Raw genomic sequence first — 72,089 nt, forward strand, 5'->3', positions numbered from 1 at the left:
CTGTGCACTTTTTGGGAAAGTCGTCGTCCGTGCGCCCGTCGGTCAAACGGGAAGTGGGCACACGAGAGTTGGAGGACACGTTTGGTTGATCCACTTTTTTTGGGGGGGGGGATGCGGGACATCTGTCAAAGCTGGATCTGTGAGGAGCAAGACGGCGACGGAAATACTGCAAGAGAAGAAAGAGCGAACACAGCTGTTACGCTTTTGATTTGGAGTTCGGAGTTTGCTGGGTCGCCGTAGTTTTCTGCAGAAATGGCGACGGCTGTAAAACAACTGGCTGACGCACCATGGTGAGGTTACGCTGCGTGCAGAGAGACAAACATAAAGGAAAGGGGGATGCAGAGGCGGCATTACATGAACATCTCCCCCCCGCCTCCAAAACCAAGAAGACGAAGCGACGACGGTGATGCTCGTATACCCTCAACCTCGTGCACGTTTACCTTTTGCTTTGCCTCCGTGTCATTCGTTTGCAACAACATGTACTGAATAAGCTGTCATGAAGTACACAGACTACCTAATTCCACCCTGCACTACCCCTCCTCCTTCCTCTCTTCCCCCTCCTCTCCCCCTCATACGACAGGCACATCCTACTCCAGGGCAAGTCAGGTCAGGCGGTGGCGGTCCTGTCCTCACATAGCCCAGGGAGCGCCGTCCTCGGCTCGGGCGGTGGAGGCAGCCATCACGGGGGTCGATGAGGACCAGGCTCTAAGGCTCTCTGCAGCGCCAGACAGGCTCCAGACGCACTGACCTACATCAGCCTCAGTCAGACGATGAGAGAAACTGAGGGAGAGGGAGCAAGAGAGAGAGAGAGGAGGCGGTGGTGGTGGGGGGGGGGGTGTTAGAGGATGGGCGGGAATGATCGAGAGATGGGTAAGCAGGCAAACGGGAGGAGAGGCTTGGTTGGAAAATAGCAACATTTATCAAAAAAAAAAAAAAAAAAAAAGCAAGACGTGAGGATGGGGAGGGAGGGAGGCGAGGAGACCGATTTTTTCAAACTTGCTGGATAAAATCCAGAACTAACCCTCTTCTCACAGTGAGAGCGACGGAAAAAAAAAAAAAAAAGAAAAATCTTCTCGTCCTCACCTTTCGCTAATCTGCATCCTCGCTTTACTTTTACCCTTTTGCCTCCCGTCCCTCCCCATCCAGCCTCTTTCGTCTTGGCTCATCCTCTCCTTCTATGTCAGTTCGGTTTGATTTTCATCACCTACCATCCAGAACGTCTCTCACTGTGGGAGGATTAGTCCGTCTCTGGCCGCCTGCTTATCTGTCTGCTCTGGCTTTCGGCAGTATGGAGAGAGAGGAGGAGGAGGAGGAGGAGAAGGAGGAGGAGAGGTGTGTGTCTGTGTGTGTGGAGGAAAGGTTTTGGCATATCTTGCTCAGTTGTTGTGTCTGCATCAGCTCCACTCAACTTGATGCGAGTGTGTGTGTGTTTTTTTTTTTTTATCAGAGTGTAACGGTTGTGGCTCTGCATTGCAGTTTTCTAACAGTAATCTACTGTATGTTGAGGCAACTGCATGTGTGTGTGTGGGTGTGTGTAGCCATTTCAGTACATCTTCTACCATGCAAGGACCAGTTGCATCCCATGTGAGTCCACCTGACTGTGTCTGAACACCCCTTCCTCCCTCCCAGTGCCAGTATCGACACGAAACACAGATCAATAGCAATAGTGAAGCAAATATGTCTGGCTAACATTATCATGGCTCCCCTGGGAACCTAGGTGGTTGTTGAAGTCAGTCTCCAAAGCAACATTCCTCAGTCACACTAACAATGTCTTTATCCTGAGGAGAACATGTTGGCCCTCAGGGTTTAAAGAGAAATCCAGTGCAGGAAGATCAGGTAAAATCCAGCTTGATCCATGTACGCTGACCAGTTCAATGATGATTGAAGATGGCTCAGGCATTTGTACAGTTAGTTTAGTTTTCTTTGAGAAAGATTTTAGGATTTACTGCCAGTTGTTAGCCCTTGCTTGTGACTGTGGACACATTTAAAATAACTGGTTTGCTAATATTGAAGAGAGAGGTGGCAATCTAAGCAGACAATGGTGGTAAAAAGAAATCCTCTCAGACACCACAAGGACACACAATGCTGAGCTTCTCACATAATTTACTCCAAACAACAAATGAAAGAGAATATTTTTAGCTTTTATCTGTTTTCTTTTCTATCTCAGTAAATAAACTAGCATGGTTTTAATGGTAGAATTCGAGGCGTTTAAGCTACCTAAACTGGTTTATTTGCTAAATCCATGATGAAAAAATGGCTTCAGTCTTAGCCGTAAGCTAAGTAAGTATGCGTTTAACTACAGGTTTTTCAAATAATGTAGCTTTTGGAAAGCAAGATTCTCCTTTTAATACTTGAACAGAGCCCGGTCATGTAGTTCACCAATTATTTAATTCATCACTAATTATATGTTTTGTGTGACTAATATGCTTGGAAGTGACAGGTGAAGTTCAAACCCAACAAAAGGGACGCAACAAACAACAACCACCACATCACGCTTTTGGATGGGATTGAGGGAATTTTTGGCATTTTCACTACAGTACGTGACATAAAGGATAAAGAGTCTGGAGTTTTAGCTAGAATTCATAGACATGGTGTTAACTCTACCATGGAAAAAAATGACCACCCTGGGGTCATCGTATTTTAAAAAAAAGGAAAGATCATAGTGAATATCATATCTTGATGTCAGATCTCCGGGCTGATCCAGAAAAATCCATGTTCAATGAAACCTTCACTAATTGGTTATAGACAGCAGACAGCAGAAAAAGTTGGACATTTTTGTTTTCCTTGTCACAGACCCCCGTGTCGATGTCTACGTCAACAAGGGCAAAATTTCACATGTAGGAATGTTGCCTGTCACTTGGCTGGAAGAGGGCAGTGGTTTTTGCCTCATCATGACATTACCCACCATGTATTGAGCCCATCTGTAGCATGCTAACGTTATCTCGCCTTAGCCCTCTAACTTCAAATGATGTGCCACAAGTACACACAAATTACACATATTTGAACAGAAAATACTAAACAAATGACTGTTCTTGCTTTAAAACTTTTCTCTTAGTTATCTTAGACAATCAGCTAACATAGAGGTAATGGGAGAATGGGAGGTTTTCAAGTTAGCTAAGCTGTTTGTGAGCTTGGACCATAGTAAAAATGGCTCATACTGTTTTCCATGTATGTAACTATATGGTTTTAAAAATGTAGTTTTTCTAAAGTAGAAATGTAGAATAAGTTTTTTTTAAAATCTACTTTGAATAGTCAGGTCAGCTAGCTCACATAGCATCCAAAATTATGTTAATGCTATTCACATCCGTGCTGTAGCACCATACTCAACACCAATTATCTGCATGTGTCAAACTCATTTCCTTAAAGAGCTAACAGTTTTAATATTGGCCAGAGTCCAGTTGGCGTTCAAAAGAATTTATATTTAAGTGTGAGACTTACTTCTTGTGGAAGTCACTGCTAGCTGTTTACATTACAACCCAGCAGCCTTGAGAGTGACATTTTCTTGCAACACAAGGCGAGTCTCATCTGTGCAAAGTACAATCAGGATTGTTAGGCAATGGAGGGTTAGGTTTAGTCTGTCTTTTACATGATCCTGAACTTGCAAACTCAGACCCTGTATAACCCGCTAAAAGCACAACAACAGAGGCAGACTGCTGTAGCATGTTTGTGCAGCTGTGTGTTTTTAAATTAATTTGGTGTGTTGAAGCAAAACCTGGTAGAAAATTTATGTACCAGTGAAGATGGGTAGATTACATACACCAGATAACTACGCAGCAGCTGGCATGCAACACTTCTGTTGTGTTGTGTTTATGAGGATGCAGTGCACACCTGGAGTGTGTTGGTAAACTTTTACTGCCCACTAGAGTCCTGGCATGTGCACTACATTGTTTCTGTTCCTGTTTGCAGTTTTCCTTTTTCAGATATTGTTGTCATTCCACAATTGTGTAAATGCATCTTTTTTTCAAAAAGCAAAGGAAAAAGTTTTGCTTTTTAAGTGTAACGTAGTGTAAACAGAGCCTCGTCCTTCACACTGTTGGTGTGACTGTAGTTATACATAGTTATACATATTTATATTAACAATTAGCCTGGCTAAATTATCAAACACAACTTCATCTTCATCCTTTCACTTCTTTTCTTTTCTTTTCTTAAAAGTATGTAATGAAGACAGGTTGAAGAATGGCAAGGAATGTTGGAAGGAGGAAGCCATGCAGCCACGTTACATGTCACTGTTTTCTTCCAAGTGGTCTCACTGTAAAATGTTAAAGTAAAAAGAAGAAAATAAAATAAAAACCTGGATGAGCACAAGTGCATTTGTTTAGTTTTTTTTTTCTTTTTCATGTAACTATGTGGTATTTTGCTGGGAGACAATGACAGTCACTTTATGTTCTGTCTTTTGAAACATTACAGTCAGTCTGGCCTTCATCAGCTGTATGGGCTTTGCACATCATTGGTTCATACACTACGACAAAAAGCTTTTTTCTTAAGATTAATTCAAAATGCTAAATTTCTTTGCATGTCACATAGCATGAATTTTAATGTTCCCAACACTTCCCAATTACTTTACATGGCCTAATATTAACCACATTAACAATGTATGAAAGTTGAAGTAAATAGCAACAAAAAATTAAACTGGTTTAAAAGTAAAGTCATGGATTTAGCTTGGCCACTAAAACAAAATGTTTTTCTGTGTGTTGAATATGATAAAAAGTGCTATATCATTGATTCAGTTACTTTCATGTGTAAATTCACAAAAAAAAAAAAAACAAGCAATGTGACTTCTGTTGTGCTGTTTTTTCTTTTAAAACTGAGAATTTATAACAAATTAAGAAGGCAAAGATAAAGCAGGAAGGATGTTTATTACTTAATTCCTTCGATGTGATTTTTATTTCCTTTTAATTTTCCTTTTGAGACACTGTTTGGATGGGTTTTTGCAATGGGGACTTGGTTTGGGTGGCGTTTCTGAAAACGTTTGCACCTTCATTGGTTTGGTTGCACTTTACTCAGGTGGACAAAATACTGTATCTGGACAATGTCATTCAGTTACAACAACTGCCTATAGGAGCAATATTTCTTGGATCATCTATTAACTATCGGAAAAAAGCAGAAAGTAGAAGAAAACCTGAAAAACCCTTCCACATCAACTTGTTTGTTGCAATTAAACAATGGAGAAATAACAACCTTGTGTACTGCTGAGGCTTCTTTTTTTTAACAAGACATTGTCCAGTCTGAGCTGCATGAGCGTCCCAATGTGATTTGCGTTACATCACATCCTCCCTTTGGTTCATTGGCCGGTTCGATTGCTTTCACGCTGTAAGTAAAATGCAGCAGTTTACTTAAAAGTCAACCCAGACTTCTGGTTTGCTCCCTTGATCCAAAGTACAGTGCGATTGAGCGTTCACACTACTCTAAATTAACTGTACCACCTCTGTAAGCATACTAAGGGCACATTCACATCAGCGTTTTTGATTTGAATCCCAGTCCGTTTGCTCGGAAAGTCCGCTTTGTTTGGGGAAACGTGAATGCGCCAAACAAATTGTGATTCAGATCAAAGAAACAGACCCAGTCTGCCTACAAACGCAGGTCCCAGTCCATTTCAATCGGACCAAATAAAGAAAGCAGACTACAAAAAAGTCACTTCCTGTATTTGGTGTAGTATTGCATTATGGGTAAATACATAGCGGTCACGTAAAGAGCTCTCTGCCTCGTCATACTGCGTCCATTGTTGCAGTGTATTTATGCAGTTTACTTGCATACGACAAAATAAAAAACCCAACACAGCGATAGCTTTGTCTCCATGTTTGTCTTGCAAGTGGAGGAAACTGAGTTTTCTTCTTTACGCAGGTCTTGTCCTCTCTTTTGCTAAATACTAGTGCAGCGCCATCTTTGGTGTGAATGGGGATATATCATTCTAATAGTTTGACTCATATGAACAAAGTGCAGCATGAACGCAATCTCAGTCTGCATGGATGCACCCCTCTACAACTGAGCTGCGCCCCCAATCGAACCGAGTCTTGCGGACTGATTTGATTGTAACATAAAGTTTGGTTAAACTGGACCAATAAAAAGCACTGTGAATGTGTCCTAAAATTACTTGGTTAGCTTTAACAAACATTTGGTTAAAAAGCAAACAGAAAAAAACAGGTTTACTTGGTTCATGCTATGCTTTGGAAAAACTACAGCGCGTAGAGATCCTGACAATACAGCAGTGAGACATGTGGACAAAGCACATGGAGGGCTTGAACCCATAGATTAGCAGTTTTATCCTTTGTGCTGGTTCTCAGAGATAAATTTGGCAACTTTTTTTTTTTTCTTTGTCATTTAGAGTTGTACTTGTTTTATATTTGGCCAAATCATCTCCAAGTAAATGCATAAAACATAGCAGGACAGCCACTTTTCTTATTCATAAAAGTGATCGATAGGCGCTCCTCTTTGCAACCATTGCATCAACAGTTAGATGCCTTAAATCAAAGTAAATGAAACTCTAAGATCTGTCTGATGACCACTCCATGAAATCTCTGCTTCTAGTGGTTTTACTTGCAATAGAAAATTAATCTTTGGTAAGCCTTTTATCTAGAGCTTAACTGATATAATTCCGACACAGATTTTTCATATTGACGAGGAGCAAAGTATCCTGACAGCAGTGATCTTTACGGGAACAAGTGGGCCAGGGAGGGAAGCTATGCTATTCTTCCGTCCAGTGGCTTTGATGAAGCTTAATTCTTAGGCCTAATTCTTGAAAATGATGTTATGTACTGGAAGAACATTTACAAATCTGATTAGAAATCCAAAGTTGATCAAATGAGGAAAATTCAAGTTTATGATAGAGCTGTTTGGAGCTATGACAAAACTCCGAAAATTTGATGAGAATGAGCTCTGAATTGATGCAATGAAGGTTAAAAGTGAGTCCAAATCAAGATGGATAGAGATGTCAACATTTAGATTTCCTTCTCTTTGCTGCTGTGGAGCAACCTCATCAGGTCCAGATGCAAAGAAAAGTGGGTCACCACACCGAACATAAGCCAGACTCTATACTTCCCTCTTACGTAGGAGACCCGCTGCTTATACTGGTGCACATATTTACTCTTGCCAAGTCAGACCGTTTTCTTCCCTCAGTCCAAAAATAGCTCAGAGCCGACTCAGAATGAGTGTCTGTATGCTTCCATCTGGTGTATATCTTACATCTGCCCATACATCCCTGGCTGCATGCATGACTCCCCTACAGTAAATCTCACAATTTTATCATAACTACAGGGTGTGTTTCACCTCCCTTTTCAAGTCAGCCAGTTACCATGAAGTCTTTGTCCTAATGCCCTCCTCATGTGACATCCAAACTAGTAGCTGCCTTAAACCCCCAGACCCTCTCATGTTGTGCCTCTGCCATTGCAAACAACAGCCATCTGACAGCAGTGGAGGAGTGTGGTTTGGCCCACTGATCTCTTTAATGAGAAGTTTATGGGAGTTTTTGTGTGTAAAGCTGGGATGACGCCAGTTTGATTTCAGGGGGATTCATCTTCTGAGAACCCCTCAAATAAGTGAAATTTAAGGCTGCTTGTTGGGGCTTTACTCGGGTTGCGAGCTGTTGTATATCATCAAAAATGCTCAAAGCCTGAAGCAGAATACTATTTATAAGCGTAAATGTATTTTAGGCCAAGACTGCACTCTCAAAGGCCTCAGACTTTTCTAAGTACAGCCTAGCATGACCTTCTTCTTAGAAAAACAGAAAAAAAAAATAAACAACACAAGCTACCGGGTCAAATTTCTATGACACACTTTTTCTCCCATCCTGTTGCCCTCAGCTTCCTTCGGCAGCTTAACACTTTACACGTAGTGACAAATTACGTTGCTGAAAGCACAACAGAATAACAACAGAATCGAGATGAGCTCAGTACATGTAAACACTCGGGTGCAGACAAACACACACTGCTGGGCCGGCTGGGAAGGGTAATGTGATTGGAGTGGACAGCAAGTGTCAAGCCATGGGGCAAATCAGCTGTGTTATGATGCGTAATCGGTCGGCCGTCTGAGGAGGCGTGTGCTTGTATTTGAGTTAATGTCACACTGCTGCACACACGGGTCAATCCCTAACAATGCCCAGGGTGTATCATATTGATTGGTGGCAGAGGGGCTGTCAGAATTTCAGCCAGCAATGTACACTCTCATAACTAGGATACCCCTGAAGGGTCGTTCTTGTTCCTATCACTGTCTTATTTTTTAAAACAAACAAACAACAACAACAACAAAAAAAAGTATTATTATATTTAGGAGTTTAGGCCAAAATTTCAATCTGCCCAATTGAGATTAAGTTACACCATGGTCAGTAATTATTCTAATGCCAACAAACGTGCATTATTTTTGTATATACGTACACAGCAAGTTAAATCATTGGTTTATCACTCCGTTATGGACGTTACCAGAGCAACGTGTTAACCAACTGGTTCAGATCAGCTGGGTTTTGACCAAGCGGCAACCTCCGGTGGTTAAAAGTGAGGCCTATGCGGAAGTGCATAAAACTGCAGTTCCCCCTTCATCCACTAGGGGCTGCAAAGCAGAGCAAATCCCCATAGACTCCCATGTTAAAAAGACCAAATTCACGGCAGAAATAAACATGTTTACAGCCTGGTTCAAAAATCCATTTTCGGTTTAATAGGTCAGGTGTGGGGGAGAGAGAATTTTTTTCTAACTCGCCTGTTTAAAAGTAATTTAATATCGAAGTTTGGCATATTTAGGGGTGTGTCCTTTTGATTGACAGGTTCAGATCTCCGGCTTCAAGTCAGAAGAACGTAGAACAACTGCGGTTTTTAGCTGGTTAATAACGTGACTTAGCTTTAGCCCGCTTACCTCTGTTAGCTGGTTAGCTCCTGTTATCTCCGTGTTAGCTCGGTTAGCTTTTAGCTACAGAAAGCTTGGAGTTCGCTCGATGTCAATCATCCACCATGACACTCACAGCCCCCCTCTCAGCTCCACCTCTTTGCCCATGTTTGTATTTTCCGGGTGAGGCGACGCGATGGTAGGAACCGCCCACCAAGCTTCAATTCAGCTCTTCAGAAACCTATGGGTGACGTCACGGAGGCTCCGTCCATCTCTTTATATACAGTCTATGACTGCAGCTCAGCTGCTGCGAATCAGTGGGTAACTAGCAAACTATTGCAGTTAGATATCCAGCTCTGCATCAGTCTGCTAAGTAAGCAGCAGGGAAACTCCCAACACTTGTAGGACTGCGACCCTCGAGGACCCATCCCTGTTCTGGACTCTTGTGTTATGCATTTAAACTGTGTAGTGCATGCAGGGCCGTCTTAATTTCGGAGTTTTCGGAGCCTATCGTTTTAGGGACAAAATGACCTAAAAAGTCCTATTGTTATGTAACTTTGAAGTTCTCCTATCAATCAGCACCTTATGCAAAAAATTTGAGAATGCTGATTGACTCCAAATTAAGCTGTTGCCAACATGCCACCCCCCCATGTGTCAATCAGCTCATCCGTTAGCCCTTTGATAGAGAGACAGGTGGAAGATGTCTGCCAAAATAAGGTCGAGAGTGGTGCTTCCAAAAGAAGATCGGCTCATGAAAAACAGAACCAGGAAAGAAAATGACTGAAGACGATCTTCTTTTATTCTTTTGTCTTCACACGAATGACAAAAGAAAGAACTGCTCATCCAACCCACCTGAGAAAGCAGCGGGACCTGCGTGATGCCACAGCAGAGGAAGTCAGAGGCAAGGCGGAGGGGCAGGGGCAGGTAAACAAGCATCAGAAAGGGGGACGAGCCAGACAGCCATCCAAGCAATGACCTAGGCCTGGGATGACCTAGACCTAACAAAACTACTCGCTTACTGGGCACAAATGGGACAAACAGCTTGTCAAATAAAAAGCTCTGATATGTCTGCGTTGGAGCGCATAAACAGCAGGGACATTTTTTCAGCAACATATTTCAGCTGCAAACTGAGTAACAGAGTCAGGAAACTTATGACCTCTGAGCATGACATTCTTCCTGATGTGGATTTTAAGGACATAATCTCAGTTTTGTGGTAAAAGAGACCAGAAGTAAGGACAGTGCAGTGTTTATTAAGAGCTTCTGCAAGTTGTTACATGTTGTGGCTGTGCAGAGTCTGAAAAGTAATGTTAAGCTATTTCTGTTTATAAGCATGTTTATAACAGGGCTTATAGTCTGTTGCTGCTGTTATCATTTATTCATTCGTTACTGTATTCAGTATCGCTAAATATGGTCATGTTACTGATATGTCAATACAACTAAATAAAGAAAAAACTCTGTAAACCTAGACATTTTTTTCTATAATGAGACTAAGTACTTTGGAGGACGGGACAGAGACGACAAAGCTTCCCAGTCCAGGGGCCAAACAATAGTTAAAGGTAGCCCTAAGTGCATGGCTTCTCATTGTTTAATGCTTACAGAATAACTTGTTTGATCTATGACCATGCTGGAACTGCACAGGTTGATCAATCAAGAGGTTGGCACTCCTTGGTTGCACCAGTTAGGTAAACCTGTTCAACTATTAGTTGACACAGATAGTTATTTAGACAATAACATAAGAGCAGCTAGATGCATTTAGGCATGTAGGCATAGTGGAGATGAGTTTCTGTATTCAAACTGGGCATCAGAATGAGGAAGAAAGGGGATTTAAGTGACTTTGAACATGGCATGGTAAGTTTGTGAGTATTTCAGAAATTGCGAATCTACTGGGATTTTCACACATGCAACCTTCTCTGGGGCTTACAGAGAATGGTCTGAGAAAGAGAAAATATCCAGTGGGCGACAGTTGTCTGGATGAAAATGTCTTGTGGATGTCAGAGGTCAGAGGAGAATGTGGAGACTGGTTAGAGATGACAGAAAGGCCACAGGAAGTTACCACTGGTTACAACCATCGGAAAGCTTGAAGCAAATGAGTTCCAGCAGCAGAAGACTAAACCGGCTACAGATTGCACACTGTGTGATGCTATCATGTCAACATGGAGCAAAATCTCTGAAGAATACCTTCAACTCTTTTTTTCTGTTTCAGCCTCTTTTTTTTCATCAAAGCAGAAGGGGATGAAAAATCCTGTCATTTCCCAGTCCGTGTATTGTCAGCATTCATTCCAAGAAAAAAATGATAATAATAATAATAATAATAATAATAATAATAATAATTATTATTATTATTATTATTATTATTATTTTAGAGACAATGGAAACATTTTAATGCCTATTGTTTTGTGTTAAACAATACACACTTTTATTAGTATATTCACTGTGATATAATATTGGAAGATACATGTCTTTTTATTGACACAAGCAATATTCAACCAGTTCAAAGAAGCACTGCAGTCAGACAACCTAGTGTCACTCCAAACTGTGTTCTACCTATGTTTGTTCACTGTGAAAACACAGTATTTTTGATGGACATACTTTATGTCACGTAACTACCGAGTTTCTCCCCAGTGTTAACAACAAACATGGCCGACGTCCCTTGTATTTTTGGTGGAAACTGCTGTATTTTAAGATAAATTGCAACTTTAGCTTGACAAATGTACACTTTATCTTTATAGTATCCATTTAGTTTGTTTTTATTTTTTCATTGTGACATGTATTTATTTTAGGTCTCTCAGTAAAACATTTAGGAATACTACGTTTTTTGTTGCTATGTTGGTTGCCAAGGACACTATGAATAACAAATCGGAAGGGATGTTTTTGTTTTTTTTTTTCCCATTGGACTAAACTGATCTCATAAAAATCTGTGAAATAACCAAATTTAAACCATTGTGTAATCTTGGATAATAAGGCTGGGAAAAAGTTTTACCAGCCATCTTTATTTTAATTTCACTAAATAAACTGGGGCACACTACAAACGTTTAACTCACTAATAACACTGAGAAGAATATCTGTGACACGATGTAAAGTATGCCTGTGGAAAGGACGAGGTAAATGTAATGTTGTCATGCTACCATTTCAGAAGCATTTCTGTGGAATGCTTACGTTTTGCACAGTGGACAAACGTAGGTACTACTCAGTTTGGAGTGAGACTGGTTTAAGGCAGATCCAGTCACTTATCATATCTGCCTGCACGGGTCAGAATGCTTATCTCTTTAGAGTCTGAGAAGATGGGAACTCTGGGTAATGTGTTCTCTCAACAAACTGTAACATAATTTAGCCAAAGCACGCATGAACAATGGTATTTTTAACAACATGGATTTCCCCTCCTCTGCTCCTCAAAGTAACATCCCCCCAGGATCGATTACTCAGAAATCTTCATCCACATGACAACACTTATCTCTTTACAGATTTTTTGACAGCGCTGATAAGTGATCTGGTAACAGTTTCCTGCCAGCTGAACGTACAGGTGAATCAGCTCAATTAAATGTCAAAGAAGATAAAGGACTATAAATTTTACTTAAAGTTGACCAAATGACTGGACATCCAACCAGGTATAGTCCATGAACAATTGTGTTAGTGGTGAGGTTCTGAGTAATTGGAGTTTCTTTTTTTTTTAAGCACATATTTACATGCAAACATGTCAAGAGTTCTCAGAACAAGCTTAGCTCCAGTTTTATCAATGCTATGTAAACAAAAAGAAGATCAACGCATGAGATATCGAATCATTGCACACAATCTGGTCTTTCCAGCGAAAACCTCAGTTATCCATGTCAAAGCTGTATTTTGCATGTGGACAATGGGTACAAAAGAACAGAAAATTCTGTTTATGAAGTTAGATGCTTAAAAAACAACAGTTTAGCCTTATTGTACAAGGACAAACTGTATACACGAAGTTACGAGGGGTAGACCTACAATTAGTGTAAAAAATGACTGATAAATATTTTAGACTTTTTTCAGTTACATTCATAATTTGTTTATTAGTTTTTTTTTTTATTAGTGTAAATTGCAACCAGAATTACAAAGAAGATTACTTTTGCTAGTATTAAGTGGAATTAGTCTGTAGTGAATTGCACTAATTGAAACATACTCTTATACATACATTTTCCATATGTTCCCAGTAGAAGTGAACAAATTTGCTTTACATGCGCAAACAAATTAATTAATACTATTGGGTAAATCGGTTTCTCATAACATAGAAAGACTTGTAGCACATGACTGTTGAATCATGTGCTACAAGCCTTTCTGTATTCTGAGTAATGATAAATTGAAAGAATCCCTGAAGCAGTTTACCGACCAAAAGGAAGAGAAGAGCTGTCTGAGCCGACATGCCTGCACACAGACTGAAATGAAGGAAGGAGTAAGTATATTATATATATTAAAAAGAGGCTGAATGCAGATCCCGACTGACATAAAAGATTTATATCCTCTAAGCTGGGTCATGCCCCACATCTGGTAAAAGATGCATGCAAATCCTTTCATAACTTTCTGAGGAATCTTGCTTACAAACAAACTGTAGCAACCCAACAAACAGCCTCGGTGCAGGAAACAAATGTGAGTTTCCCACAAGGGGTGTTACAAAACACCACTACAAATGCATCAAAACAGCTTCTTTAAAAAGACATTTCTTGGATTCTGGCTTATGCAATGTATGTATACCAGATGTCAATGTAGTTGACTAAAAATAGTTAAGCTAAAATTTTTCTGATTATTAAAGTTTACTTTAAACCAAAAACACAAGTTCCAGTTCTAATTAAGCCAGATCTTCTATGATGATGTTAGTATCTGGGTGTCTCTTCAGCTTACTGAACTTCTCATTTTTCAGTGGTGTGAAATATATATATATATATATATATATATATATATATATATATATATATATATATATATATATGCTAATGGAAACAACATACATATGTATGTATGTATATAGCAGGAAAGGACAGCTGGTGGTACCTGCATGTGGAGTTCCCACTGTAGAGCATAGAGGTGGAAGTGTGATGGTATGGGTTTAGCTTGCCTTTGATATTTCTAATTTATTTATAACAAAAACAAAACACAGCACCCATGACTATAATGGGATCTAACAGCAAACTGAAACTCAGTCTAAATTGGGCTTTGTGTGACTATCATGCGTTTTTCTAAACCTTCAGGCTTTTCAGTGGTTAATTAACATGAAAGAATTGTGAAGCTGTGCTGCATCAGATAATCTGACCTTCACAATCACTCGCCAAAACTAAATTAGGAAAAAACTGCAGAAATGTCTGAAAAAAGATATATTACTGATGTTGGCAGGAAATGTTTAGAAGAGTCTAAAATATGAAGCACATTTAGTTATTTTTGTTTTGTTTTTGTAACTTTATTACAAAGTTCCAAAAACATTAGGATTTTATATCATCACTATATTGGTTGGCAGAGGAAATGGAGAACAAACTTTTGAGTGATGCTGTATATATATAAATATGTTGTATTTACATATAAAACGCAGCCAGCGAGTTCATGAGGGCCTAGAGTAACTGAATAAAAATAATAATACTATAACAATGTAAGGCCTTTAGGGATTCCTCAAATAGAAATTTTCCAGTGAGTAGGAGTAGACAGGATGAATAGAGCTCAGACAAGGAAAAAAAAAAAATCTGGGCGTTTGTATTTGTCACCCGCATGGTGTGTGCTTTCTTTCTTTCTTGCCTCAGTACTTTTCTCTTGCTGAATGCTTGGGAGTGTCAGACTCTTTTCTGTGGCCCCTTTGTTGCTTTTCTTGCGCAGGCGGTCTTATCTAACCAGGTCTCCAGAGAAAACCAAGCACACGGTGGATGGCATGAAGCTGAAAGGACGTAGACTGTGGAGAATTTATGAGGGTAGTGGAGGAACTAAAAGTCAAACCAACCAACAGAAAAGCTCAGCAGTGTAAAAGTATTCATCTTCATGAATCCTCGGTTGTGTTGGGACTGTCAGCTAGTTCGTTCACTCATCCACAACATAATGTTTCTTGTATAGAGGATTCTCTAGTCTAGAGGATAGGTGCAACCAGCTGTTAATGTATTTCAGATATTTGTATGTCACATATTCAAATCCCAAATCTGAGGTGAAGGACAGTATAAGTTTACTGTTACTAACATCACTCTCTTCTTCATCAACATCAATCATTATGACACAAGACTGATCACATCTATAAAATCATTAAAACACTGTGCTTTATCCTCTACAAAGCATTGACAGCATCTGTATGTAATCATCTTGACTAACTGTATGACTTAAGATAACTCAATAAAAGTGATATAGCAGAGCAAAAGATCTGTTTTCATGGCAGTCCCATTGTTGTAGCTAGCATGACATTATTTCAAAAGCCTGTCACATCACAACCCATACTTGACTTATTTTCTATTTTCACTGAACAAATTCAGTTTAAAATATCGTACTGGTGAATATTGTAGCGTCACGACAACAACCACCTCTGCATTTAAGATTGGTGACCATGAGGAGGGTCCAGAGCTCGGCGCCACACATATAAGTAAATCCGGTCATGAGCTGAAGAGGGTCTACCTATGGTCCATATGGCTGCCATAATGGATCTCTCTTCGGACAGTCCGTCCCAGAATTCCAACCTGGGACACCAGATCCCCTCCGCGGCATATCTCAGCATCCCACACGGGGTGCATTCTCAATAGGTTAGAAGCTAATGTTAGCACTAGCAAGTGTTAGCGCTCGAAGCAAGCATGTTTAACTTGGTATTATTTACCCAGCAGGCATTTTCAACTAGTAATAAAATTGAGCTAGTAAGAATTAAATGTTATCACAATAAGTTTTAGCACATTTTAGGCTACAGGCTATAACTGTGCATCGCTTTGGTACCCCACCTTTGGTGTACCATATTATTTGATACTAATGATGAATGAAACGTTTAGTGTGTATCAGAATACATATTAAATGGCTGAACAATTTAGTAAAATAAAACTCTAGCTTGACTCTTGAAGTATATTCCTGAATAATAATAAATAAATAAACAAACAGCAGAAAACGTATTAACTTCAGAAACAAGCATAACTTTTAAAAGCAGTTATTACATTTTTGCACAAAAAGCAGATTTCATGACTATAAACAGACTTCCAGGTTTAAAAGCAGGAAATTCTGAATGTTACCATTTTTGTGCTTTAGAAAACAAACTGTATTTCTGGAAGCAGACCAATCAGCTGTGAGCTAAATATCCATCTGAGAAGCTGCCAAACAAACAGCAGTTGTTCTTTTAAAAAAATGCTTATTGAAAAAGGTCTGTTCACACACAGGTGTGAATGGAGCTGCAGGGCACAGTGTGATCCAGAATACATTACACAATATCACACATGAGCATTTTGTTTCTCCACTATTAAACCCAGTATGAAAACTGGACAATGCCAATAATAATTTTACTTTATATAAAAACTGACATGCACACACAGTGACTAATTTAATTTGACTACAAATCTTTTTCTCAAGGGGTCACCAACCCTTTGTCTGACCTCTAAATGTAAACAGGGAGTATAGAATAAGATGTTAGGTCCAAAATACTCTCCATACAGTTTTGTGTAAATGTCATATTTTGCCAAGGCGGAAATCATTGGTTGGAGCTAAAATGTTTTTGACATGTGCACCAGTAAACATGTCAACATTTGAGTCTGATGTGAACAGACAGCAAGCATTAGTAATCCAGGAGTTAATAAGAATGACACTCTGATACTATTGTCAAACTCGTGATGGATTGCGAAACGAGGGGTATAATCTTTTTATTTCCTTGCATCATTTTTTCTCCAAGTTTCTGTCTTTCCACTTGCAACTGATGTGGCCTTGAGGCATTCTAGTCTTGAGCAGATGTGAAGAGCAAGCTTCAGCGTCTCGGTAAGTGCCTGTGTTTCTACACCACCAAACTTTATTTTTTTCTTTATTCTGACATTCTATTTATTAGACACCACTAAAGCAAAGTCGTTTAATATCACTTGAGGAAAAATTGCAGCCACAAAAGGCTCAATTATTTTCACATGTGGAGTGTTACTGTGAGACTGCCCTCCTCTTGAATGCTTCCCAAATGGGGTATTTGTTTATGCCGTATGGTGAAAGAGGGAAAAGAAAAATAGAAAGAGGCAAAACAAGAGCGCATAAAAGACAAGATAAAACTCTTACTGGCTAAAGAGATCTCACAGTACAGACAGGGTGCAAGATGGATGCTGAATTAGCCATTATAAGGAACCCATCACTTCCAAAAATTGCAAAGTTCAGTTGTGCATCATTAAAGGTAGCACTATGTCATTTTCTAATCTTAAAAATATGTATATTTTTAACTTGTTTTGTCAGCAAACTGACATTATTATGTATATCATGTATATATCTGCGCATTGCCTAGCAGTGCCCAAAGCTGAGAAAATGTTCTTCATAATCCTCTTTTTTCCAAGATGCATTTTTACAGCCACGTTTGGCTTTACACGCCACGTCACAAGCCAGTAACTGGATATCGACACAGAGGTCATTTAAATGTACACAGTGGCGGATTCATCAAGGAAGTGCAAGAGCACTTTAGTGGAGGAAAAGGAAGAGAAATAGACAGAGCAATACACAAAACAACGGCCAGGACTTACTCTTACAGGTTGGAATAAGAATGCAATGGAATAAAAGGAGAACCAGTAGGATGCAAGGTGTTCAAGGAATTAGCCATTCCTGAGAAGTGTCTCATTAAGAAACTAGGCCAGAGTTTAAGTAGTGCTGCTTTTAGAAACAAATTTTTCTGATTTAAAATGATCACTTTTATCCATATATACACTACCATACAAACGTTTAGACCAGTGCTCCTCATTGCATGGCTCGCGAGACTCATGCAGCTAACTGACTCTTGACTTGCGGCTCGTGAAGCAGCCGCTGGCTTTCTGAAAATGCAATCTAAACAAGTCATAATGATCCTCAACGGTGCAGTTCTCTCCACAAACAAGAGCTGCAGGCTGCTTGCAGAAACTTTGCTGTCCTAACGGCCCTAACTGACCCTGTCAGAGTTGACAGTTTTGGCTGATTTCATCTGCACCGAACTCCACCAAAGAGCTGCTCTGTCGGTAGCGCCGTGTATATATTGAAAAAGAAACACCCACATTCTGCAGGCATTATTGTATTTTCACCATATACTGTTGCATAAGAATGCCGTGCAATATTTAGGATAACCATTTCTTGCTAAAAAAGCTGAATGTTACTGACATTGTACTGCAGCAGGATACGTAGCGTGGCAACGCTTTTTTGGGGGGGTGGCAGCTCTCCTCTTGTCTTAGTATGCTGAGTGCGGCTCTTGTTGCATTAACAGTGAGGATCACTGGTTTAGACACACATAACCAATAACTTTGAATGAGTATGTATGCCCAAACTTTTGAACGCTAATATGTCGCAATAACCACATTCATACAGTCAGAGAGATTGATATGCTGATTCACAATTTTCATCTGGAATTAATGAAGAATTTTTCTCTTAATTTCAATCATTTCTGTTCATTTCTGCATTGATTATACTACTTAATTGAATCGATACACCAGTGAAGATTGATGCATTGACACACTCCTAATTGAGACCCTCATGATCGAAGTGAGAACACATTCACACCAGGATAGTCCAGAGTATTTCATAGGGAAGGACATTCAGAAACATTTAATACCATTTTCTGGTTTGGTTTGCTTTCACAATGTGCTTTTAGCAGAACAAACCACCTGGACAGTGTCAAGCATTACAACTGCTTGCTCGGGATGAAAGAGCCAGAGAAAACGCAGCTCATCGATCGATGGGGACTGAAACTGGTTTGTTCATTGCAAGTAAACGATGAAACAATAATGAATTTGTTTAATGTTAAGGATTCTCCACCAGAATCTGTCCAGTATGAGCAGCAGGAGAGGCAGCGTGCTATCCAGCATGTGGCATCATATACACTCTGTCTCGTTCACACTCCTCCCAACAAATCTATGGAAGTGGACCAGGGCTAATATAATGCAGACCAAATAACATAAATGAAAATGCACTCTAGGACACTACCATTAAATGATCATTTTCAAATAAACTTTACCTACATAAGGGCATGAACTCCCACTGGAGATTTTATGGTCTCTTGTGACACACCGTGCTGCTTTACTGTGCAAGCTTGAGGCTCCTCCAGTCAGACGCTCTGCAAACAGAAGGACTGCGAGGAAACTGTGAGGTCAAAGGGCAACCAGAATGAGGCTCAGTCTTTGAGGGACTTGGATGTGATTAAGACTTTCAATCAGAGCTTGTTTTACAGTAGTGTGGGAGGGTGTGAAGTTGTGTGAGGTGGGTGTGCTATATAACATGCAAATGCATATAAGACTGAAATGTCCAATCTGTGGCTCATAAAAACTCCTCCACTGGCATGTTATCATCTTTAAAACAAGGCCAAAAGTTACTATACTGCTTTGCTTGTAAACACATCCACTGCATATTTTTCTTTTATGCTTGAAGGGAAATTAGATTATCTCAACAGAGTGAACAAAGGACCGTTAACTTGGTGGGATGGACACGCTTATGCAGTGTGTGTGTGTGTGTGTGTGAGCTCTGGGGTTGTAAGGTCAGTGCAGAAGTAATCAAACAGCTATCACATGCCAACAGCTCCAAATATCCACATGTTCCCTCCTCCTTGCGCTGAAATGCACATTTATGCTAATGCCACACTACTGTGCCACACTGTTGCCTCGGCATCACATTACTGGAGCGTGATGTTCCCTGCTCCGGGGCCAAACTCTCTGACTCCCCTTGTGTTTATGTGTGTGTGTGTGTGTTCTCCAAATCTGTTTGCAAACTGCTGAGCTCAAGCCAGGGAGTGGGTTCACACTGGATTAGCCCTGAGTTGGCTAAACACCAGATAGCAGAGATAACAGTGTTTGTTTGTGTATCTGCATATATATATATATATATATATATAAATATATATATATATATATATATTTATATATATATATATATATATATATATATATATATATATATATATATATATATATATATATATATATATATATATATATATACACTTAAACAACACAATGTAATTCCAAGTCAACTATGCTTCTGTGAAATCGAACAGTACTTAGAAAGCAACAGAAATTTACAATCAGTTCCACATGCTGTTGCGCAAATAGGTTAGACAACAGGTGCTTGACTCTAGTGGTAGCATGAGACGGAGTCTACAACCCACACACGTAGCTCAGGTAGTGCAGCTCATCCAGGATGGCACATCAATGCGAGCTGTGGCAAGAAGGTTTGCTGTGTCTGTCAGCGTAGTGTTGAGAGCATGGAGGGGCTACCAGGAGACAAGCCAGTACATCAGGAGACGTGGAGGAGGCCGTGGGAGGGCAACAACCCAGCAGCAGGACCGCTACCTCCTTCTTTGTGCAAGGAGGAACAGGAGGAGCACTGCCAGAGCCCTGCAGAATGAGCTCCAGCAGGCTACAAATGTGCATGTGTCTGCTCCAACAGTTAGAAACAGACTCCATGAGGGTGGTATGAGGACCCGACGTCCACAGGTGGGGGTTGTGTTTACAGCCCAACACCGTGCAGGACGTTTGGCATTTGCCAGAGAACACCAAGATTGGCAAATTCACCACTGGCGCCCTGTGCTCTTCACAGACGAAAGCAGGTTCACACTGAGCACATGTGACAGACGTGACAGAGTCTGAAGACGCCGTGGAGAACGTTCTGCTGTCTGCAACATCCTCCAGCATGACCGGTTTGGCAGTGGGTCAGTAATGGTGTGGGGTGGCATTTCTTTGGAGGGTCGCACAGACCTCCATGTGCCTGCCAGAGGTAGCCTGACTGCCATTAGGTACTGAGATGAGATCTTCAGACCCCTTGTGGGACCATATGCTGGTGCGGTTGGTCCTGGGTTCCTCTTAATGCAAGCCTCATGTGGCTGGAGTGTGTCAGCAGTTCCTTTACCATGAAGGCATTGATGTTATGGACTGGCCCGCCCGTTTCCCAGACCTGATTCCCATTGAGCACATCTGGGACATCATGTCTCGCTCCATCCACCAAGTTGCACCACAGACTGTCCAGGAGTTGGCGGTTGCTTTAGTCCAGGTCTGGGAGGAGATCCCTCAGGAGAACATCTATCGGCTCATCAGGAGCATGCCCAGGCGTTGTAGGGAGGTCGTGCAGGCACGTGGAGGCCACACACACTACTGAGCCTCATTTTGTTATTTGTTATAATGTATAAGTACATTACATCAAAATTGGATCAGCCTGTAGTTTTTTTCCACTTTAATTTTGAGTAAAACTCCAAATCCAGATCAACATGGGTTGATACATTTGATTTTCATTGATAATTTTTGTGTGATTTTGTTGTCAGCACATTAAATTATGGAAAGAACAAAGTATTTAATAAAAATATTTTATTCACTATTTTATTTTATTCAGATCTACAATGTGTTACTTTAGTGTTATTTTTTTGAGCAGTGTGTGTATATACATACATTATACATATATATATATATATATATATATATATATATATATATATATATATATATATATATATATATATACATATATATACATATATATATATATATATATATATATATATATATACATATATATATATATATATATATATATATATATATATATATATATATATATATATATACGTATATACATTATCTATCTATCTATCTATCTATCTATCTATCTATCTATCTATCTATCTATATATATATATATGTATGTATATATTTTTATGTATATATATATATATATATATATATATATATATATATATATATATACATATATACATTATCTATCTATCTATCTATATATATATCTATATCTCTCTGTCTCTCTCTCTCTCTCTCTCTCTCTCTATATATATATATATATATATATATATATATATACATATATACATCTATCTATCTATCTATCTATCTATCTATATATATATATATATATATATATATATATATATATATATATATATATATATATATATATATATATATATATATATATATATATATATATAATGTTATTTATATTCTTTCTTTTTATTCTTTTAAAGGTAAATTTATTTATTCAGACATTAAATAGAGTTTGCGTTTACTACATTCATCTCTTTTCCCACTATTTGATTTAATAATGACATAAAATCTATTTAAATGAAATAAAAAAGTTGCGTTTTGGGGCAAATTTTATAATGTAATTAAAGTGCGATTAATTAGGATTAATTAATTACAAAGCCTGTAATTATTTAGGATTTGCAGTTGTAATGGTTAACTGAAGTTAACAAGAAGCAGCCATGTTTATTGACCTTTACAGAGAAATCTTATTTACAGGAAATAAAAGCAGAAAGAAAGAAAGAAGGAACATTTCAGTGGAAATAGATGTTGATTTTCTTCCTCCCACTAGCTGGAGCAAGACCCTGTGGGAGGAGCCTGTCGTCTTCACTTCCTTTCACCTTTACTCCAGCTCCATATTTTCTCTCCAGAACTAAACCCGTCAAGATCAGGCCTCATCCCCTCATTTCGTAGGAGGGGAAGGTGAATCTATAAAGGCTTTGGCTGTTCCCCAGCAGATCGATTGATGTTGAAGTGTTTAACTCACAAAGGGCTGCATAAACACTCGGCAGCCGGTGCTTTATGTAGAACGCCAGGCAAATCTTTTACAGGACTCCATTGATGTTGCTTGTTTTACCTGAGAAATAAGACACTAATCCCCTTGATGCGCACCAAAGGGAGAGGAGGTTAGATGTGTGGGGGCGAGATGGGTGGACCTCCTGTCTGTCACCTAAATATAAGACAAACAACCCTGTCTCTGCTTCGCCTCAAAGCCAAGCCACATGGGCCAGAAAAAAGAATATCTACAGATCCCCTTGAAACCTTTAGTGGGAAAGGAAAATGTAAAACAAAGCCAAAGAGGATCCTGAACATCCTTACTGACATATAAATTGTGGTGCAGAATTTACAGAGCTACTTTTTTAACCCAACAAGAGCATTACTAAGAGGTTTGGCAGGCTCTTCCAACCAATGTGGAAATCTGTCTTATAGCTCCAAAGCAGTTCGATGCAGGTCTTTTAAGATAGGAACAGAAGAATGTATGTTAATGGGAATCCTCAAATCTCACCACAAACTTTATTGGTCATAGTTTCTGTTTGCTCAGGATTCACACAGAATTTTGTGATTTCACTGAAAAGACAAGCAGCAAGGCTGCTGAACAAACTGAAACAGGTGACGATAAGCTAACATGGTTGAGTGGACATCCTGTACCCGTTTGAGATTGATGGGAGCTCCCATCGCCCTGAAGGCTCATTAATGCTCCTACACTAAATATGTGCACACACACGAATGGAGCCTTCTGTCCACCTTCTGCAGCCTTTATGGTTACGGTTTGCCTGTTTTCAGAGAGCTTGCAGGAGTACAACCTGACATCGCAGAAAGGGCAGCACCACCAAAACAGAGGGAGCAGTGTTGCTCAGGGTGGCTGCCATGCAGCTCCTAAAACGAACAAAGATAAAGAAGAAGCTGCAACATTAATGCCTGTGCAGACCACTGTTGTCTACTGCACTTCCCCTCTTCATGTTTCTTTCTCACTCTGATCTCTTCCTGTCTAGTGGATTCATTGCCGGATTCCCATACCAATGCAAAGCATGATTGGGAGTCTATGGGCATTGAAGTTTGAAAATATTTGACACAGACATGTTTGTTCAAGTACGCTTGGGGACCAAATAACTCCCTTTATTTGGTCATCACGTTCAATTTCAGTATTTGTTACAACGTCACTTTCAGAACATTCTCCATCCATTTTCCTCTCACAACATCTCCAAACACAGGTGCTCGCCAATGTACGTGTTGAGCGATGGATGAGTGAAAAAACCCTCCTGAGACAGTTTTGTTTACACAGGTGAAACAGGGATTTGTCGTATCAAACAAATGTATAATCAGAACAAAAGTAAAAAACTGTTTTACTTTCCTGCACTAGTCACGTTATGAGACCACTCAACTCAGGAGTTCCTGAGTTTTTCCACCGAAGATGCTATCTGGAAAACACATGCACATGAAATTGATGCATTTTTTATAGTCCATGTATGTTTTCACAACTCAGGCTTGACAGAAACAAGTGTTTTAATTTGCATCTGCAAAGATTTGTTTTGAAATGCATTTTTCTTTTTTTTTGTTTCTCTTTTACCTCCCGCAATGAAAATACCAGAGAAGCTCATGCAAAAGTTCTTCCAAATTCTGCTCAGTTTCGCAAGTAAAAGCTGGCAATACTTTCAATACCATATTAAATTAATTTTTTTCTTTTTTGCCAGTGAACTATATATATTTTTATTTGCTTTTTTTAAAATGTTTTTGAAATGATTGGTCAGTAAAGATGCTGGAAACTGTGTTCTTGTGCTTTTTACTGTTAAAGTAATATGTGATTTTTCAGACCTTGAAAATGTTTGTTTCCTGACTCCATTTGGTGGTACATTGACATGTTATTGTTGGGACATAGAACAAAGCATTAATATCATTAATTCATATTCCATACGCTTATTCCAATTCGGGATGCAGGGTTCCTGTAGCCCAGGGATGCCCAAAGTCAGTACTCAAAGGCCATAATCCTGCAGGTTTTCCATGTATTCCTGTTCCAACATGCCTGACTCAAACTAATCAGTCATTGTGCTGAACTTTATTTGCTGCTGGATCAATTTAATGGATCTTTGGGCACCCCTGCTGTAGCCTTTCTCAGCAATTAGCAGACAGGGCGGAGGGTATACCTCAAACAGGTTGCCAGTTCCTTGCAGAGCTAACGCAAAGATACAATTACTCATGTTCACTCATAGGGGGAATTTAGAGCAACCGATTAGCCTAATATGCATATCTTTGGGCTGTGGGAGGAAGCCAGAGTACCCATAGAGAACCCACACATACACAGTTGTTTGAATGCACAACCAAGCTGATTCATCAAAGAGAAGCATAAAAAGAAGAAAGAGAGAAAGGGACAGAGCAAGAGGCATGCCAAGACTCAGCACTGAACTGACTTTTACAGAGTAGAAAGAGCTCAGAGTACATGTAGGATGCAAGTTGGATGCCAAATTAGTCGTCATAAGGAAATATCTCACGGAAAACTGGTGTCTTCATGAAAGGAAATCAAGCATGGTCTGCCATGAACATTCAAGGTATCAAACTATTTTTTCTTTCTTTCTTAAACCTCACACATGACAGTGATGTATTGTCAGCCTAAATACAAGTTTTAGTTCTCTATCCTGGATTTAATTCCTACAAAGTGGGGATACAAATTCCACAAACCATTCATCCAGGTCATTTAAGAACTGAAAGATAAATGCAAATTTGTCAGTGAAATACGTGGAGCTGTTAAGCAGCAGTGACGTTAATCAGAAAAGCAGTTTAAATCTAACTACTGGTTTTGTGGGGTTGCTGTACGTCTGTGTCCCCCTTCAGACACATGCGTGCACACACCCAATACTCATCTTTATGTGTGAGGGTGGGAAGAGAGAAGGCTCGAGTCTACCAAATCCCCTAAAAGCTGTCATTGACTTCAAACACTTTGAATTTTTCACAGTGGAGAGCCTCTGCTGTGTGACAGCTCTGTCTGTCTTTATTTTTCTATAGGCTCCTTTAGATATGGCAGCATTTTCCTTAATGAACTCTCCATTCCAGAGACGGTCTAATCTCAAGTGGAACTTTTTATGGCATTTCTTAACATAGAACACACATATTAATGAAAATTGAATATTAATCTGGCAGAAAGAGAAACAGTATATACAGTACAGTGCTTATCTGTCTACAGAATGATCATTTACCAATTTAAACAGTGCATTAATTTTCATGAAGCATATGTAATTTATGAGTGGTGTGTGATTGCCTGCATCTATCAGTGTCAGAGTGACATGTGTGGGGTGATAATCTATTCTGTGACCCAAATTTATGTTTTGAAAGGCTACAAAACCGCTCACTGCTCATCACTGTCACCACAATGCACTGCGTACGTATATATGTGCGTCTTGGTGAGGGAGAGACTCTGATAAAAGGGGTCATGTTATCCATCTTATACAGAGGAGATGGTTTGAAATGAACTCTGTCATTAATAAATGCATGAGAGCCAACAGAAAAAGGAGCATTCTGCAGCTTTGCAAAAAATAAAGAGAGGAGGAGAAGGAGAGAAAAAAATGCTCCTTGTTAGCATTCTGCTAGATGCGCTAGGAGCTATGTTTCCAATGAGAGACATATTATCTCTGGTCAGCTTTCCGATCTATTATTCACAGCTCTGTGGGAAACACTGGTGGTGAGATCAACAGCAGTCACTTACAATATATCCCCCAGCAACTGCGTCCTATTCATGTGCAAAAAGAAACCTTAATAATTGCGGCTGCAGATAGCGCAGAGCCTGCAAAGTTGGCAAAAGCTTCGGGGGGGGGGCACACGGCTTTGATTTTCAGCACCGGTATGAACACAAACCAGATTAAGTGAGGAAAAAAAGACAGTTTTTGATGTATTATTTAATAGCAGGTAATGCATGGGTTGTGTACCGAAGGTGTTCAATAAAAGGGAATATTGTTTGTCCTTTGGGACGAATTTTTTTTGTCTTTTTTTTCTGCCATCTATATTATTCTACAGCTGACTTTAAGGACAACAAACAACTTCAAACAGCTTATTGCTTTATTGAAAATTCCCGACCTGCAGGACACACAGGAAGCGACGGTAAATCCCATTCATTCACTGGTGTCGGCAAGTTGAGGATTCACTTCTGAAATGTTAATAAATTCAAGGGGAAATTGCTTTGTGTTGATGCGTAATATGACACCTTGACTATGATCCCTTGCACATGTTGTAAGCTTGCAAACACACAGATGGCATTTCAAATGCAAATCATCCATTGTGTGTGAGCTTAATAGATAATATGTTGACACAAAGTGGGCTTTCCGAGTGGACTCGAAGACATTTTACACATCTTGTTTTTACGAGCTGAATTTGATGTAGTGAGAAACGAGAAAAAAGTTAGTTTTGAAAGTTGACTGTGCTACATGTGCTACATGAAAAGAAAGAATGAAAGAAAGAAAGGAAGAAAGAACTAAAGAAAGGATGGAAGAAAGAAAGAACTAAAGAAAAAAATAGAACTAAAGAAAGAACTTAAAAAGAAAAAAGAGAACTTAAGAAAGAAAAAAGAGAACTATAGAAAGAAAAAAGAGTACTAAAGAAAGTAAAAAAGAGAACTATAGAAAGAAAAAAGAAAAATCTAAAGAAAGAGAAGAGAACTAAAGAAAGAAAAAAGAAAGAACTAAAGAATGAAAAAAGAACGAACTAAAGAAAGAAAGATCTAAAGAAAGAAAAAAGAAAGAACTGAAGAGAGAAAAAAGAAAGAAATAAAGAAAGAAAAAAAATGGACTAAAGACAGAAAGAACTAAAGAAAGAAAAAAAAGAACTAAAGGAAGAAAAAAGAGAACTATACAAAGAAAAAAGAAAGAACTAAAGAATGAAAAAAGAACGAACTAAAGAAAGAAAAAAGAAAGAACTGCAGAGAGAAAAAAGAAAGAACTAAAAAAGAAAAAGAAAGAACTAAAAAAGAAAAAAGAACTAAAGAAAGAAAGAACTAAAGAAAGAAAAAAGAAAGAACTGAAGAAAGAAAAAAGAAAGAACTAAAGAAAGAAAAAAAGAATGATCTAAAGAAAGAAAAAACTAAAAGAAAAAAGAAAGAACTAAAGAAAGAAAGATGAATTGCTGGTTTCCCCCTACCTCTCGTGCTGTTTTGAAAGCAGCATTTTTAAATCAGGTTCTGTGGAGATGCATTCAGCTTTGAGTGTTGTCCTGGCAGGCAGAGAATATTTAACAAGCCAAATAGCCTTGCTTTTCTTTTTTCTTTTTTGCTTTTTAGGTACTTGGCTGCTGTCTGTTGCTATGCAACCGCATCCTCAAATTGTCAGGTTCAGGGCCACACACCCCTCCATTCCCTTCCTTTTTATATAAAAAAAAAAGCAGCAGAAGGAAAGGTACTTTGTACGTGAACTGAAGCGTGCACAGAGCGGTACCACCCTCAGGATTTCTCATTTAAATAAATCCCTTTATTTCAATATTTGAGCTCTCTGTAAATATTAGAATTTTTCTGAGCTGGATGTATTTTCACCGGCTCACCTTTGTTCAGCATATATCAGCTTTACTCTGGATTCACTCACTCAAGCCTTGCAATTTCTCATCTTTTACTTGGTGTCCCACCTCCCCCCCTCCACACCTCTTTTCTGCTGCGTTCTTTTCATCAAAAATAATTCTCCCCCCTCTATCCTCATCTTTGTCTCACACACACGTATCCACGCCTCTCTTTCCACCAGTTTTCTATGTCTTTGAGGCAGACTGTCTCTGTAATTGGGTTATTCGTCTCTTCACCGGTCTGATGCACTAAGACACACAAGTACAAATGGACGCACACACAAGTGGACACACACACACACACACACACAAGTGCACACCTACACACACACACACTGGTTTGATATGCGGAGATGTTTTTCTACAAATTGTTGCTGAGGCAGGAGAAGTGCAGTCATGCATGTGTTTTATTCAGATCTGGTTTTGATTGGATTCACTGATACTAAAGCCACCATGCATACACACACACACACACACACACACACACACACACACACACACACACACACACACTTTTACAGCTACTTGTAATGCATTTAATTCTGGTAAACCCTCTTAAAGGGTAACTTTGAAGCCTTTCCAAACAGATCAGCTCAGCAGAACAGACAGAATATCATGACTTTGTACAGTATCTCTGTTTTTTTTTTCTTTTCAGTGCAGGAACACAAATACATATGGACAGACGCACGTGGGCATGCAATGATGATGAAAGGGCACATTTTCACAAGGTATGGGAAAGAAGGCACGCACACATCACCCCTTCCTTTACTTTCCAGCTGCACCTCCTGACCCTCCTTCCGCTCTTCTCTGTGTCGCTCTCCCACAAACTTGCATCCCAGTGAGGTGACCCTGTTTTAATGTGAGCTGAAAAGGTCGCTCCGGTCCTGTCCACTGATTCAGAAAGGCCCTCCTAGGCCTGTATGCATGGCTGCGCTTCAGTGTAATACCTCCAGACACCAGGGACATTCAATGTTTACACCACTGACACTTCTTTCTTGCCCTCACGCACACGCAAGTTGTTTTTTTTAAAAAAAAAAAAAAAAGGAGTGAAAAAAAGAGATGAAATCAAAGGTGATGGCATGCTTGAATAGGTGTCAAACCTGACAGCCTGGGGACTTCAACCTGTTTGAGATCATCCTTACGGAGTGAACTGCACTGTGTGACGGACCATCCTCTACACTTCCGCTTACAGGTAATGAGGAAAAGGGAAAAAAAAAAGAGGAAAATAGACCAAATGGAGCTGAGCCAAGATGGGATTTGGGGTACCGATAAAGCACACATGAAAAACAAGAAGACGAAGATGAAAAATCCCAGTGAGGGCTTGATGGATGGCAGCGTTGTGCAGCGGGGAGGAGGCCATGCGGAAGCTATTAGGCCGGTCCAACAACTACAACAGATTCAGAAACTGTTTTAAATTCACATCAGCAGGGCATTTAGCTCCTGATCTGAGAAAGCGATGCCTGCAGCACGGACACCCACAGAGTCCTGCTACTTTTGTATTTTCCTGCGTATTTACATGGATTTGTTGTTCAACAGTTTTCATTACGTTTCCCAGTCCAGCCATCAAATCTTCGACTGCCTGCTCGGATCCACTGCACTCTTGTGTTTCGGTAACGGGGCGTCGCGTCCGCGTCCTGTGGCTTTGATGGTGGCTGTACAGTACGGCGGGAGCATTAGTATGTATTAGCTGGCAGATGGGCTGCAGGGCTCCCCTGTTGCTTTCTGTAATGATGAGCCATGTTACCGTTTATCAGACAGGACACACTCAACTCTCCCCCTCTTCTGCTTTTGTCTCAATCACCTCTTCCTTCTGTCTTCATCTTACACTCCATGCCTACATACAGAGTCTCTTTCAATCCGTCTCTCTGGTAGGCACTGCTCCACAGGAAAGTCTCTGTCTTTAGCTTCAAAGGCAGTCATCATGCATACATGTGCTCGTGGAGCCTTCACATGTAGCTTGGTTGCACGACAGCTTTTGCAGCACTCTGGGGGAAAGCCAGGACCGCACCACCAACACGGTACAGTGCGTTAATTATCGCATGATGCGTCGCGCCAATATCTGTCCCCCTAAGGTAAGTGACAGAGTCTGTACGATTGTGTTACACAGATGGTTGACTTGTCTTAAGAATTACAATGAAGACAAGTGTGATAGTTTTACCGGATTAGGTATCATGTTTCTGCGCTGAATCCGCCTCGTGGATCGAGCTGATTGACAAGTTGTTGACAAAATGTGAGCTTTCAAAAGCTAAATCTCACAATGACTGTTTTTTTTTTTTTTTTCGGCATTTCTGCAGGGTGTAACGCAGCCTGGTTCAAACAACTTCAAAACATCCCAGAGGTCTCTGCACATTTTGGGCCCAATTTCATTTAAAGGTATTAGCAGGTCAGTGTGGATGAGCGAAGCCTGATTTTCACTGCAGATTTTTTAACACTGAGCAGTTCAGAGTCAAATGTATTTTAAGGACTGTATTTTTTTATTTTTTTATTTTTTAACTTTAACTCATTTTTTGATGCTTTGCTTCTAAACAACCTACTTACTTGGAATCTTATGAAGTGTTTTCAAAGCAAATGTCATTCTGACTTTTTGAAGATTTTTAAAAGATCTTTTCTTTTTTTAAAAACTGGCATTTTCACAGGAATGTGTGTTTTGTTTGTTAAGCAACTTAACACTGACCTATGAGTTATTCAGGCATTAACCTTTTAGCTTTGTGCCTATTTTTTAAGTTTCTGCTCAAAAAATTGTACCCTGATAATGAAATGACTTTATTTCTGCAATCACAAGGTCAATTTGAATAGTTTTGGAGCGGCAATGAAGCAAAGAGATTTGTTAACATGTGTGAATATTGGTGTAAGTGTAAACGGTCATGAATAACGGAAAATGGCACACAGATTTAAGAAAAAAAAAAAAGGTTCAGACTTGCCTTCAACAAAAACGCAAAGGAAGAAAAGCAAAAACTGCTAGTTGTTTAATATGAATACTCCCTTAGAAAGATGCAGCAGCAGCTTTAACCATCTATCAATCATAATACAAAATGTGAACACAAACAAAGACTGAGAAGGTGAAGTGAGGACAGAAGTTGTAGCGTAGTCAATTCAGGTAAAGTTTTAAAAAATTGCCATTTTTGAGTCAGTTTGGCCATCTGGGGAGCATCGGGTGTTATGAACTAGTGCTGTGTTGAAATATAACAGAACTATGTAGATATAAAGAAAACAATTTGTCATCATATGTTTCGTATTGTGTCTTTAGTTCTAGTTTCCTGTTTTATTTTGTAGTTTTCCTTGTTTAGCTTCTTTGTCTTGTTTCCTTTTTTGCTGCCATTTATGAAGTTCACCTGAACTCGGTTAGTAAAGTAATTACACCAGTGTCTTGTCGTGTTTCTGTCTGCATTTATATGCTTTGGTTTCAGTTCTTTTTGTTGGTTTATTTGGTTAGTTTCAGTTTGTTAGCTCCATGTGTTTGCTTCATGTTTTCGCTTGTGTTAGTGTGGGTTAGTTTATCCTTAATCTGCCTGATTTAACCCAGATTTCCATTTAGTTTAATAAACATCTTGATTCTGCATTCCTGCCTCCTGTCCTGCAATCTGGTCCACAACTCCACCACTCGCCGTGACATAATTTTAATTGTATTGTTTTGTATTTTGTTTCAAATGGATTGTTTTCATTTCTTTAGATGCAATATTTAAAAAAAACAACAAAAAAAAAACAGAAGTAACAGTTTGGCAGACATGAGAGTATTTCGCGCCAACAATGTGCTCTCAGTAAAAAACTTTCAGCAAAGTGTGTGTTGTGCATTGGAGATTTGAAAAAAACTAGTCGACAGGAGGACGAAAGCATTTGCTTTTGGCCAAAAAAAAAAAAAGCATTTCACAGAAAATAATCAGTATCAATGAAGGATGTCCTTTAGAAAAACAAGAGAAATCCAGCAAAGATCTGAGAGGACCTGAGAGATGCACCTGGCCTTAAAGTGATTCATCTGCTGTTGGCCGATGCTTCATCAGACAGGGTCTCCATGGAAGAGCTGCTGTCAGTGAATGATTCTGTTGGAAGGGAAATGTGGAGAAAAGGCTGAGACATGCCAAATAACACAAGAACTTTACTCAAAATCAGTGACAAGTCTCATAGATTGATGAATCCACCCCAGCGTCTGGACCTCAACATTATGGAAGCAATATGGGATCATCCGGACAGAATGGAACAAAAAGACATCCAACATGGAGAGAAGATCTTTTCTGGAAAGTCCTTCAAGAATTCCAGAGAACTGGTCCTGAAAACTACTTAAAGATATTTTAACAAAACTTGTCTAGATGGCGTTACAGATAAATATAGTTAAAACCAAATATGCACTTTCAAGCAGATGAGAATTGAACCAACGATCTTCTAGTCGTCTTTGCATTTATGGTGGAATTCATTCCAGTAAATGACTGCACCTGTTTTCCATTTTCCAGGCAATAAAGTATTTAATGAAACGAGGGGTTGCTCAAGACTCAATCACAGCGCTGTCACTAATATAATCTGGTAGTGAAATCACATACATCATGTCTGACTGACAAGCACATATCAGTGAAAGTCTACAAGAAATTATCCACAAATGAAACTGATAAAAATGCATGACAACTTGCAAAAACCCCCATTCCAATTTGAAAAAGCCAAATTTTGCTCTTGCTTTCACCAACCTTAACAGCATCATCATGTTTGGCTGCTTACACACACGTTTGAAACACTCTGCTCCTGCATATAAGTCAGTTTACGGATGGGAAAGAAATGATAGGAAAAAAAACTTTGCAGGTGTTTCCACTTGGATGATCTGTAAAGTAGTAATTAATAATTGTCCTGCCTTGTGTGCCATGTACAGAAATGCAAAGTAAGCACAAATGATTTATTCTGTATCAAGTTGTCAAGAGGAAAAGATCTAAGCGACTTTGAAAACATGTTTGCTGTGAGGGCACGGATGAGTTCAGTTAAAAACACTGCTAAACTGGGTTGTGTGTCAGTGGAAACGATGATTAAAGGGACATCTGCATTCAGAGCGCACATTTGATGTTGCCTGTGCATTAATGTAATACATGAGGAAAAACAAAGAGGCAAGTCTTCCTCAGATGAAGTCAGTGGAGGATGGGATCCAACCCTGTCAGCAGGAGGAAGAGGAGCGGATAGAGCTTTTATTGAAAAGACGTATTTATGTATGACAGTTGATTGGTATGAAAAGTGGGCAATGCCAACACCAAGGTCTGATGGTTAACCGAAAATACTTAGATGTATGTGGTGAGGAAGGCAGAAGGAGATGTCTTTGGTTATTCCAGTAGTAACTATATTCTTATTTCAAAATACCAAGCAGTTTTATTGTTTTTACATGTGTGTATTTCTCAATAAATAATGGTTTTTGTTATACATATTTGTGTATTTTTTCATTCATTTTCTGTACTACTTTGTCCAAATCAGGGTTGCAGAGAAGATGGAGCTTATCCCAACAGATAGCAGGTGAGAGGGCCTGGACAGTTTTGCAATCCATTGCAGGGTCAACAAAGAGACAAACAACCATTCACACTCACTCCTAGGGAAAATTTAGAATTAAAAGTTAACCCAATGTGAGTTTTTTTTTGGACAGTGGGAGGAACCAATACACAGGGAGAACATGCAGACTCCACACAGAACCATATGAACCTTCACCAAGCCAAGGCTCAAACCAGTGACCTTTTTCTCTGTTAGGCTGCAGTTTTAACCACTATGCCATGCATGCTTTTATATGTGTGCTTTTAGAAATAACAAACTATGTTCTTTCTACACCTGGCAGAAAGAACAGACCAGGAAGTGGACAGAGAAGAAGACAGCAATAAGAAATAGACAAACTGGGAGGACAAAGAGGATTGTGGGAAAATGGGGGAGGTTTTTTGTGAAACATAAATTGCTTCTTTTTTTTTTTTTTTTTAAAAAAAAGGGCTTTGTTCTTTGTCTTTTGAAAAGCATAGGTGATAATTAAAACCCTGAGTGGAGACAGCCTTTACCAAACCCTCACAATCGGGAAGTTGGATATGTGATGTACGCCAGGTTGGGGGGATTTAGTGGAACTATGACACTTTCAGTGGCTTTTCTAGGAAAAGAACTCTGAAAATCAAAACAACTAATGTTTTTCTTCATAGTTCTCATCAGCAGCTCTTTGGTTATCGATTAGTCTAAACAACTTACATTTTTGTCAATGAATGAAAACAAGACAAAAATATTAATCAGACCACATAAGATTTGATTTAGTTGAGAAACAATTAATGTTATGAGTTCATGAGCATTTTGTGAGAACTAATACAAGTCCCCACCTCTGGTGAAAAGAAGGAGTCTGATGGAAAGAGAACATTTTAACTCTCGCTATCATAAAATACATGCAAAGGTAACAATAGTTATGGGTGCTTTTGAAAGGCTGCGAAATGAAAGATGTCAATTTATTAGAAAGGTAAACAAATAATTAATCTGGTGCTGTTTTCATTCTTACCAGTTGGCTGCACTAGGTACGATTGAGATCTCGATTCAGTGTGGAGTTGCAACATTCAGCTGGTTTGTTTTCACACTGCACTTGATCAAACAAGCTGAATCCTTTGAATAATGTATTCCCCTCCTGGCCTGAGGCGGCACTGCAGGAAGACTCACTGAAGGATAGACGAGACAAACAACCAGCAAAAAAAACCTACTGTTGGCCGGTACGTGCCGTGAGCTCTCGGGTTTGATAGAGAGACAGTTGCAAAATGCGCCAGACATACAAATGATTATTTAAATGTGTAGGCAGGTATGTGCCTGCTTAATAGAACACAACCAAGGTTGTAAGACACCGTTAAACAACTTGCAAAGCTGGCTAAATAATTCAGTCCCCAGACTATTTAACTTTCTTAGTCATGACATCCAGTAGCGCTTGTTGACGTTTTTCCACAAAAGGAAGATGTGAAAATTGTTTAATCCTCTCTACCAAGGCCATCCCTCTGGGGAGCACGTCACCTAACTTTAAGAGCAAAGCGTCAATTCACTAGTTCTCTATGAATGTACATAAACCATTGGCATAATGCTGTAACATAAAAAGACAGCACAGCAATCTGCCTTTTAACGTCAAAATTTTATTTAGGACAACATATGTATGAGAACACACTGCTGCAATAATATGATAGGAAAAGACAGATCTGAAGTGTGCCTTTTATTGAGTGTGTGGCATTGACCGTAATACAGCACAAGGGTTACTTGTGCAGCTTCTCTGCTTGGCCAGGAGGAGGTGCTGTTGAGTAAATAGTTAGTCCTGGTATGCCAATAACCCTCGACTGCAGCCTGGAGAATGGGGTAGGGCTGGATATTGGGCAAGGTTGGACGTCCAATAGACATGGTTGGATGTCAAATGTGCGTGGGGTTAGGATTAGGGTTAGAGTTAGGGTTAGGGTTAATCCAATCAAAATGTTGAGGATTAGGGTTAGAGTTAATCCAATCAAAATGTTGAGGATTAGGGTTAGAGTTAGGGTTAGGGTTAATCCAATCAAAATGTTGAGGATTAGGGTTAGAGTTAGGGTTAGGGTTAATCCAATCAAAATGCTGAGGGGGTGAGATTGGATGTCCAACCCTGCCCAATATTCAGCCCCGCCACATTCTCCTGGCTGCAGCCAAGACCCTCTCAGGTATGCTGGCTTTACACTTCTCTTCACAATAATTATTAAAATAGAATGATTCCATTTACTGTTTTCTGCTTGCGTATGCACTGCCTACCCTGACTTTGCTGACTGCATACCACTGGCTGTTGTTTAGGCAAGGGCAACATCCGTTTCCGCTCCATGTAACTTTCTGCATTTGTTTAACAAAAGGCCCATTTCTGTTTTATGCATTCTATTCCTGTGCATCATTTACATGAATGATTTGGTCCATTTTTGGGGACCTTGTGGAACTATACCCTGGCAAGAAAAAAGCCATAAAACATGGGGGCAGTGTTGAGCAGTGTAGCTGATGTGCAATGTGCAAAAGGAACAAAGAAAAAGGAGAACAAAAAAGGTTTTTAATGGTCACGCAGACCCCCGCTGTTCTGCCTCTTAGATAACTATTTCTGAGAAAATCATCATCATGATCTCTGCTGTAAAAGTCAACATGTTTGCTATTATCTACAACTTAAGTTAGAGTTTAGAGTTAAAATCTGAATGATGTCCTTTCATGCATAAATTGGCTAAAAACAATGCTAACATAAGAGTGATGTTTGAAACTGATGTAAATTTGTGTTTTTAGATGGACCAGGCATCACTTCATTGGTGCACTTCTGTGATTCTATGTTAAGTTTTGGTATTCATATCTCCGAAGAAAAAAAAACAAACCTGAGACATTAAAAGCATGAAGAGCTGCACCCAGAGATGGCAATCAACATTCACGCCAGTAACAGATAGCAACAGATGTAACCCATAACAAGTAAATTAATATGCAATTTCATCAGGCAGTACGTGATACCTTCAGAAATTTTAGAGAAACTAAAAACACATTATATTGTCCCTACATTTCATGTTAATTTGGCTAAATCTACATTAGAGGTAGTTGATAATAGTTCAATTAGTTGCCTGAAACATAAATTATGCAGTTGACTGAACTACGAATGAAATTAAACAAAAACTTATTCAAAGGACTTTTGATAAAATTAAACAACAAATTTTTGTCAAAAATAACCCTTACATTACTTAAATATCTTATGACCATACATTTGTTTCCTGATGGACATTTTATCTTCCAGTATAATGTTTACCAGATCAAATAGACTCAGGGGGACGCTGAGTAATTTGTAAGAAAAATTAAAAAGTGATGACATACCAATAGAGCCCCAGCTTTTTAACGATGTATTTAATTTTTCTGTCGTTGACATCTGTTCCTGTGATTTGTTGCACCTTTAAAGAGGGTTTTGGTGTCTTTGTAATGTTTGAGTAAACTGTACATTCGGGTTTAAAATCTCATATCTTTGTAAAAACGGACCTACTGCATACTCTTTCATTCAACACACACCTATTTGCTGTATCTGCAAAGAAAACAAACTCAGCTTTGGATGGCAGAAATATGGATGATGTACAGAATACCTGCTGTGTTTGAGCTCCTCTGGAGGCTTTTTGTGGCACATCTTGCAAAGTCATTGCATGTTGATTTTTACCTAATTTGTCACCTGTCTTTGCATGTTTGCATACAGTTTTTGCTGTTTATTTCCCTGCAGGTCTTTGCACTATACAGTGAAGGCATGATTTTGTCCTCATATGCATGTGTATTACTTTTTCTCAACCTGGCACCTGTACCAATGTGTGCTCATGCATGCACATTTTCTCACCCATTCACCCTCTTGACCTCCATGAGCAAACTATTTTGCAGCTTTACTCCGCTTCCCTTGCTGTAAGCAGCAGCTAAACAGCGCAGCTTTGAGTGATTATCAAGAAAATATCCTGACATTCTTCCGCGGGCTATGCTTGAGACACACCACAGAAAGGCTGAACCCATGGCTTAAACCTTTCCACCATAACAAAGACACAACCCTAAGGGCTCTCCCTTCTAAGCACCTGCACTGCTTACAGGAGCATCTAGTAAGCAGGCTGGCAGTGAGTGTTTAATGCTTCCACAGCAATCTCCAGCAACGAAACAGGCGATTGCAGACAGTGGGGAATAAACTGACAGTCGATTATGACAGGAGAGCTAAATTAGCATCATACTGAGACAGATGGTGGATGTAGCTGCGGGTTTTAACATATGGACATGCAAAAGCTGAAGGATTGGCCATCAATTCAAACACAACCTGCGCCGTGCTTCCAGCTTGTACATAAAGAGCTTGCGCACACACATATGTGCACGCACACATGCATAAAAACACATCCACACAGTCACCGTCTGTCACTTCAGTTATGATTGCCTGAGGCCCTGAAAAATGTTGGCTGGACAGATGATGCAATAATGTCAAATAATGGACCAGAGTAATAAATGTAGGCCATACAGACTGGTATCTTTGTTTCTATGTTGGAATAACATGCAATATATATATATATATATATATATATATATATATATATATATATATATATATATATATATATATATATATATATATATATATATATGTCAGTGGTCTCAGAATGAAATTGGGGGGTGGGTGGGGGTGTATTGGTTTTAAAGCTTTAAAGTTTTATTATCAAAATTTGAGATTTTTCCCTTTTCTCGATTTTTTTTTTTTTTTTTTTTTTTACCTTACTCTGCATCAACCTTTTTCTCAGTATAATTGAGGGGAATTGACTTTAATCTTTGTGTCTCTGTGAGTGACAGAATTTACCCCATGGCGTTCCTTACTTACAAACACACAAGCGCATACATTTACTCACTGTTTAACACACAGGTCCCATATATGTCACAGTGGCTGAGTGCTCATTCCACACTTTTCAACATACACTTGGTGAGCTGGAAGCGATACAAGCTTCACAGTCAGTGTGATGAGTTTGGCAGCTATAGGTAACACGATGAAATGGCAGGGGGTGGTGTAGATTGGCATGTACATCCGCTGCACCACCAGCCAACATGCCTTGGACTCCTGTTGGGGGAGATGGAGATGATGTCTTTGCCAAAGGCCTGGAAGATGGGGTGGCACCCGGGTCCAATAGCAAAGTTCCTCAACATCACATGACCCCATGCTGCCATTGGGACATGGAGGAGATCTGACAATTCTTGTAGCGCTTAGGTATCTGAATGCATCAGAATCCACACCAGGAACCATGACATGCACATGACAAGAAGTGGGTGTTGGCTGACGGAAGAAAGAATAGAAGCAGGGGATGAAGGGGAGGATAAAGCAAGGAAAATAGTGGGTTTACTTGGCTTTTTACTTTCTTTTAATTTGTTGGAAAAGATTTCACCAACCTTTAAAGTGTTGCCATAAAAACTCATGACCTAAATTCATGCAACACATCAAAGAAAGAGGCAATGGAAAGCTGTATCAATATCTGATGCATGTCATATCAAGATGTCTGCATGGGCATTAATAATGTATTTTATAAATTGATTGATAATTTTTATCCATGTGTTTATGATTAACAGAAGGTCAGATACCTTCAAAATGTTAAAAAAAAAAAGTAAATCTGCTACACATTTCAAAAACATGAAGAATACATTGCACACTATGTTATTCATATCAAATAGCAGCTACTGCAGATAAGAACGTTTAAAAAGATCCATCTTTAATGGAGCTGATTTGCTTTAAAGGAAGTTCTTACAGGATCATTGAGCAACAGAAGAAATCTGCTCCCCTTCACATCTTTTCCCCTGAGGAATTGGGGAGTGGTGCATTAAACTTTAAAAAACTGACAATTTATCAAGTTCATACACTGATCTCCATGATGAAGCAGGCAGAGTTTGAATATCTTACACTTGGTTTTAATTCATCAGAGTAACAGTTATTATAAGTGTTTAGGAGTGTTACAGGATAGGTTAGAGAAGCATAACACAAAATGCAAGCAGCACTGATCAGTTAGATATGCAGAGTACAGAAGTGCAGAGCCCTTTAATAACTCTTTATAATGTAACAGTTTTGTGGAATGTCTGCAGAGTATGTTGTTGTGGCCTAAAATCTCAGGGCACAATAAATTTTATGGTGATAGATATAGATATATATTCTTAAAAAGCCTTTAAAAATTCTCGTGAGTTAATTGGTTTACTCTGATTTCATAGTAGCATAAAATGTGTCGTTTTGTGGACTTCTAGCAAAATACGGACAAATTTGTGAAAGTACTAATGGACAAATGACGATGAATCACCTAAACAAAGGTTAAAAAAAAGTGTATGATAATACACATATAGCTATGTTTTTTTTTTAAATAAAAGACTGGGAACCACTGGGTTAAAGGGTTCAACTTTATCCGAGGTGCAAAGACAAAATTGTTCCACATCTTAGTCTTGTTTGTAGCACAACTTTATATCAGGTTTTGTAAGAGACATTTCTCAGAATGAATGAATGAATTATTGAAAGAAAGAGTGAGATACATTTCTTAGTCTTACAGTAAACTATTAAGGTATTGCATGATATGTTTTTCTTTACTTCACTGACGTCTGCACTTCCAAAGGTACAGCTGTGTTTCCATTAAAACTAAAATTGTGCAAAATGTAAAATCACAACAAAACACTGCAATGGAAACACCCACATTTTGAAAAACCTCTCAAATATTTCTAAAAAGACAAAATTCTAAGGAGGTGATTTTTCAGTTTTCTTTTTTTTTTTTTTTTGCATTTACGTGTCCCTGGACGTGAGGCTGGGGGTAACATGACCAGTATTTTTTAGGTAAAGATGGCTCAGAATGAGTGTAGACAGGAAGAGACAGAAACCTTTTTTAAAATGAGAAAAAAATATAACTGCCATCCTTGATAGCAAAACAACATCAAAATGCAGAGTTTTACAATGAATGGTAAATGAAAAGGGCGAAAGTTTTGTTAAATCTTCTGCAAAACAATGATACTTGGTTTCCTTGCTACCTGGCTAACTAGATAACTGGTTACCTGGCAAAAGCTGCAGTTCTTGTAAAATCTCATCCCACAGTTAAGATCTTAAGAGAACTGCAGTTCATGCACTAAACACTGTTCAATAGAAACAGTTGCAAATCACAATTGTAGTTCGTTAACATTTTAAACTGTAATGGAAACACAGAATAAGAAATTAATCTAGAAGAGTTACGTGACAGGACGTGTTGCATGTTGTGGTAAGTTAAAAAGAGGAGTTTTAGTGGAAACAATAGGCATGGACGAAAAAACATCAACTGTGGTGGACATCTATTGGAGGAAAATTTAGTTACAGGTCCATAAAAATTACTGTCATTTATCCAGAAATTTGAGATTGAAATATTGTGATTGAATTACTTAAAGAAATGCTGGTCAGTCATTTGGGCTTCTTTATTTTTCACCTTAGAATAATAAAAGCAGGTCAGTCCCATAAATGAGGCTGCAATACATGCATTTCTTCTAATGCAATTGTCTTCTGTGAAATAACCAAAGACCACCAAACTGCCAAAAGTCTAGAAGCTTTTTTTTTTTATCTTTTCTTCTCTAATATACATCTTCTAAATTTTGAATAAATCAAAACATTTTCATTTAGCATGAGCCTACTTATTTACAATAAATCGTAAAGCTCTATATTTTTCTTAAGTCTCTTCTTTTTTAAACAGGTCAGAAATACATATAAACGTTTATGAAATACAGATAAATGGACATATCAGCTCACAGAAATACCAAAATGCTGTTGTGATTGCAGATGAATGGATAATTGTTGCAGGGATTTATTTATTCATTCTCTCTGTTTGGGCATTTCTGAAAAGTTGTCTGTTCATGAATACATTATTTATTTAAAGAAGCAAAGACTAAAAGAAATATGAAAGCTTTGTACTGAAGAATTTAAATGGTTCTGTAAAATTAGGGAATCTGCGTTATGACTGGTTTAGTCAAAGAATTGTGGAGACGTAGGGATGTGGACCCAACTGCAGAGATGGGAGGCATAAAAGGAGAGTAGGTGCCGAGAATCTTAGGGTGCATTCACATCAGAACAGTTCACTTGACTGTCCAATTGGGGACTTGGCTCAGTTGTAGGGGGATGTATCTATGCTGCACTTTGGTCAAATGAGTCAAACCCTTAGAGTAATATATTCCCATTCTCACCAGAAGTGGCTCTGCCTTACTATTTAGCAAAGAGATGACAAGACCTGCGTGAAGAAGAAAACTTTGTTTCCTCCATAAACATGGAGACAAAATTATCGCTGTTTTTAAATTTTTTTAAATTTTTTATTTTGTCTTATGCAAGTATACTGCAGAAATACATTGCAATAATGGACGCAGTATGAACAACAGACAAGGCAGAGGACTATGTATTTACCCACAATGCAATACTTCGCCAAATGCAGAAAGTGACTTATTTGAAGTCCATTTCCTATATTTGGGCCACTTCATACGGACAGAGTTTGAATGGAATTAGAATTTGTTTGCTGCATTCACATTTCCCCAAACGAAGCGGACTTTCCAAGCAAACTGACTAGGATTTGAATAAAAAAGGCTGATGTGTGCCCTTATCTAAAGAACAGAACTGACTATGGAACGCAACTGTAAGCACAATGAACCAGCGAGTACAAACTGTGACTGAGGGGTATCAATACACAGGATGAGCTTAATGAATCCAGACGAACTAACAAACCGAGAACAAAGCTAAACTTAGCTTTGGGAAACACAAGGAAAACAGGAAACACAAGGAGAACTACAAAATAAGAAAGGGAAACCAGAAATCAGACAACCAACAAAACAACCACACCATAACAGGTTTGGGGTATACTTAATTTTAAGCACATAACAAGTGCTTAAAAAAAAAGGAGAGGAAACCAGTCAATTTTCCTGTTGTGATGTCAAAATGACATACAGACCAAGTTTTTTCCTTGGTATTGGTGTCATCTTTATAATTATATTATCAAGTTTAAAAAACACTTTAAAGTAGCTCAGTTAGGTGCGATGATGTTCAAATATTATGTAGTAGCTTTTATAAAAAAAAAAAAAAGAAAGAAAGAAAATCAGACAGGCCAAAAATTCTTGCCACCTCAAGAATGTGGAATGAAGTTGACTGCACATTCATTTGTTAACAAGTACAATAGTCCTGTTTGCAACGTTAGCACCATCACATTTTTTCCACCACTGTCATGTAAACAAAGAGGAAATTTGTGCATCTTCTGATTCTGAATTAAGGAGATGGCTGTGCACAAAAAGTTGTTGTAGTTGGCCTTAAGATCTTCTTCAGATAACAAAATTATACTTCAGTATGTTTAAAAGTATTTTGCCATTACATTTACATACTTATTAATAAGGAAATGGAAAATATTTTCTTAGTAACTGGGTAGGAACTGGCTGATGCATAGGATCATAAACTTCAGATTAAAAAAATCAACTTTTGCCCAATGATGGCGCTGCATTCAGGGATCAAACACACTTCTTTACAGACATGAACACACATGCAAACACATTAATGTAACAGTCAGCATGAACATGACTGGAAAATAGAAAATATATAAAGAAATTGATGAATAAAGCCTAAAATTAAGTTTGGCACTTGTTTTTTTTTTTTCGACAATCTTTTCTCTGATGGGAAACACCAGCACCAGTAAATCACCCTGGATCTTTCCACAGCCACACAATGTAGGCAGACACCAGCCGCTATACTTATTTAGCGTATTTACATCTGCCACAAACAAAAATGCCAACCATTGCTGACCTGCTGTACAAACTCAGAACTCAGTCATTCATAAGGAGAATGAAAGACATCTTTTTTTAACCCACTGGACATGTCCGCCTTGTTTATGCAACTTCATCCTCTAAAATGGTTGAGACAGAGGAAAAGTATTTAAGATTGAAGGAGAAAAACTGTATCAGTGAGAGGAAAGAGGGCTTTGGCCTCGCCGTGTTCACCCTTACAGATTATGGCTTGACATTTGTAGTCAGGGTCAGCGAAATGTCAGACGGGTTATGACAGGAATGGTGATGGGCAGATTATGACCAACCTCTGACCTGGAAGTTCTGAAAGGTCACCGCTTGCTCCACCGTCCGTGGGCTGATGTGCTTTCAGATCACGAAAGGGAAAGAAGCCGATTCGAACAAGAATACAGACAGATATTTACCAACATCAATGTTTCACTGCAGATTTTTTTTCCCCCTTCAAGTGTTCAAGTGACATTATGGTCATTGAAAGCCAAGATTTGCCCACTCCCAAACCCTCAGTAACAGCTGTTGCAGTTGTCAAGTTTCCCACCCTTATTTGATTGTACAGGATAGTCACAAACCTTTTTACAAATCAAAATATTTATTTTCTTTTTAAAAACGATTGCTCTTTTGTTTTTTCTTTCAACAGAACCAATCAAGTTAAAAAAAACTCCAAATTTCATATGGTTGACAATATCTTTGAATCCTCCTAATGTCTTATTACCTAACAAAAAGTTAGCTCAACAAGTTTCCTGGAAATATCCTGTGAATCTTGAGTCTTTATCAAACGGTTTAAGGAGGGATTCAGTGATACTCAGTGGAGCAGTTGCATAATTCAACATACGACATAAGTCTCGCCTGACACTACATTGGGAAATCTACAAAAGAAAAGACAGTAATGACAACCACTGGTGCAACATGACAAAACCAGCGGAGAAGGATACCTGCATTTTTAATAACAGACAGCAAAATAACATGACTGAACTTAGCCGATAAAAACACAGATATAAAATGTTTAATTTCTACCAGGGAAAACCACAAAATGTCACACACTTCCATTTCTAGCCACATTGATTAAATCGGTTGGAAGCTGAAGCTCTAAATTTACTGATCAATCTTTATTCCTATCCAACCTATGTGGCTGGCATGTATGTATTCCACAGGATGGGGGAGCTTACCCTCAAAGCCAGGGTGAAAAACTTGTCCATCTAGAAGGACCTGAGAGTAGAGCTACTGCTCCTCTGCATCAGGAGGAGCCAGATGAGGTGGACAGGCATCTGGATAGGATGCTTCCTGGACGCCTTCCTTGTGAAGTGTTCTGGGCACGTCTGGGAGAAGGAGACCCTTGGGGTAGACCCAGGATGCAATGGAGGGACTAAATCACTTGATTCGCCTCGGAACACTTCAGGATCCCCTTCGGTGAAATGGAAAAAATGGGAAAGGGGAGTTGGAGCCTCCCTGCTTATGCAGCTGTCCCTGCAACATGACTCTGCATAAGCAGCAAGAAAATTATTAGATTGAGAACATCAGAACGAATGAGCAAGGTTGAACAAGTGGATCATAACCAAAATGACTGCATTATCATATTGTGGAGTCACCCATTGCCATTGGGTGGGCTTGGCTCCTTCTTAGACAGTATCACAATGAATTATATGACACTATTAGTTCAGATAATTTTACAAATCCCACTTCAGACACAGACTACATCTATTTTAAAAACTATAAACCTAGCAGATCTATTAGATCCAAAGACTCTTAGCTAATAATAGCAGAGTCCACCAAACATGGAGAAGCAGCATTTAGCTGTTACAAGTGGAACAAAATGCCAGTGGAGATTAAACTCTAACCATATGCAGACACTTGCAATCCAATTTAAACATTTCTTTCCTCATGACCTAGGCATGAAATCGGTGAGCCAACTTTTAATTGATCTTACTTTTAATTGTTGTGACTTTTGTTTTTACTACTTTTAAGGCTTTCTTTACACTTTCTGTAATACTTTTTATGTTTTATTTAAAGCAGTTCAAACTTTCTTGTACATGAAATGCACTATACATATAAACTTGCCTTGCCATCGTCTAGGTTTGCCAGCAGTGTAACAGAATCATATTCTTCCCAGCCCAGGAACAGCAGGGGAAGACGAGTCACAGAAGAAGCAATTCACATTGAAGTTTTACAAGTTCAATCTTGGGTATGAAAGTAATTAAAACTTTTCTGTCATGCCTCAGACTATGTTGAATATCTTTGGAAATATGAAAAATAAGCAATCTTTTTCATCACTGGGATGTCAATGTCCAGATTTTCTCTAGAAAAAAGAATGCTTTTCCCACCCACCTTCCCATCTCCTCTTGGAATGGCCGATGGCTGTTCATCTCAAGCTCGGTCCTCTGCCTGAGTCCTAGGAGCACAAGGGCCTTACGCAGTATCTTAGCTGTTCCTAGGATTGTATCATTCTATATGGAGATATTTTTTATATATATATATATATATATATATATATATATATATATATATATATATATATGAACACACACACATAAGCTTAAGGTAGTGAATCTCAGGCAAAAGAAATAGCATGCTCATTAGTTTATAATCCATGCCGAAGACATGTAAACGATTCAATTGCTTTTCAGAGTAGGGGATACATTATATAGAAACTGATTCCTGCCTAAATACTATAAGAGCACAATGTGCCAAATAAACGACCAGGGGATCTTTTAACCATGTTAGGTTCAGCAGAGTTCAATTTACAGGCCTTAAGTGCCATAACACTAAGCAGATTACCCAGTGCAATTATGTCAGCTTCCAACAATCAATATGTACCATTAGTGCTAATCATGCTTTAATTAATGCTATATGCAAGGCCTTCTGTTTGCCTTGTGTGCTTTTTATTCCAGTGTGTGTGTGACATACTGGCACAGCGAACACCTCCAGCCAGTGGTCTTGTCATTGCGATGAAATGTAACTTACTATCAGATTACGCTTCACAGAGATCTGAAGCTCTACCTGTTTCACCCGAGGCAGTGCCGCACTTTTATTTATAAAGCGAATTAACAAAACCTGCAAGGCTACATCATCCAGCTGAGGGATCTTCTTTCTTGTGGTTTGGGATCATGAGACGTTGAAACAAGACTGAGCAACAAAAAAGGTCGCGAAGAAGAAAAGGAACACGTGCAGGCTTTTCCTACTGCTCATTCAACCAGGCATTAGCAATCCCTTTTATACACTATAAATGATCCTCAGCGCAGACAGAGAGAGGAGAAACCATTCGCCTTTGGGCATGAAGATGGGGAGCTTTGATTATTGATTCACTCTTTCTCTCTTCTTTACACATAAGGTAGCAGTTCGATCTGAAAGAACTCTTGTGCTTAAAAAAGAAAAGAGAATAAAAGAGAAAGAGGTGAATCCTGAGAGGGATACAGTCATCTGGGGATAAAAACCCAGGGCTGAAATGAAATTTAACAGTGTGGAGAAGTATAGAATAAAGCTAAACATAAACTAAGCTTGTGTTGTTTTGCTTTAAGGAAAAGGAGCAGAAATATATAAAAAAAATAAAAATAAAAAAAAAGAAATAAACAACAAAATTCATTCATTCAAATTGGCCAACTTACCTAATGTGTTGTTAAAAGCAGCCTCTCCTTAATTTATTATGTCTTTGAAGAGGCTTTAATGGTCTTCAGTTTTGGATTCTGTTTGTGAATTTACATAATAAACAATGGCAGAAGAAGAGGAAATCTGCTGTTTTCTTTATTTTTGCAGCCTTGAAGTAACCAGGATGTTGCAACCAACCAGCAACACTGCACTGTTTTTGATTGTCAGCTTAAGCTAGTTTCAAATCGATAGCTGGGATTAGTTTTCCCTTATAAACAAACATCCCAAGGAAAAAAAGAGCATACATTTCTAACTGACCAGATGTCCACATACAGTTTGCATTACTCATTTTATGATAAAAAAAACAGTTAAATAACCATGTGAATACAAGTCAATGAATCTGTTTACCGCTGACGTTGATAGGTTTGATCATAAATTGAACATAATCTTTAACATATCTTCTGATATTGTCGAGCAAACAAATGCAGGCCCACGTTCTGCTTCTTTGGCACTGCTACAAAAGGCCATGCTGTCCTACTTGAAGAAAATGGCTAAATTAGATTTGCACGGGTGGAGATATTGTGTGTTATTATCATGGCTTTGCTTGTGTTTATCTGCTCTGTTGATGGTTTCATTCGCTGTAGCTGAAGGTCATTGTCTTCATCAGCTTCTTTGCAGGAGGATTATTGGGTATTTCTCCTTGTTATATGGTTGTATAAGCTGGTTACTGTTTTGTGTGTGTGTGTGTCACTTTCAAACATACTTCCACAAAGGTATCAACAGGGGCTAAATGTGAGTGGTGAGCAAGCCATGTTGCTGAGCAGAACTCTCTGTTATGGGTAGGTTGAGGGGGGGTGAGGGCATCAGTGCAAAACCCATTAGTGTGTCTGAGCCTGCATCATCAAATCTTGTTACTCTGAACTGATGCAATAGGAATGCAATGCAAACTCTCTCTCCCAGTCTCCCTCTAGCTCTCTCGCCCCCTTATTGGCTACCTGTGTTTCTGCTGCAGCGCTTCTTCCAACCCCCTCTCCCTACTCGGACGCATTCTCCCTCTCACCAGCCTTCCAATTCCCAGTTGAACCCCCACCACCACCTCCTCCTTTTGCCTTTTCTCTCTCCTTCTCTCAATCCGAATCACTCTCTCTGGGCACCGTCTAATCTATGTTTTTCTCTCCTCTCATTCCTGTGGCTAAATATTTCTCCTCTTTGAAATTGTTTCGTGCAAACCACCTAAAAATAAAATCTGCCTCTTTGATCTCACGCCTTTTATCTCATTTTCACAATTAGTTTCTTACTCAATGTCAGTTGGATACCAAAGATCCAAAGAAAAATATACGCTTGTTTCCTGAGAATTGCGAGACAATCAATTCCAAACAATATCTGCAATTTCCCACATTTATGGAGGTTGACAAATTAGAATCAGGGAAGAACATCAGCAACATTCAGACAAAGGAAATGAAAACATTTACATTTTTTGCTTGGTAGATAAACATGACCTGTCTATTTTTGGTTTGCAGATGTCACATCAAAGCATTTCTGGAAAAAAGAGTGCTTTGTAAAGAAAAACAACAACATAAAGCATATAGCTGACTAAAGCATACATAGTGTAGTGATGAGGTGTAAACAGAGATCCAAAACCTTTCATTCATGACTGATCTGCAGGTGTTCGAGTTGTTTAAAATACATGCCTGATGATGATGTTTTCTTTAATTTCTCTTCCCTACATGTGCCAATGCAGTGCATGGTTCCCTTTGTTAGATACACTTGTTCATTTGCTTAACACAAATAGCTAATCATCCAGTTATATTGCTGAAAGAGAGTTGTTGAAGTTAAAAGCAAGAGTCAGAAAGGAGAAAAAAAAAGAGATTTAACCCTTTAATGCTTCATCTTAAAAAGTATGTATTTCAGTCTTCCTTTCATGTACCTATATTTTATTGGAAAGCTAGATTGTTGACATTTGAATTGTGTCACTAGCTGCATTTCCTTAACATTTTCATTTTCCTTAACATATTTTTAAGTTTTGACAAACAATAATTGTGATTTACAAGTGTTTCCATTGAACAATGTTTAGCGCACAAGCCTCGGTTCTTGTAAAATCTCGTCCGGTTAACAAGATTTTAAGAGAATTGCGTCTTATGAAAGGTAGTCATGTAGCGTTATTTTATGGTTTTCTACATGCTGCGGTTTCTCGCTCAATTTTATCTGTTGTTTGTTCCATACCGTGCCATCTTTACTGGAAATGAACTGGTCACAATCCTCTATCACAAAATGTGAATGTTTTTGTCAAACCTTTGTGATATGTTTCTATATCTGAGCAAGTGGAAAACCATTTAAAAAGAGTGGAAAAACTTTTTAGCAATATTTGAGACTTTTTTCAGAATGTAGGCGTTTTCATTAGCTTTTTTCTTATTTTTTTTCTTTTTTGAGTTTTTGCGCAATTCTAAGTGTAATGGAAATACACCTCATAGCTGCTCATTTTGGTCCTATGAGAGTCATATCCTGCAGTTTTTCAGTGTGTCCCTGCTTTAACACACCTGCCTCAAATTTACTCTTGGTTACAAAAGACATCTTTTGACGTCCAAACGTTCGTTGCCAAGGATGCAAAAAAAAGGTCAAAAGGCATCTTTTGCTGTTTCTGGATACAGAAAGCTGATTTTGCAGGGTGTACACATTAACCCATCCCCAAAATGTGCGCGTTCCAATCACCACTTAACATGTTGAGAATGAACCATGAGTGTGCACCCCGAAGACGACCCAATGCATGCACCCAACCAAATCGGCCCTCCACATTTGTTGTCTTTAATCTCAACAGGACAGTCCTGAAAGATACGCCAAAAAGCCCCAAAAGGCCAACAGCACAGGGCTCTGTTCAACAACAATAGCTGCCTGCCAATGAAGTAAAATTGATCTCTGGAGCCGATGAAGTTCTTCACAATGCCTCATTCGTTTGAGTCAGTTATGTTGGAGCAGAGATACATTTAAGACCAGAGATCTGTACAGTGAAGGTGGGTTTTCTCTCATCCAGGTAACTTTAGGGTTTTTTCTATACTATAAAACTGGATCACTTTTTGCAAGGGTCAATCACAATGATAATTTACTCTGAACGGCTAACCACCACATCAGGAGAATTCACCATTTGCTGTATGGATTGTGAAAAGATTGCTTCAGAGAGAAAGAGGTTTTAGGGATAGATACATCTGTTGGAAGTAGTAATAAAGTGCTGAGTGCTTTGATTTATGTCTTTGTACTTGTTTTTGACTTGTTCCTAAGTCTGTTTAGCTTCACAATGGTTGCATCTGTAATGAAGCTAATAATGGCTAAGAGTCAGACATTGCATAACTGCAGAACCATGCATTTATGAAAAGCAAAATTAGCTACTTATGCTGGGGTATAATCTGCCAAATTTGCACATTAACAGAGTTGGCTATGCTCTGCCAGGATTCCTTCCTGGCTTTGGCTGTGGCAACATTGTTGATTTTGGCCTGGATGATGTGTTTAAATTCTTTATTTTGAAGAATTATTTTCTCCTTCTCCATTGTAAAGTAGCTGCTCTGCTGGGTTTCTCCAAGTCTGTGACTGGTAAGACACTGCAAACACCACGCCTTTTATGTGAGCGCACACTGATCAATATGGGAAACCCTGGCTTGAATGACAAAGTTGTTAACCACCTTCACCGTACTGCTTGTAAGAATCCTTACTATTTGGGTAAGTCAAAGAAGTAACAGAGATATCTGGGGTATGTTAAGCATACTTCGCTGTACAGGCCTTTGTAGGACCAAAGTGAGTAGTCCTTACATAAATCATTATGGCTCCAGTCATAATTATTGATTCTAAAAAAAAAAAAAAAAGGTTCAGCAAAACAGTCAGTCCACCACAAAAATTTCATCCCTAAAAATCCATTCTAGGTTTAAGAAAAGAAAAACTGCATGTTTTTAGGGTGTTAGGTATCTTTGGATGGGACATAATTGTTGGTACCAGAATGGTCAGTATTTTAGAAATTGATTATCTACTGGGATTTGCACACGCACTAGAATTAACCAGCAATGATAAAACATAAATAAATAAATAGTGAGCAGTAGTTGTTCTGATAAAAATCCATTTAATAACTTAATTTGCTCCAACCAGGGTTTGTAGAACACCATCTCTAAACACAGAATACAATCAATTTGAGGTAGATAGGTTACAACAGTTCATACAAACCCAATAAAATAAAACTAGAAGAGAGAAAAATGTTGTGTGGACTGATGAGTTTCTATTCCAACTGCAACAATGAGATGGTCACATTCAGAATCTGGTATACCAAAATGAAAGCATTGATTCATCCTGCCTTGAATCAATGGTTCATGCTGCTGGTGGTGAAATGGTGTGGCAGAAATTTTATTTGTCCTCTTTAGGCCCTGTTAGAACCAATTAAGCATGCTTTCAACAGCAAAGCATATCTGAGTAATGTTGCTGACCATGTCCATCCCGCTATGACCAAAGTGTATAGTTTTCTCATGGGTACTTTTCGTAGAATAAAACACACCATGTCACAATGCTCAAATCCTCTCTAAATGCTTTTTATTAACATAACAGAGATTTAGCTGTACTTCAACAGCCTCCACAGTCACAAGATCTCAATCCAATAGAGCACCTTTGGAATTTGGTGGAAAGGAATATTCTCAACATGGATATGCACCCAACAAATTTGCAGCAACTGTGATATCCTGTCAATGGAGCAAAATATCTCAGGAATGTTTCTCACACAGTGTTGATGCTAAGCAGTGAAGCAGTTCTAAATACACAAATGGTCTAATCCAAGACAAGAGGGAGGTAATTCTATTGCTAAGATCTGGTTGAGTGAGATTTTCAAACCCACAATTTGACATCAACATCCGAGAAAAGACATTCGAGCTGAACTTTAGCATAACAGCCAACTGAGTGGAATCTGTGTGTTACTTAAGTCAGCCTGCTGACTGGATGCCATGCACAGATTAAGCAGTGACAGCAGCATATATACCCAAGGTCATTGCTTGTGGCAAAAAGCAGCAGAGAACTATGTGATGTAATACTGCAGCATATGTTATGAAATGTGCTATGCTGGAGGTTACATGTTTTGTTCAGCCTAATCTACATCTGTGATAGAAGTCAAAGCAGATCTACCCTGGATTCTGTTATTGTTCATATTTTCTTTGATTCAACTATGCAATTATTGTACAATGTTAAGTGACAAAGTGTGGCAGCGCTTCAAATGAGCAATAATAGAAAAAAATGATCAGTTTGCAGCAGTTTTTTTCTGTGGAAGACACAAGAAAGATTACTCACCTCTGAATTGATGGGGAAAGACTGTTTAGCATTTGCCTTTAATATCTTTCACTGTCATTGATCCATTAATCGCCACAAACACAAATTATAGTGAACCATTAGAGCTTTTATATTAAGTTTTCTGCATGTAGGTTAACAGTTATGCAGATCTGAGAGCTCCATCTGTAATAATTATTGTCAATTATCTAATGAAAGTATGTTAACAACTTCTCAACACCATTTTGTACAAAACATATGAAAACACATCAGACGTGTTTAATGGGTGGACCATTAATCCATTCCAAATGAAAAACAATAGTTTTCTGCACAAATCTCATGCTCTCATTGGATATTTTTCTCTTCTTATGACTGTTTACTTCCAAAGTTTGCTACTTTAGCTAGTGGCAACTGCCAGAATGCAATGCACCTTGATGTTGTTGCCCCTTTTTCTATATCATGCAATTGAGGGTTTTATGGCTGACCATGTAGTTTAATGCCTGGGTGTCAAGAAGAAAAGAATGGCCCTGCGATGGATTGGCGACCTGTCCTGGATGTAACCCACCTCTTGCCCGATGATGGATGGATGGATGGATCAATGGATGGATGGATGGATGGATGGAGGGAGGGATGGAAAAAGAAAGTGTTCTTTAGAAGATAAATCAAACAGGTTGAGAAATTTCAAACATCACCTGAATGGGCACCATGGTGGTGAATCCTTTGAGTTAACGCAGCTAGAACAAGCTAAAACAACACACAAGTTATGGATACAGAATGCTTACTTCAACCAAATTTAACACATAATTCAAAAGGGCAAAGGTAATCACAGCCTTTTTTTAGTTTATTTTTGCTTTCTCTTTTTGTATTTCTGTCCTGATTCATTGTTAAAATGTACAAACCCATCTGGTGACTGCCAATAGTAATTTTTTTTCTGTTTTCTTTTGGCTCTTTCTTTATATAATATTGTACATCCTCTAAAGTAGTGATAAAAAAACAAAAAAAATTTAAAGGGGTCATCACCCGCAAATTGCACTTTTTCAAGCTAAAACGTGTGTATTGATGATAGCCGGAAGTGTTAGCATCCCCTGAAGCCTGTTGTTTGAAGACGGTTAAGTATTTCCATCTGTGCGCTTTCTTTGCAGCAAAACTGTCCACAAGGCTGGAGTCTTGCAAACACGTTTTATTTTTTAAATTTGCCCTTGGGATTTCGTCATCCCGGGGAGCTAATTGAATAAACTCACCCCTGTTCTAGGCCTAAACACACCCCTCTTCTACACCTCAATACACCTGTTGGGCCTGCCTCTGTCGCTGTTATCAACAAGCTGTGAGAAGATGTGGAAACAGCGGTCTCATGTCCACTGCTCTGTTGTCTGTTGCCAAAACCAACACTTGAATGTTTTTTCTCTCCCTTCATCAACAGACCAAACTACCAGGGAAAGATGGATTACATTATTTTTTGCTGATAATACACCTGCATCTCTGCTGGTGAAGATGGCATCAACCCTGCTGCATTTGTAACGTTAAGCAGCTCACCATCAATGCAATCGATACGTTTTGATACTGATATAAAGTTATTTTTTGCCGTGGCTGAGACGTGACTTAACCTGATGCAGATAATGCTAATGCTAACGGAACAAGCCGAAAGGTTTAACCTCCAGCTGTGTACAAATGAGCCCTGTGTTTTCATTTTCTTATTTCTATCTTGTGTTCTGCCACATAAATGTTTGTAAAAGACTTCTCTATTTCTTATTTTTCATGCCTGCTACCACACAGTAAGTACAGTATTCATGATGGTTGATTTGTCATGATGCCGGTGTTTTCTTCCAACCACGACATGGCAGTTATCATTTAATCTAACACGGTGACCATCAAAGTGACATCTTACTGCTTTTTTATTTCCCATAGCTTCAGATTTGATCACTGAACCGTTACCATTAACCATTAATTTCTCTGATATTTTCAGTTTTACTGATAACACTGGGCAGAAATGAGCCTCCTGGAGGCTGAAGCTGGTGAACAGTTTGTGTACCAGAGGCTGTAGTGTGTGTAGTCAATATTTTCTTTATTGTTTCTGTAAAGTCTGGTGGTGGAGCATCCTGCATGTTACCGCTGAGGTGTGGACCCCTACCTGCTTTTATCTGGGTGGTTGCTACGGCAACAGTCACTGTGGCTATGGGTGTCTGACTTCTTATCTACATGAGGTTTGTGGTGGGGCAAATGTTGTCTGTGTATAGCAGTGTGTGAAATAAAAATACTGTGTTCAATATTCTGTTGTATATTTTGATGTGTGAAAACTTGTTTTATATAATATGCTTTTTAAAGAAGAACTTCGACATGAAAGTTCTTAATAAAGTTTGATTTAATCTATTGGTATTTTAATATTTTGGTGACTAATAAACTGCAGCCATTCACACCTACAATCTATTCATGAGATGATCTGATATTTTTCTAACTTCTATTTGCAGATTTTAGTCCAGCACATCTCATACCAGGCGCAGCACCAGCGGTCTACTGGTAGATGTTGGCTGATAGACTGACCCAGCAATGCAGACAACAACCAGAACACAGCTGTCATCAAGAACTTTCCACCCTCACTTTGAAAGTACAGGTTTGTCATCTTTTTTAAAATTAATTTTAGCTGCAGTGAATGTAATTAAACACATATACATTCTTAATGGAAGTTAAGAGGCACTTTTATTGCTTGTTTTGATGTCAGTATCTGGTTCTGTGCAGAAAAGGAACCCAGGCGACAGCAGTGAAGATGATTTAAACTAACATCTAAGTTTTTCAAAATCTCACATGAAATCTCACAAGAAAAAGTTTTATTATAAATAAAGGGTCAGAAAAATAACTTTTTATTTATTTTTTGTTTAATAAGTTTTTAATAAATATTTAAAAACATTTATTTAATTATTTAGAAACACTTAGAGGACAGTGGACACATGAAAAGACCAGGTTATGACGCCTTTAAAAATGAAGAAAAGACTTGCCTAATGCATTTACTGGTGTATTTCAGTCACTTTCCCAAACTTCATCTCATCATCATCATCTCATTTTACCAGTATTATCACTGGTTGCATCACTAAGAAAAGCCTTTAACCTTCACCCAAAGTAACAGATTAAGCAGGCTTACTCAAATGCATAAACTAATGAATATATTAATGAATCATTACATGAGTCAAAGCTCTCATGTATGCATGAGCTCATTGGCAATTTATTCCGCCATGGGAAATTGACAGTATCACAGTAATGGATTCTGGACATTGTTTTCTTTAGACAGTTTTTATCTTTTTCATTTAATTTTAAACTGACCTGTGCAACTAAAATGTTCCCAGACATGCCATTTAATTTACAGTGAAAATAAACCTTACTAAGTGCCTTGTTTAATTTTCCATTAAAAAAGAAAAAAAATGTGAATGTATGAAGCTTAGACAGAGCACCGAACACAAATGTGACAAAAACACAGACAAAAGGTGTAAATAATGTTTGGGCAGGTTTGGATATTACAGAATAAACTCACATGGATTTACATGTATCTGCATTATTGTCGCACTGTGAAATTTACGCAATATTTCCACACTGAGGATTTATCATTATGAAAGTGAACAACGGGAGATGAATTATACTTGATAAATGGAGCAAGTCACACATTGCAATACATCGGCTGTTTATAACTGTATTTGTTTTATAATCAGTCATGTTGCAAATGTTTCTCTGTTTTTTTAGCCACTGGGAAAAGCTGCTGGTAAACACTGATCTCCAGCACTCCCAACAAATGTTCATTGATTTTTTTTTTAAAAGATTTTTTTATGAAAATATTCTGATCTACTATTTCTGTGGTCATTATCAGTAGTTTATGCTACTGAATCTACAATATAAACAACTTAATAAGACATTTTTTGGTCCTTTAAAAATATGTGGCCATTTCTAAAAAGTATAAAATCCTGAACAGATTGTTTACAGCTAGTTTACTGTTTGTTTTCATTATTTAGTTATTGCTGCAATGTACTGTCATCATATTAAAAATGATCTAATTTTTTCCATGCAATAATAAATGTCTCAGTTTCAGCATCTAATATGTTTTTTTTATATGAGATTTGTAGGTTTGCATTTTGTTTTTTTGTTCCGTTTGCATAACATTCAAAGTTTTTGGATTTGGGTTTGCAAAATAAATAATTAAAATCTCATTTTAATTATATGTCAGCAACCCCCTCATTAGTCTAATGTTTGCTTGTATTGTTTGAATTTGAAGATGATTTCTAGGAGCTAGTTTTGGCTTAATTGTAAAAGGTTTGAGTTCAAACAAGGCTTAAGGCTACAACATACCTCAGCTTCAGTTTCCAGCAACTCCCGAAGACAAGAATTCAGTCTCTACAACTCGACAGTTCTGTCACTCTCCCTCCAGGCTGACTTTCATGCAACCCATCTCGTCCCCATCTCCACCTCTTCCTGATGCCCGAGGAGCTTCACCTGATGTCTTTGCCGGTTCCCATCCTTGCCCAGGCACCACGAGTGTCTAGACTTGAGGTGGGCGCCCATTCTATTCTCTTTCCCTACTCAAGTAACTACTTCACAAATCAGAATGGGATTGTCAAAAGAGTTTTAAATTCAACACCTGCGCATCCACTTGTTGTGTTTCATCCACTCAAAAATGGTCTCGCCTTCTCACACGCACAGGTTTCCTCATTTCATTGTTAGATCATTTCTCCCTGTCTCTGATGCTATGTTGGCCAATAAGTCAACAGATTATATATGTATATATATATATATATATATATATATATATATATATATATATATATATATATATATATATATATATATATATGTATAATATGTCTATATATATATATATATATATATATACATATATATATATATATATATATATATAGACTTATATATATATATAGACATATAAATATACTATATATACTATATACTATATATCATACATACATACATATATACATATAAGAATGGTTGGATACTTTCTGTAACATTGTTTATGTTGTCTCTTCCAAATATTATTTTTATTCATCCAATAGATGCCAGCTGCTGACCTCAACTCGGGACGTTGTGGGTCGGTGGAGGGAATACTTCGAAGACCTCCTCAATCCTACCAACACGTCTTCCCATGAGGGAGCAGAGCTGGTGGACTCAGGGGTGGACTCTCCTATCTCTGGGGCTGAAGTCGCTGAGGTGGTCAAAAAGCTCCTTGGCGGCAAGGCCCCGGGGGTGGATGAGATCCGCCCGGAGTTCCTTAAGGCTCTGGATGCTGTGGGGCTGTCCTGGCTGACACGCCTCTGCAGCATCGCGTGGACATCGGGAGCAGTACCGCTGGATTGGCAGACTGGGGTGGTGGTCCCCCTTTTTAAGAAGGGGGACCGGAGGGTGTGTTCCAATTACAGGGGAATCACACTCCTCAGCCTCCCTGGTAAGGTCTATTCAGGGGTCCTGGAGAGGAGGGTCCGCCGGATAGTTGAATCCCGGATCGAGGAGGAGCAGTGTGGTTTTCGTCCTGGTCACGGAACAGTGGACCAGCTCTATACCCTCTTTGGGGTCCTGGAGGAGGCATGGGAGTTTGCCCAACCAGTCTACATGTGCTTTGTGGACCTGGAGAAGGCATTCGACCGTGTCCCCCGGGGGCTCCTGTGGGGGGTACTCCGGGAGTATGGGGTACCGGACCCCCTTGTACGAGCTGTCCGGTCCCTGTATGACAGGTGTCAGAGCTTGGTCCGCATTGCCGGTAGTAAGTCGGATTCGTTTCCGGTGAGGGTTGGACTCCGCCAAGGCTGCCCTTTATCACCGATTCTGTTCATAACTTATATGGACAGAATTTCTAGGAGCAGCCGAGGTGTTGAGGGGATCCGACTTGGTGGCCTCAGGATTGGGTCCCTGCTTTTTGCGGATGACGTGGTCCTGTTGGCTTCATCTGGTCGTGATCTCCAGCTCTCGCTTGAGCGATTCGCGGCCGAGTGTGAAGCGGCTGGGATGAGAATCAGCACCTCAAAATCTGAGACCATGGTCCTCAGCCGGAATAGGGTGGATTGCCCTCTACGGGTCGGGAGTCAGGTCCTGCCTCAAGTGGAGGAGTTTAAATATCTCGGGGTCTTGTTCACGAGTGAGGGAAGGATGGAGCGTGAGATCGACAGACGGATCGGTGCGGCGTCTGCAGTAATGCGGGCTCTACGCCGGTCTGTCGTGGTGAAGAAGGAGCTGAGCCAGAAGGCGAAGCTCTCGATTTATCAGTCGATCTACGTTCCTACCCTCACCTATGGTCATGAGCTGTGGGTCGTGACCGAAAGAACGAGATCTCGTATACAGGCGGCTGAAATGAGTTTCCTCCGCAGGGTGGCCGGGCTCTCCCTTAGAGATAGGGTGAGGAGCTCGGTCATCCGGGAGGAGCTCAGAGTAGAGCCGCTGCTCCTTCGCATCGAGAGGAACCAGTTGAGGTGGCTCGGGCATCTGGTCAGGATGCCTCCTGGACGCCTCCCTGGTGAGGTGTTCCAGGCACGTCCCTCTGGGAGGAGACCCCGGGGAAGACCCAGGACACGCTGGAGGGATTACATCTCTCGGCTGGCCTGGGAACGCCTCGGGATCCCCCCCGCAGAGTTGGCAAATGTGGCTGGGGAGAGGGAAGTCTGGGCTTCCCTGCTTAGGCTGCTGCCCCCGCGACCCGACCCCAGATAAGCGGCAGAAGATGGATGGATGGATGGATGGCAATAGATGCCAGTACAATCTTGCAATCATCTACGGTTGTCATATAAACAAAATGGGCAACAGTACATATTCTTATTGAAACCACACTTTTAGTCAAATCAAATCTTAAATTAAATGTCAAAAAATGCCAGTTTTCTCCTCTATGAACAAACACACCAAATTATCTGAAGATTTCCTCTTTGGAAGATATTTTCCAAAATAAAGTTTTAAGGGCTGCTTTCTATGGCAAGAATAACAATCAGCAACTCAAACCCAAAACCACAGTTCTCAGCTGAAAAAGGGTGGAGGATCCTACTCAGGTTGGGAATGAGGTCCTGCCACAAGTGGAGGAGTTCAATATCTCGAGGTCTTGCTCATGAGTGAGGGAAAGATGGAGTGGAAGCTTGACAGGCGGATCTTTGCTCCACTGGCAGTGATGTAGACCCTGCTTTTTTTCTGTCCTGGTGAAGAAGGAACTGTGCCAAAAAGTGAAGCTCTTAGGTTACTGGTTGTTCTACATTTCTACCCTCACCTATGGCTATGGGCTGTGGGTAGTGACAGAGAAAATGAGATTGCAAATACAAGCGGTTGAAATAAGTTTACTCCACAAAATGGCTGGGCTTTCTCTTCGAGATAGGATAAGAAGCTTGGTTATCCAGGAGAGACCCAAAGTAGGGTCTCTGCTCCTCCAAATTAAGAAAGGCCAGATAGGGAGGCTCAGGGATCTGGTTAGGATGCCTCCTCGACACCTCCCTTGTGAGGTGTTTCAGGTACTGAAAGAAGATTCAGGTAAAGACCAAGGACATGCTGGAGAGACTTCATCTCTCAACTGGTTTGGGAAGGCTTCAGGATGAGCTGTAAGGGGGTGCTGTTGAAAAGAAAATCTGCTCAGGAAGTTGCCCCTGCAACTGACCTTGGATAGGTTGCAGAAAATGGATAGATAGTTTCAGAGCCCCATTTTACGCCATGCTGACATGACCTTAAATGGATAATGGATCATTTACACAGACTTGTAACTAGAGCATAAAGTCATTAAGCTTCTACCCATTAACACTCTCCACCGCCTCCTGGGGATCCCCATGCATTCCCAGGTCAGATGGGAAGTATAACCCCTCCAACAAGCTCTGAGTCTGCTCTAGGGTCTCTGATTAGGAAGTGCCTAGAAAATCTAGTGAAGTGAGCAGGAAACACCCTAATCATATTCTTACACCTTCTCAGCTGACTCCTTTAGATGCCGAGGAGCAGCACCATCATGCCGAGCTACCCCGAATGGGAAAGCTCCTCACCCGATCTTTCAGGCTGAGCCCAACCACCATCTAAAAGATGCTCATTTCAGCCACCTATATCTTAAAAATTGAGATGTCTTGTAACCAAAAACTTCACCCAAACAATGACACCATTCAAAGAACATCAAACAGGCTCACACACTTATGCTATAGGGAGCCTACAGAGCCACTAATACATCTACACTTAGCGTAAGCAGTGCATTTATCCTTTACTGAAAAGAGCATTGGAATTAATGCAACTTGACTGCTTTCTTTAGCCTATAAGTCAAGTTACAATAGTGTCAGAGTCGTGGTGGTGTCACATCTATCCCCTGTGGGAAAAGAAGTCAGCATGAATTCCCCTGCACCTTCAACAGGCTCCTTTCTTCAGCTGAAGAGACTCCATACCACAGGGATTTCTTTAATGCTCTGTTCCCAATGTGGATTGTGACTATTTCCTTAAAGCAGATGAATTCTCCTGTGAGAGAGCATCTCAACAGCCTCCCACTGTCGCCACCCCAAGGATACTGCTCTCCCTGTGGGGAGACTAATGTCCTTTTGGAGTTGGATAAGTTATGAAGCATGTGATCCTCTTCCTCAGAAGTGATTTGTGGGTTGTGCTGGCACAATAAACACCTATATCTTTTTAGTATTGACATATATCTAATATCTGTTCTAAAAAATGTATACGTCTATCGTTAAGACTTGGCATTTCTTTGCAATGGACTCATTCATCATGTGAGGCTGAGGCTGTGATTAAATGCGTGTTGTTTTATGACGATGGAGTAATTGAAGGAGGGCATAATAAAAGTTGCCCAGGGCGTTGTTTTCTTTCTCAACTGGTGAATGTAGAAAGGACTAAATAAGAGGAGTACTGTTGGAAATATGAGGGAGGGTTTCTGCTTATAACTCCCCTGGCACCCCTGCACTGTTATGCCTCTCATATTTGAAAACAGAGCAGGTATCACACACAACAACCATGAATTGCATCCTGTCTAGGGATTCCGCGAAATAACCTGACTCCAGAAGTCATAAATCTGGCTGAAATTGGTCATATATGTGGCCAAATAAAGCATTCTAGTGCCAAAGCCTGTGCATTAGAGTGTCTGCTCAAGCTTACAGAGTGGAAGGATGGGAAGCAGGAAAAAAGGGTAAAATATAATTTGGGATATGCATTATACATGCTGTGTGAGCAAGAAATCATGTCACACTGGAACACAACGCGTTAACGCACAGGGGGAGAAAATATAAAGCCTAATACATACGTGCGCACACACACACAAACACACACACACACACATGCAGACTTCAGGAACAAAACAGTGGCAAGGTGGTAAATCATTTACCTAACATTGCCCAGGAGGAAAAGTGTAAAATCAGTTTTATGAGACCCAGACGAAACCTAGGATACAATATCTAAACAGAAAGCCGCACTCACATATTCTTGTCAGTCTCATGCTGCTGTGCAACTTCCAGACACCTGCAGTTATTGCCCTGCTCCTTGTTTTTACAGGATGCGGCTTTGTGATGCCCCAAGATGAAGTCTGGGAAAAGTCAAAGACAAGCAGTTCAGCTGAGCAATGACATTTTCTTCCAATTGGGAAAATATTTTTATACTGAGTCAAGAATTTCCTCAGATTTTTCGTTTTTGGTCTTGCTTTACCACACACACCCACCCACCCACATACATACACACACACACACTTATAGCTGTCTTCACCTCTTCCATTGACTTTACAGTATGCCAGTGAAGGCAGCTGAACTCGCCTTCAATTATTCACCTGCGACGGCTTTTCAACTTGGGCTCTCTCTCCCCTCCTCATGCCACGCTCTGCTCAAGCCCAACTTTCTCTCTTGTCCTTTTTTTTTCTCTCCTTCACTTCTCTTTTCCGCTTCTTTTCACCCCACATCTGCCTCACTTTCATGCCTCAAACCTTTCATCCTCTCCTGCGCCTCCCCGACACCATCAGCATCACCACCCCTCACCCACCACCATCCCTCCCTTTTTACATCTCTTCCCAGTCTTGAGGTACCCGTCTCTACTTGGGTTTGACAAGTAATGGGTGTGTCTCTCCATCCTTTCTCGCCTCCTCCCTCGACTCCTATGAACCTCGCTCTGCCAGCTATCCCCCCACCGCACAGTCTCCTCTCATGTCAGGGGAACCTGTAGGCATCCGAGTGCTACTTTTGATCATTGCTTTTACTAGGATCCCGTACCGCCTTGCTCTGCCTTGGGGTCTTAAGGAAAGGCAAAGAGTGAAAGAATGAAATGCAGAACAGAGTAAAGTTCTGTCAAGTCTGCCTGACGTGTGCGCCAGGCAGCTGCTGCATTGCTGTGGAGAACAAAATTGGCACATGTGGCTCTCAGCTACAAGCAGTAAATAAACCTCTTGTTAGAGCCTTTTGTATATAGCACAACACAGGATGGCATACAAGCTCCCTGTTATTATGGTGACATACTTTTCTACGTAACCATTTGTCACTGAAGGCAAGATAAAAGGACAGAATAGAAGAAAAAGTGCCAATACCAGTCTACTGAATTTCACCCAATAAGGCCAATCAGCGCCAATACTGGAATTGCTGCCTTTATATTCCATTAAAGTTTCTCCTTTTGACATCATCAGTTCAAGCCAATTCATTGTGGTCCAGCGAAAACAAACCACATTATTCCTGTCTTTAATATCTGTGTTTATAAAAGCCTATTCATAAAAAATAATTGACTTGCTAAGGAAAACCAATGGATTGCATCCACTTTTTGATTCAGTCTTCCATCACATGCACTGGGTGACAGTGGAAAGTAAAAAAAAAACCAAAAAACTTTCTCTTATTTAACCAAAAAGAAAAACAAACTGTCAGAACAAGGTTCAAGGAGGGAGATCATCCGTCTTGACCAGCTGGAAGTGGAAAGAATCAGATAAAGGTATCAACAAGGGCTGCAACTTTTTGTCTTGGTTTGCGGAGATGTGCCCACGAATGCAGAACGGAGATGCAGGAGGCAAAGGAAATGCTGGGATTGGTGTTTACGAAGCTAAAGAACAACAGGAAGAACTACAAACAAACAATGAACCATCGAGTGACAACAGAAACCAAGTTGTATAAATACAAAAAAAACCCAAAAAAAACCACACGTGTAATAGATAAGCTAAATGAACCAGGTGAACTAATGAACAGGAAACAGGGATAGACCGAAAAAAGGACAACTACAAAATAAAACAAGAAACCAGAATTAAGACAACACAACACACATCATGACACTCCGTAGTTTACTTGGTTCATTGCCAGATCCTTCTTTGTCCGGCCTCGATTTTTATATATATATATATATATATATATATATATATGTATGTATATATATATATATATATATATATATATATATATATATATATATATATATATATATGTATGTATATATATATATATATATATATATATATATATATATATATATATATATATATATATATATATATATATATATATATGTATGTATATAAATATCATCTCAGCTTCACTTTGCATGTCATTCTTCAAAGTGAGTTTTGTTCTTTAGGTTTGATTCGAGCACCTCTTTATCCATCCATGCCATACTTTAAGGTTAATTTAGTTAATTTTATCGTTTCATATAGTTATTTCACGCTGCTAAAACACGACAATCTGTTGAAATTAGCACTCCAGACTTTTACCGAGTCTGTCACAACTATCTAGTCTTACAGCAAAAGGTGAAAAAGTCTCAGAAACGTAGCTGATTAATGCCACCAAACATTTGTGGTTTTATTTTGTTTTGTTTTTGCACTATGAACATTTAACTGAGGAACTCAGCCTCTTTGCATTCTTTAAACAAGGTATAAAAGTGATTGTTGAATCTCATGTGATGGAGGAGATTTTGGAAATAATGTGGCCCTTCGACACATTTTTAATTTGTGTTTGAAAAAAAAAAAATTAAATCCTGTTAGGCTAAAAAGTTTTTACCCTTATCTGAGGTTGGTTTTGCTTTTTTTCAAACGATGAGTTCCTGCATACTAACTCATTTATGTCAACTTGCATCTTTTTTCTACTCATACCTGCAAAAAGTATACAATAAATATACTGTAGTTATAAGATTTTCTGAGTTGTCCTCTCCATTCTTCTCATGTGGAAGACGAAGTTTATGAAGTTTTGTTTGTCTCATGTTCTGTTTCCCGTAAGTGACTGGACTTGCTTCATTGTTTATTACAGAATGCCCAGCCTTTACTGGCAATTGCTAGTGACACTTCTTCATGCCAAGTCAGTTAATGGAAACAAGCCAGTTGCATGTTATGTGCACCATGAATATGTACAAGTTCATTTAAACGTGACATTGCACTTAGACCTTTCCCTCCTTTTGAAAGAAAAATCCTCCTCCTTCCTTTTGGCTATCAAAGACAGGGAGTGATTCAACAATCCAAGCAATACCACAATGCCCCAAATGATCGAGTAGATGACTATTACTCTACAATCTCAAAACCGGTACTTTATCTATTGAAAGCAACTTAAACTACTTTTATCAAAATAAAGTTAAGGATTTAGCCATAACTCATCATTTCTAGTGAGAAGCTAGTCAATAAAAGCATGCAGCATGATTTCAGCATGGGGCAGTTGAGGTCCATGGCTTTTTGGTACGTCATAAAGGGAGTCCTGAAGGAAACTAGGTTGGGAACCACTGCTTTAGACACTGGTGGTCTGGCCTCTTTTCCTTTTGCTGGTCGCATGTGAGCTATGTTGCACAACATTGCTTTCATGATTGGCACAGCTCCATTTGGCTACATACTCAGATACTCTCTGAAAACTGTAAACATGCATGAAATAAACACAAACGACAAAAGAAGGTTCCATCTGTATGCATATTTAGCATTAAGCACATGGGCCTTAAAACTGCTTCTGCTGTTCAAAGCCTTCAAAAGGTACTTTAGAGGGTTGGAAAGTATAACAATAGGGTCGTAAAATTTAACACTAAATTCCAATTCATTTTCTTTGTTATTAAGCTAAAAATTAATAAATAAATTAAACAAATTACCTTAAAGATAATACTTGGATTACCAAATCCATAGATGATTAAACCAAAGTATGCACTTCTCCTCAGATCTGCTGCTGATCTGCTACTTATTGTTTGTGATGTTATGTCTCATAACTGATCTGGGTCAGTGATCTGAATTATTTGCTTTTCCCTTAACCATTGAATGAGCACGTACATGAGAAAAATGTGGTGAAATTGATAGAAAACTCAAGCACTGCTTATGATCTATTACTTTTCCAGCTCATAAGAAAACATATGTACTGATTAAAAGCTCTCCTAAGAATGGGAGAGTTCTCATTATTCTTTGGTGTCATGCAATGTTTGGCAAACTTGAATACTGAAATATAAATATGAACAGGCACCGTGGGAAAACAGCAGTGGAAAAGTTGACTGCTACACCATATTCACAGACACTTCTTATGGTGTATGAAGGTTTGTGCAACTTGTTCTTGCAGCTGTCTGATTCATTTTTATCAGCGATGGAGGTCAACCGAGGTACTGATGTTATCAGCTCTAATGGTTCCAGTTGATCACAAGTCCCAAGATGAAATGATAAATAACATGTATCAGGTAGGCAAAGAACTTTGTTATCTGTGAAATTAATCTATATTAGCAGCTCTGCGTGATATAACTCAAAAAAAGAGTATCAGACACATGTAGAGGAAAACAGTTTCCTGCCCAGCCAACAGCATGAAGCTGTTGCAGAGATATTAAAATCTAACAGAGGTGTTAAACTTTGGACGACCTACCGGACACGCTGCATAAAACAGCAATAAATTATGCCAATGAGAAGATGTGCGGACTGCTAGAAATAAAAAGCTATGGATGTGAAGTGAATGTGTTTGCAAGGTTATATGCATGCACAGACACACACTTACAAGAGTCAAGGCCGCAGCTTGAGCCTCTTTATCACATTCCTGAAACAGGATTGAAATCTCCATCACACTTCACAACATATGAAACCTTTAAGCTCCAAAGTTGCAAAATTAGCTATGTCTCCAGAAAGAGAGTTAAATCTTTTTACCATTTTCCATCACTAGACAGCAGACATGAATATCACTCATAAACAATCATCTGCTATTCTCAACAGCCAGGCGGCACCGACAAAAATCAGCTGTTAATATAAAGTATAAGTCATAGTTCATAAAGTTTTGAAATCTATTAACTGTGATGTGAAATTAGATGAGTAATTCTACTGCCATCATAAAGTCTGGTGCATATTCAACATATTTTCTCATTTATAGCGGGCATTAAAACTTTTAGAACTTCAGTGTAAAGCATTAAAACCTTTCAAAGTTTACGAAGTACTCTTGCTCTGTCTGAATTGAGCGGTTACACTGAGAAATACATAATGTAAAGAGCTCTGACACCAAACATGACTGCATTACCTCTCCACGGTTAGCTTGGCTTGAAATGATGTGAAAAGATTATATACACTCTGTGAGGGAGAGGAAAAAAAGGCTCTGTAGCCTTGATGCAACACTTAGTACCTTTCAAAAGGCACACAGCTGTACACATAAACCCTCGGATCCTATTTATAAATGGAATTTGTGGGACAGTGAAATCAAGATGGTTTATATAAGAGCATCAAACTGAATAGACTAACCTACTTTTGTTCAGTGAGAACGTTAATGGTGTGCCTGGTGGACTTATCACATGTCTCACTATGTTGTCTAATACTCACAGCTGCCAGATATGAAATGAGGGCAAAATGCCATCACCTTTCATTGCACTTTAACAAAACCCAGCTCTGTTGGTTATATGGCCCTCCTCCTGGTATACTGGAAATATTTAACCACTTCTCGGTGACAGGATTTAAATAAGTAACCCTGCCTGACAAATGTTTGTAGAGGCATAACTGCATAAGTCTATCTGTTGGCTGTGAATTCTAATATTATTTTCCTACACCAGGGCCTTAAAAAGATAGAAAAAATTATAAAACTGATATTTCAGCTCTGGCTTTGTGAAAACAATATTTCAGTCCACTATTGGCACACTGTTTTCTTTTCAAAGCCAACAGCTAGTGCTAGTAAGCTAAAGTGCTAGTAAGCTAAAGTCAAGCTAACTTGGTGTTGTACTTGAGTAAATATTATGTAATCTTAAAGTTAGTCAGTGTGTCAGCTCAGTATCACACTTTATTCTAGCAATATACACTTTATAAGAAATTTTATACATCATATGTCATGTTATGCTATGTGTTATGTCATATGCTCATTTGAAAAGTATAATAAAGGGTTTCAAGGGTTCATCTCATAAGCTATGAGATGTTTACTTTTGTACTCTATTCTGGCTTAACACAATGCTTACAAAATTTATCATGAACTTAAACATTATCTAAAAGACAAAAAAATAGTCTTCTAATGGTATGAACAGTTAAAAAGGAAACATAACACGCTCGCTATCTTTATGTGGTAAGATGTTTGTTTCTCAGGGCAATGGGCCATGAGACTAATCAAGCTAATAAAGTCTCATTTAAGGTTATGACAAGGCAGGTTTTTTTTTTTTTTTTAAAAAACAAGTTTCCAACATTGCAGGTAGATTGGAAAACAGATGATGGTGCTAAATTACTGTTACTGCAATTTAGCACCAGAAGCAAACATTACTGTTTCTCTATTTCCTCCCAGCTAAGTTAGCCAAACCAATGCTAGCTTAGCTTTGGCTAGATGTTGGGAAATTGTACAATTGTTGTGTGTTGTTTTGACATAATCTCTATTATAATTTATGAGAAAAATGACAAAAATACTGAAAATGTTGATATAGCATTTTCCAATATTTCTTTTTACTCAAAATTCTTATGAGGGGCTGTGACTGATGGAGGATCATGCTATTCACATAACCAAACTGGATTTCATATATATATATATACTTGGAGTGCGGTATATCTATATATATATCTATATATATATATATATATATATATATATATATATATATATATATATATATATATATATATATATATACATATACATATACATATATATATATATATATATATATATATATATATATATATATATACATATATATATATATATATACATATATATATATATATATATATATATATATATATATATATATATATATATATATATATATATATATATACATATATATATATATATATATATATATATATATATATATCGTCATCTTTAAATTGTAGTGTTGAAAGTAAATTCCCACTGGTAACGTGATAATTAATTAAATCCTATTGCCAGCGAATAAGCAATTAATAAAAAAAAAAAAAAAAAATCACAGTTCAGATACTTGTAGAATGTAAGACTAGCAAATAGCAATTTATCGCAAATAGTTCCAGGTTTCCATTCCTTCCTTTGCATTAAGTCTCTAAAGTCAATTTAATTTACTTCTTGTAATGCTGCAAATTCACAAGGTGGACAAATGTAGCAGTATAAAAAGACTGTCACACATACTTGGATATTAATAAGAATATGACTGATTTTGCTATAGTCTTGAAGCATCGTCCAGATAAATAAATGTGGGGGAAAAAACTGAGCTCAGTGTTTTAATGTTATTGCGGTTATTACGGTTTTGTTTTGGAAATTCTTGGCAAAATAAAAACAGGCTAAAATGTTATATTGTGAGTGGGATCTTGTAAACCGGTCAAGGCATTCATACTTTTACATGTTTTGTATTTCTTTCTTGCTTCTATTCTTCTACTTCTTCATCTGTCTGAAGTGAGCCATTTAGTTGTTAGATTTCCGATGCTGTCAGAGTCCCCACTCATCTTCTGCTCCACAAGACCGAAAGGCATTTATTTACTGCTCCCTCCCTACTTTAGTCATCCTCTGTCTCTTTCCTGAATTCACCTCTCTAAGTTTCACCTCCAGTGAATTGCAAAGTTCACAGTGCAACTGACCTGTTGTTTTTGTATGACAAATGCCCTCTAATCGCCCTTGCAATCAAAGTTAATGAGCAAAGATCCATGCAATCAGCAGACAAATAGTTACACGCACACATTTAGAGTCTGAAGTTTTACGGCTGGGTGGCTTTACTAGCATAAATGGGTTTTTAAGTACAGGGTATCTACCCAATAAGACCCGAACTACATCAGTCACTCTGTCATTACTGAGCACACATGCATGTCACAGCTGAGGAAGGTGCACATTTTGTGACCATGATGAATTTCCTCTTGACTTCCCCTTTTTCTTCCTCTGCTTTTTCCTTTCAAACCTCATTTTCCTTCACCTCTCCCTCCCCTCTCCAGCACTAATCCCTCCATCCCCATCCAAACAGAGTTCACTGCTGGTGAGGCTGCTGTGTGTTTTGGCAGGTCTTACAGAGCCTCTCAGCTCCAGCAAAAGTCAGCGTAGGACTGGCTGGAAAAGCTCACAGAGCTCGCTGTAGGCCATCTCTTACACACACATGCACACACACACACACATACAGCAGATACAGTGATGGTCTTAAGCACTGACACAGATCCACAAACTTCTTTTTTCTCAACATGGTTTCACCTAAAGGCCTCTTGGTCAACCCCCGTCAGCTGTCATTCGTCACTGTGCTACTTTGGCAATGGATCATGGGACATGGTGTTTTTTCCAGAGATGCCATATAAAACCACACTCCAAGTCATATTCCTTGGAGAATAAAGAGGTGATTTATGTAGAATACTTCAACCTGAACAGCTGTGAGCTATAGCCAATGTCAAGACCAGTGCTGGCCTTTCAGGGAGTACAAACCTTGCTCTGTGGTGGAAACTGAAAAATACAGTTTTATTAGAGTTAGGCTATTTGAGAAACTTGAAACATGTGCTTACAAATGTTTTAGTTTTGTTCACTTCATTGTGCACTTCAGTTGTCAGTATCTTTAAAAAGTATGTATGAATCTAGTTTTTAATAGGATTTAATGACTAAGCTTTAAAAATGAGGTTTCTGGTTTGGCGTCTCCCACACCAGCAACTGACTCACAGCTCGAAGGTTACGTTGGAGACGTGGCTCTTACTGTTATTACTGATAGATGAACAGGCAACATTTCATTCATTATCCTAACTGCTTAGGCCGATGAAGGGTTGCGGGGAAGCTGGAGCCTATCCCAGCAGTCTTTGGGCGAAAGGTACATCCTGGACAGCTCGACAGTCCATCGCAGGGCCACACAGAGACAAACAACCACTCACGCTCACTCCTATGGGTGATTTAGAGTAACAAATTAACCTAACATGCATGTCTTTGGACGTTGGGAGGAAGCCAGAGTACCAAGAAAGAACCCACGCATACACAGGGGGAACATGCAAACTCCACACAGAAAGGCCACCGTCCAAACCTCGCCCCAGCCGAGGATCGAACCAGTGACCTTCTTGCTGTGATGCCACAGAGCCACTGTGCAGCCCCGTATTGTAACATTCTGACCTTAAAACTTTGTTTTCTGGACTTGTTCAATGGTGTAGTAGCATCTTGGCATCTCATGCATGTTTCTGAGTCAGTCGCTGCCCAGCAGCACCCCGAACTTCACACCTTTACAACTTTTCCATCTGGGACAACTTTTGCTTCAAACGCGGCCATGTTTGAACACTCACCATGGTTGATTCAGCAAATAAGCACAACAGGATGTTATTGGAGTAAGAGAGGAAAAGAAAGAGGGAAAAAGACAGAGCGAGAGTGAAGATCAGAGTGTCATCTATAGGCTAGGGACGGATGCTGAATTAGCCGTCGATATGGAGGACAGTACTTGGAAAACTGCAAAAGTCTGTAGTGAGTCTTCAAGTTTAACGTATTTTCAAAAACATTTCTGTTGGAAACCTTGAAGATTTCACCAGATAGTTCTGCCTATCTCACAGTTATTTGTGTTTGTGCGAAACTAACTCTCCACTCAAACCTGTAATATTAAAAGACTTTCCATTTTATAAAAACAAAGCTAAAGCAGCACTGCTGTATAATTTAAGTGAAAGACAAGAGAACTTCAGGGCGCCGATCCTCTTTTGATACGTGCGAACACAAAGTACATGTAATCAAGTAAATTGCCAACTACAGAAGGAGGAAGGTTGCAGACTGCACAGATTTTTGAACGAAGCCTCCAGCAAGAAATTGTAATTCGCTCTCCAGAGATAAAGACGGAGTCTCTGTCTGTTTGTCTGGCATCCTCAATGTGACAGACAGATGAGTCATAACTGTGTCCCGATGCTGACAGGCTGTTGAGACGAAAGAGTGGAGACGTAGAACAAGAGGTTGGAAAAGAGGGGAGGACAGGACGACGAGAGGGAGGAAGACGACATCTGTCTGCTTGGTGAGATTGACGGGTCATGGAGAAAATGAAGTGATTGGGTTTTTTTTTCCATCTTCTGAAAACAGAACATTTCACATCTCAAGTGTATTTATATTTCTATTATGTCAAGTTCTTTTTGAGATATAGGAATTGTTAGGAAACAGTCATTAAATCACACAATTTTGGCAAGTAGTCTAAATCCCAAACATACAGTTATACTCAGATATTTAGGCATCCATATAAGGAAACATTTTTCTAAGAAAAACTCTCGGTTCTGACAAAGTCCTTGTTTTATTCACCAACCCTGCAGATTTATTCCAGTTCTGAGCTTTTTTTATTTAGGCTCTTGCAAATGAAGCATGTTTAAAGGTAGAGTATGTAAGATTTTTAATATTTTCAAAATAAATTAACTAAAAAAATAACTACAATCATAATTAGATAGTATTTTTTTAAACATGTAGGCTCCAGTCTGTCCATATTTGATGTGTTGTTAAATTACAAGTTTAATTAATGACAAAGACCCTTCTTAAAGGGGTGCTATTATGGTATTTGGAGTTTTCTGAGCTTTCTACAGTGTAACAGTGTTGAATCCTCATCAGACATGTGAACGGCACTGTTTTTTATCACCTAAACGCATGGTCGAGTTTGAGTTCCAGCACGCTTGTAATTTAATAACGCATCAACCTACATGTTCAAAAAACTATCTAATTATGATTGTAGTTATTCTATTTGTTAATTTATTTTGAAAATATT

This window comes from Telmatherina bonti (genome assembly GCF_933228915.1).
Source record: "Telmatherina bonti genome assembly, chromosome: 19".
Lineage (NCBI taxonomy): Eukaryota > Metazoa > Chordata > Actinopteri > Atheriniformes > Telmatherinidae > Telmatherina > Telmatherina bonti.